This window comes from Felis catus, chromosome X (genome assembly GCF_018350175.1).
Source record: "Felis catus isolate Fca126 chromosome X, F.catus_Fca126_mat1.0, whole genome shotgun sequence".
Classification (NCBI taxonomy): domain Eukaryota; kingdom Metazoa; phylum Chordata; class Mammalia; order Carnivora; family Felidae; genus Felis; species Felis catus.
Window position 1 is genome coordinate 92,145,974 of NC_058386.1, and position 72,089 is coordinate 92,218,062.

A 72,089-nucleotide genomic window follows, 5' to 3' on the forward strand; every position below is an offset into this window, starting at 1 on the left:
GTAAAAAAAAATGTTTCAGATGAGTGAGAGGAACACACAGAATAAACAAAGTTATATTACATAATGAGAGACCCTAAATACTCCTATTTATGGGAAATTCAACTTTGGGGCAATTACTTATAATTAGTAATATCCATTTCTGTGTAGACCGTAAATATGCTAAAGAACTTGTAAATTGCTGTTCTCTTAAATTGATTAATTCTGTCCCTTGTTTACATTGGTAAGACATTTTGGTAGACACTTAAATATCAACATTGGCCTAGCCCGGGGTTGAATTAGCACAAATTCTGAACTAATCTGGTTGTGATACATACCGCCAGGTAAAATTGTTTGTTCTTCCTTTATTCAAAATTTCCGGCTTGGTGGCATATTGTTCATTAAATTGAGATAATTTCTATTTAGTCTTTCATTATCAGCAAGTGGCCTGTGGGTACTTTTTGTGGTTGTTGTTGCTACTCAGATACATTGTATTTCAAAAACATACACTGAGGAATCACTGATAAATCCTTAGGAAAACATATTCCCATGTAACTTCGAATCGCATTGAGCCATATCTGAAAGATTTTTCAAGGTCAGCTTTGGCATAATGCTAACATTGTGCCATTTGCCCGGGAATTATTTTAGTCTTTGATTAATGGGCATATGTTTAGTATGTAATATAATTTTGTGAATGCTAAATCAAATTGTAACTTAATCAGGCTGATTTAGTGGTTTGGGAGAAAGCTTTAAAATGTTTTTCCTGATTTGTTGCTAATTTTTTTAAAAAAAAAAATTCGGTCCAGTATCGTTAACATACAGTGTTATATTGGTTTCAGGCGTACAATATAGTGATTCAACAATCCTGTACATTACTCAGTGCTCCCCATGGTAAGCGTACTCTTAATCCCCATCACCTATTTCCCCCATCCCCCACCTGTCCTCCCCTCTGGTAACCACCAGTTTGTTTTCTATAATGAAGAGTCTGTTTGTTTGCCTCTATTTTCCTTTGTTTGTTTGTTTTGTTTCTTAAGTTCCATATATGAGTGAAATCATATGGTATTTGTTGTTCTCTGACTTATCTCTAGCTCCATCCATGTCATTGCAAATGGCAAGATATCATTCTTTTTTATGGCTCAATAATACTCCATTACTCCATTTTGTGTGTGTGTGTGTGTGTGTGTGTGTGTGTGTGTGTGTGTGTGTTTACTACTTCTCCTCTATCCATTCGTCTGTTGATGGACACTTGGGCTGCTTTCATAGTTTGGCTATTGTAAATAATGCTGCAATAAACATAAGGGTGCGTGTATCCCTTTGAATTAGTGGTTTTGTATTTTTGGGGTAAATACCCAGTAGTGTGATTACTGGATCATGGGGTAGTTCTATTTTTAACTGTTTGAAGAACCTCCATACTGTTTTCCAGAGTGGCTGCACCAGTTTGCACTCCCACCAACAGTGCGGGAGGGTTCCCCTCTCTCCACATCCTCTCCAACACCTGCTGTTCCTTGTGTTGTTGATTTTAGACATTCTGACAGGTGTGAGGCAGTATCCCGTTGTAGTTTGATTTGTATTTCCTTGATGATGAGTGACATTGAGCATCTTTTCATATATCTGTTGGCCATCTGGATGTGTTTGGGAAAATGTCGATTCAGATCCTCTGCACATGTGGGTACAAATATCTCCTTGAGTCCCTGCTTTCATATTTCTTGGGTGTGTTCCTACGAATGGAATTGCCAGATCATATGGTAATTCTGTGTTTAACTTTGTGAGAACAACCAAACTATTTTCTGCCGTGATTGCGCTCCTTTACATTCCTACCAGCGATGCATGAGAGTTCCAATTTGTCTACATCATTGCCAAGGCTTATTTCCCACATATTTTTTTATTATAGCCATCCTAATGCATGTGAAGTGGGACCTCATTGTAGTTTTAATTTGCATTTTCCTAATGACTGATGATATTGAGCATCTTTTCATTTGATTATTGGCCACTTGTGTACTCTCTTCAGAGAAGTATCTATTCAAGTCTTTTGCCGATAATCATGTTCCCTAAGCAAAGAGGAAGAGAGGGAGAGCAGGCAGGAGAATAAGAAAGCTGCAGGATGATGGAGAGACCACAAGAAAGACTGTTCTTTTCATTAGCTGGGATAACTAGGCAGGGAGGCTCTATCACGCTTGACGAGGTCAAGGGGAGGGTGCAAAACAACCTGATACTGAAGATAAAAAAAAAAAAAATCAGGAAGAGTGGTTAAGTGCAAGTGATAATGGATATGAAGATTAGCATTCTAATCAAACACTTTCATGGTTGAAGGTTGTGTGGTAACTTTTGAGAAATGGTAAATAAAGTTGCATTCTGGAATTCAGTTGTTTGACATTCGCCCTAAAGTATTATTTGAGGATCTAGTTGTTATTTTTTTAAATTCTTTTTAATGTTTATTTTTGAGAGAGAGACAGAGCATGAACAGGGGCAGGGGGCAGAGAGAGAGGGAGGCACAGAATCCGAAGCAGGCTCCAGGCTCCAAGCTTCAGCACAGAGCCTGACGCGGGGCTCAAACTCACGGACCGCGAGACCATGACCTGAGCTGAAGTCCGATGCTTTACTGACTGAGCCACCCAGGCGCCCCAGGATCTAGCTGTTATTTAAGTTTACAATATGCTTTTGATATGAACAAGGTGCAAAAGAATGTTTGTCTTTTATCTCAAACAAGTCTCAGTTTATATCTTACAGCTCAAGTCTTGGGGGCTGTGGCATACAACTGCCATCTGGTGTTGGTATGTTCTCATAGCAGGGTTATGTGTTTAGTACATTAAAAAAAAAACTACTTGGGGACAGATTTTGCAAAACTAAAGTGATGAAGTGATGGTAAATTCCTCAGAAATCTAAATTGATAAGGTATCATTGTTTGACAAGAAAAAGAGTTTAGGAAACAACTTTTGAGCATACTTTCTTAAAGAACTCAGAGGGATGCAGAAATTATTCCTATTTATTATTAGCAGCAGGGTTTTTTTTTTTTTTTACATGGATGTGGACAGTCTATGAATTGTGAATGAACTCATTGTCTTGCTGATTTGATTTACACTTGAATATGCTGTAAAGGTACACAGCTGAGAAAGTGATCAAATAAAAAATAAGTGCATTTGGGAGGAGCTGCGCTGTGAGCTCTAAATCGCTCATTTTATAGGTTCACAGTCCCTTAAAAAAAAAATCCAGCATTGTTTTTCTGCTGGGTGTAGTTCAGGCTTTTTCTGCATCACGTGACAGTGCTTAATGCTCCCGGAAGTCATTTTACCCAAAGAAATCAGTTTGATTAATCAAGCCCCATGATGCTTTCAGGGTTAATAGACCTTCTGTTGAAAGTGGGCATCCAGGGAGCACAATTGTGGGGGGTCCCCTGCAGACACCTATCATCAGGACGGTTGGCAGGTTGCTCAGTGTTAAAGGGAGAAATAACACTGGGGATGACTGGAGTTAGGAAGGAATGAGCATCTTGAACGCATTCCTTACTGCTGTGGTCTGAGACAGTTTGCTTAGGAAAGTATGACTTTATAAAGAATGCCGCTTCCCCCAGGAAAACAGTCTGTTTTGTTGACTAACAGTGGAAGTTGTAAATGACTTTTAGATTTTCTTGTAGTTCCCTTTGTGAGCAATTAGCTGCCTTACTTTTTCGGTTCACAGCTGGGAGTTCCAGGCAAGGGAGGAAGCTGAGAGTGGCAAGAGAAAAAGAAATTCAGTCATCTGCAGGAAACCGCACTGGGCATCTTCCTGAACCTTCACTCCATCTCGAGCAATCAGGTCTTATTAAACCTCAATAGATACTTTGCTCTTTTATCCAGTTCTACGTCTGACATCTTTAGTGTAAGCACTGAGCAACGTGAAAAATAGGCAACGGTCTTTAAAACACGAGACTGATGTCTACTTTTGTCCTTACCTTTCTTTCCATCTCTTTTCCTCTGTGTTTCTACCCACCTGAGGTGAATACTTTGAAGATGGTGCTCCCTGATAATTAGGAGTCAGGAGTCAAACGGACAGCTTGCTATTTGTAACTTAGCACCTCTTCACCAGATGTCTGGATGCCCTTTATTTTCTGTTTCTACAGCCACCACATACGTGTACATCTTGTTGCGAAAATTGCAACAACGAAGGGGTTTTTCTACCTTCTATTACTGTCCCATCAAAATCAATTTCCTCAAACCGTATTTTCTCTCACCCAAGTGCTTAGAAGGCTTCCAATTCATGTAATAGAGCAAATCCAAATTTATCGGTATGACCTTCAAAGCTGTTCTCCGTATCGTTCACACTCGCAGTTTCCATTGCGTGTTCTCTTAGGTCCCAGTGTGAGCTCTGCGGCAAACAAGCTCAACATGTTACATTGGCTTCTAGTATTGAATTTTCATAATGAGCTTATAATGCAGGTACTTTTCTTGTTACTCCTACTTTACGGATGAGGAAACTGAGGTTTAAAAAAATTGAGTACTTGGGCCATGGGTAATGCAATTAGTTGCATTACAATCAGTGCTGATTCCAGAATCAGTGCTGAATTCCCAGTAGGCAGACTTTCATGCCTTCAACCAGTTTTTGAAACAGGCACACATATATATATTTTTTTAATTTGGTTTGATGTTAAGAGGGGGACATTATGGAAAACAACTGGAACTTTCTTAATCTTTATTATATTACTTTGTTTTCACTTTCCTCATTTTTTTAAAGTTTAAAAAAATGTTTACTTTTGAGAGACAGAGAGAGAGAGCATAAGTGGGGGAGTGGCAGAGAGAGAGAGAGAGGGAGACACAGAATATGAAGCAGACTCGGGGCTCCCAGGTGTCAGCCCAGATCCCTATACGGGGCTCGGACCCACAAACCGTGAGATTATGACCCGATCCAAAGTGGGACGCTTAACCAACTGAGCCACCCAAGCATCGCTCACTTTCCTCATCTGATGCTATTGGGACTTAGTTGGCCTCTTAGAAAAAAATTGGTGAGAAAAATGACACATTATCTTTTTAAAACGTTGTGTTATGGACAATTTGGAATATATATAAAAGGTAGATAGAATAGTATAACGAATCCCTATATACCTAATAATAATAATAATATTAATAATAATAATACAGCCCCAATAATAATTGATTCATCATGCTTCATCCATACCTCCACCCACTATCCCCTCCCAGAGTATACTTAAGCAAGTCTCAGTCATCATATCTGTAAATATTTCTGTATGTATCTCTAAAAGAATAAGACTCTTTTTTTACCATGACAATTACTTCACCTATAATATTAATAATAATTATCCTAATAACATCAAAAAGTCAGCCATTGTCCAGATTTACAATTGTTTCATGTTAAATACTTTACAGATTCTATATGAATTAGGCTCCAAATAAGGTCTACACATTGTGATTGGTTGCTCTATCTTATAAGCTTGTCTATCTTTGCAATATGTTGAAGAAACCAGGTCGTTTGTCTTGTAGAGTTCCCACAGTGTGGATTTTGCTGATTGCATTCCCATGGGGTAGTTTAACAAGTTTCTTTGTCCTCTGTATTTCCTATGACATGGTAATGGGGGGCGGGGGGCCTGGGTGGCTAGGCTGGTTAAGCATCCAACCTCCGCTCAGGTCATGATCTTGCTGTTCATGGGTTCAAGCCCTGCATCTGTGCTGTCAGCACAGACCCTGCTTCGGATCCCCTGTCTTCCTCTCCCTGTCCCTCTCCACCTCTCTCTCTCAAAAGTAAATAAACATTAAAAAAATAAATATGGTAATTGGATCTAGAGACTTGATTGGATCTAGATTTGATTTTTTTCAGGACTTTATATGTGGTATTATCTTCTTCCATTAGGAAGCATACAATGTCTGATCGTCTCTCTATATCTATATCTACGTATATTTTTACATTTACTTTGAGAGAGAACAAGCAAGAGCATGGGAGGGGCAGAGAGAGAGAGAGAGAGAGAGAGAGAGAGAGAGAGAGAGAGAGAGAGAAAGAGTGAGTGCATCCCAAGCAGGCTCCACGCTCAGCACAGAGTCCAACGCAGGGCTCAAACTCACAAACTGTGAGATCATGACCTGAACCGAAGTCAGACACTTAACCGAATGAGCCACCCAGGTGCCTCTCTTTATTGATTCTTAATAAGGCATTTTATTTAATTTGCATAGAAGATTTTTTCCATCCATATTTTATCTGTTGACAAATTAAACTAAGTCATGTAATCACTTTATAAGTATACTGGAATACACAGGTTTGAGAACAAATACAACTAGCTTTTTATAAGCAATTAAACTGGGGGGGTGAAAAAATGTGTGGTTACCCATGAGTTTCAGTATGCACTGGGGATCAATTGATATGTTTTGCAATGGGAATACAGAGTTAATGAGGCAAGTTAGTTAAATAGTAGTCTATTAAAAGAGTTTCTAGCACACTGCTGTCGAACAGAACTTTCTGTGATGAGGATGTTCTATATCTGTGTTGTCCAATATGGTAGCCACTAGCCACATGTGGTTATTAAGCATTTGAAATGTGGCCACTATGATTGAGGTGAAGCTACAGACCTGAATGCTTAATTTAACTAATTTAAATAATTAACTTAAATTTAATAACCTTGGACAATTTAGTTCTAAGATACAAAATCTGCACTGGAGACTGACTCTAAAGTCTGACTCTAGAGCCTGCACTCTTAACCACAACACTATATAGCTTCTTGGCAGGGTGTTTCTCAGGATTTTTTTTTAATACACCAAATACACATTCACATTTTTTTTAGGCAAATAACAAAGACCCGGTTTACCAGCTTTACTTTTTTCAGCCTGAGTTTAACATTATATATTTAAACAATTGTCAAAGCTAAGTTGCCGGCATTCATGCATGATTTTAAAACATCCTCAATTTATATTACTTAATAATTTATAATAATTATACATTTTATAATTATTTTTATTAAATATATTTATATTAAAACTATAATTATTTTATTATTATTAAATTTATTTATTTGTATTATTTATTTGCAATTAATTTATTTGTATTGATATATTAATTATATGGTAATTAATGGTAATTAATATATTACCATTAATGCGTTAATATGTTTCACTACTAAATACTGAAAAAATGAAATTGTTTTTGTAGCAGATTCATCCTGGCAATGCTAACTACATAGCAAATTGAGACTACTTGCCTCACATTGCAAACACAGTGAGAAAATGTGTCCATGTTGGTATTAATGCATGAAAGAATCATGGCCATCTTGGATTACACTTAACACAAAAAAAGAAAAAGGCAAAGATTTACAACAGTTTTAAAGCAAAAAAAAAAAAAATAGCCCTATGAGGTCCAAACGACATACTCAAAATGTCTGACAAATAGGGGCTCCTAGGAGTTGTGGTTATAAATAGTTAAGATTAGATACAGTTACACTAAGAGTGAAGTTCATTTGAAATCTTAAAAAAAATTTCTTGCTAATCCTCACATGGTACCAATTATAGTTAACATTTGTGTTCATTGGTTGCATTGGATTACTTGTTATCCAAGCGTAGCAGCTGCTCCTTACCATATATTGTTAAGGATTTTAACTGGCTGTCTTCAACTTCTACTCTTTCTTGACCGTTCTTAACAATTCTCTTGGTAGTAATTTTTCTGCCGCTAGCAAATTTAGTAGAAGTTGATATAGATTTGAAGCCGCTTATCCCATTGTCTTTGCAGTCTAGAAGTGCAGAGAAGCTCAACATGGGTTTTTTTTGTTTGTTTTGTTTTTGTTTTTGTTTTTGTTTAGTTCATCATGTTTTAGCAGGCTGTTGGAAGGAGTCCTCTTTTATAGTTTTAAGGTCATCTATGTGGGGCCCGGGACTCGGGAGCTGGCAGCCGGCTGCAGCCCGGGTCTCCCCTCTGTTTCCTTTTGCACTGCTCTGCTGATGTTTCTCAGAATGTATTCTCATATGCAGCATTACTTTGTGCATGCTATTCCTTTAAGCGGAAAATTGCACCCTCAGAATCTCCGAACCTCTTAGCCTGGTCTGGTGACCAGTCTTCGCGTTGGTCTCGAGTAAACCACGCCTCCTTGGTTTTTACACTTATGTGTTCCCTCCCACATGGACTCGTGTAAGCAATAAATTGTATTGGCCGCAATACTGCCTGACTTAGGCTGTTATAAGAAGCCTTGCAGCCCCTACCTTGATTTCTCCGGGCAGTAGTTCCTAGAGCCGTGAGCCACCTTATAAAAGTCCATTTACCCTGCTGGAGGGATTTTATGGAGAACCCCCGAGACTTCATGGAGAGAAGGAAGGTTCTAGCAGAGACTAGTCTTTAAAGCCATCTCCTTTAAGGTACCAGGCATGTGAGTGCAACTGTCTTGCAGCCTACCAACCAACCCAGCTGCTAAGTAAGTACCCAAATCATGAGATACAATATGGTCTTTGTTGTGTTAAGCTTTAGAGATGGTTTGTTACTTTGCAACAGATAGTGGAACACCTGGCTAATTTGTACTCTTCCTTCCAGGGGTAGTTTAGGCATTGCCTCTAAGAAACATCGGATTTCCCTTTTTAATTCCCTTTTCCAGTGTAAGTTAGGTGCAGATCATCTTGGCCCCCATGCCATATTATACTTCATTCTGCATTTCTGGGTTTGTGCTATTTGTCTTCTAGACTACGGTCTCCTGGAAGGTATGTGTTAGTCTCTTTTGTGAGAGGAGCTTATCTCGGTAGTAGGCGCACAGTGGCTATTCAAAATAAATTGACTAAGTCACAGAATTGCAGGATCGGGGGGAACTGTAGATGCTATTTAACACAACCTTTTTTTTTTTTAATTTTTAAAAATGTCTTGTTTGTTTTTGAGAGAGGGAGACACAGAGTACGAGTGGGGGAGGGGCAGGGAGTGACAGAGACAGAATCAGAAGCGGGCTCCAGGCTGTGAGCTGTCAGCACAGAGCCTGACCTGGGGCTTGAACTCAGGAACTGAGAGATCATGACCTGGGCCGACGTCGCACGCTCAATGACTGAGCCACCCAGGCGCCCCCCGCCCCCCACAATCCAGTCTGATCTACAAATATTTGTTCATCCAGCCTGTGTGGAAAGCCCCCTCACTTGATGAGAATTTACTATGTCCTGAAGCAGCTTCACCCGTCTTGCAACAGATCAGATTGTTAGCACGTGCTTGTCAGTTTCACTCTTGCTTTTGATCACGTTTTCATTTCAGCTCCTCTCAGGAGCCATGTTCGTGTGTGCTCACCTGTGCACTGTAAAGTTTTTTTTGCTAGCCTTTTTAATATTTGTGTCCTGTATACCTATAACTGTTTAATACACTTGAAAATTGTTGTCTTAGATGGATTTTATTGTCGCCCACTGGATGTGTTGCATCCAGAGGCAATTTAATTTAGGCTCTTAGCTGAAGGACCAGTAAAATGTACTGGTTAAGAGTTTGGGCTCTGGAGTCAGAAGTCTCGGGCTCACCTTCTGACACTATCACATGTTAGCGATTATGTGAAAACAGACAACTCATTTGATCTAAGTTACTGGTTTCTTATCTGAAAAATAACGTCCTTGTACGTGTGTTGTGAACATTAAGTGATGTGAGGGTACCTGGGTGGCTCAGTCGGTTAAGCGTGCAACTCTTGATTTTGGCTCAGGTCAGGATCTCACGGTTCGTGAGATGGAACCCCGTGTGGGACTCCACACTCTCAGCATCCCCCCATCCTGACAGAGTGCAAGGCAGGCTGTCAGCATGGAGCCCGTTTGGGGTTCTCTCTCCCCTCTCTCTCCCCCTCCCCTACTCATGCGTGTGCTCACATGCTGTTTCTCGAAATGAATAAATATAAACAAAGGGGGTGACTGGGTGGCTCAGTAGGTTAAGCATTTGACCTTGGCTCAGGTCATGACCTCATGGTTTGTGAGTTTGAGCTTCACTTCGGGGCTCTCCTCTGTCTCCTCCTTTCTCTGTCCCTCCATCACCTGCACATGGGCGCTCTCTCTCTCTCTCTCTCTCTCTCTCTCTCTCTCTCTCAAAAATAAATATTAACAAAAGAAAAAAAAAAATTAAGTGACATTGTGCACATAAGTATTGCTTAACCAGAACCTTAAATATCAGATACTTAGTAACTATTAACGACTGGTAACTATTATAGCAATGCCGTGCTTGACCAAATTAAGCATTCTTTTTCATATTGAGCATTAGATAACTACCTTCTATGTTTTGTTTCGTCTTCCTTATCTGTTTGGCTCACTTTTGCTTGGCCACTTTCCCTATAAAACTTCATAATAGTGGCATTCAATTTTTTAAACCTTACCTGCTTTGATGGCAGACAATTCAAATTTGTAAATAACCCCATCTATACACAAGATGGTAGATGCTTTCATCAAAACCTTAGTCACATGGGGCGCCTGGGTGGCGCAGTCGGTTAAGCGTCCGACTTCAGCCAGGTCACGATCTCGCGGTCCGTGAGTTCGAGCCCCGCGTCAGGCTCTGGGCTGATGGCTCAGAGCCTGGAGCCTGTTTCCGATTCTGTGTCTCCCTCTCTCTCTGCCCCTCCCCCATTCATGCTCTGTCCCTCTCTGTCCCAAAAATAAATAAACGTTGAAAAAAAAATTTTTAAAAACCTTAGTCACAAAACCATTTGGAATCAAAGCCTGTGTTTCACGTGCAAGAGAAAAAATTGTAGTACTGTATAGACAAGTCCATGATCTCATTTCATTGGTCATAAAGTCCAAATTCATACCATAAAGAATTGAGATATTATTCTCTTGATTTCAACCTCACTGTGTGACTCATCCAGAACTCGGCTTCCTCTTACATAAAACTGGTAAAAAAAAATTCCTGTTTACCTCTCGGGGTTTCTGGTTTTAATTTTTTTTAATTTATTTTTGAGAGAGAGCAAGAGCGAGCGCGCACATGAGTGGGTGGTGGGCAGAGAGAGAGAGAGAGGGAAACGCAGAATCTGAAGCAGGCTCCAGGCTTTGAGCTGTCAGCACAGAGCCCAATGGGGGTGGGGGGTGTAACTCTCATGAACTGAGAGATCATGACCTGAGGCAAAGTTGGATGCTTAACCCACTGAGCCACCCAGGTATCCTCCCCTCAGGGTTTCTGTGAATATCCGTGAGATGAGGTCCTTGAAGGGCAGGTATTAGGGTAGGAGAACGCTTCCTCTCCACTCCCAATATTTCCTTCCCGGTAAAAGGACCTCCATTAGTGTAACACACGTGGCCTCTATTCCTTACTCATTCTTCACTGGGGATGGGTTAGGAGTAAATCATTTGGTGATTTTTGGATGTAGAAATTAAGCATGCATCTCGAAGCCCTTTCCTCCGCCCTGCCTCCTTGGGAGCAGCTGCTTACAGGGAATATGGAGACTGCTCTGTTCTTCAGTGACTGACTGTTTTTCTAGGTCTAACCCTGCTAAGTGGTTAATGTATAATTAATTCTTTGATTCAGATTATGATATGTCCTTGGCTTTAGAAACATCATATTCTTGAACATGTGTCTTATGAGAAATGAAGTTCATATTTTGGTATCTAACTTTCTACTAGATCTACATAGGACAATACAACTGGCTCAGAATTTGATCAGGAAATAGGTATTTTATTTATGCGGCTGCCTCAAAGACTCCAAAAGCAAGGCTGTAGTCCTTTTTTTTTAATTTTTGTTTTATTTTTTATTTTTTTAAAATTTACATCCAAATTAGCATATAGTGCAACAATGATTTCAGGAGTAGATTCCTTAGTGCCCCTTATCCATTTAGCCCATCTCCCCTCCCACAACCCCTCCAGTAACCCTCAGTTTGTTCTCCATATTTATGAGTCTCTTCTGTTTTGTCCCCCTCCCTGGTTTTATATTTTGTTTCCCTTGCCTTATGTTCATCTGTTTTGTCTCTTAAAGTCCTCATATGAATGAAGTCCTATGATTGTTGTCTTTCTCTGACTGACTAATTTCAGTTAGCATAATACCCTCCGGTTCCATCCATGTAGTTGCAAATGGCAAGATTTCATTCTTTTTGACTGCCGAGTAATATATATATATATATATATATATATATATTACATAATATATATATTGTGTATATATATATATACAATATACAATATATACAATATACAATATATATGTGTATATATATATAAAGAAGTTATATCCACATCTTCTTTATCCATTCATCCATTGATGGACATTTGGGCTCTTTCCATACTTTGGCTATTGTCGATAGTGCTGCTATAAACATGGGGGTGCATGTGTCCCTTCGAAACAGCACATCTGTATCCCATGGATAAATGCCTAGTAGTGCAATTGCTGGGTCATAGGGTAGTTCTATTTTTAGTTTTTTGAGGAACCTTCATACTGTCTTCCAGAGTGGCTGCACCAGCTTGCATTCCCAGGTTGTAGTCCTTTTTAAATCATGTTTATAGTTTCTAGCACTTAGCACAGTGTCTGGCACAGCATGTATTTAATGCCTTATGGTTGAATCCTTTTGAATAATATAACCTGCTATGCAAATAAATGGTAATATTTATTATTAAGAAAAACAGCTGTGCTACCACATTTGTAGATTTCAGATTTCCAGGAGAAGCTATTACCATGATCTAGTTAATGTCCCAGGAAATTTATATAACTATTGTCTTAACCATTTAGGGCTATTATAACAAAATACCACAGACCAAGCAGCTTTTACACAACATAGTTTTTTTTTTTCTCACAATTCTGGAAGCTGGAAGTCTGCGATCAGAAAGCCAGCATGGTTGAGTGAGTGACTTCTTCTAGGTTGCAGACTTCTTATATCTTCATATGGTGGAAGGGGTGACCTAGCTTTCTGGGCCTCTTTTTTTTTTTTAATTTTTTTTAAATGCTTATTTATTTTTGAGAGAGAGGGAGGCAGAGCGTGAGCAGGGAAGGGGCGGAGAGAGAGAGGGAGACACAGAATCTGAAGCAAGCAGGCTCCAGGCTCTGAGCTGTCAGCACAGAGCCTGATGCAGGGCTGGAACTCACAAACTGTGAGATCGTGACCTGAGCCGAAGTCCGATGCTCAATTGACTGAACCACCCAGGCGCCCCCTGGGGCCTCTTTTTATAAGGGAATTAATGCCATCCATGAAGGCTTGGCCTTCATGATTTATTCACCCAAAGATTTCTCATCCTAATACCATTACCTTGGGCATTAGGTTTACAAAATAAGAATTTTGAGGGATGGGGACACAAACATTCAGAGCACAGAAATTATACACTATGTTCCAGAAGTTTTGTAAACTAGAGCCCAGTCTTCCTGCACATATTACAAATCAGAAAATTTAGGTACAAAGCAGTAATGCAATTTACTTATGCTTTCACAGCAAGTTTATAGTCCCGTTTGGAGTAGAATAACAACTTTAGACCTCTATTGGCTAATCTGGGTTCTTACTATGAAATTTTGTAGAATCAGCTTCCAAATGACTAAATGTAGATGCCAGACTTGTTTACAAGTCCCTTTGTTGAACCTGAAATAGTTGGATATGTTCTGAAATCTTTGAATCACAAAGTCATTGAGCAGTTTAGATGGAGGAAGTAAGAGACTATCACAAATAAAAAGGAGGTGTGAAGTTTTTGATTGTTATCAGAAGAGTAATTACCAGCAAATTGCCACATTTATAGAGTTAGCAACAGATGTGTGACAGCTGGGTTAATTGAACGTCTGGTGGGCCCTTTTCTGTATAAGACAATTCCATGTGCATAGTATGGAAAAGAAAGCAGGTGTGACCAGTCAGTTGTCAAATGAAGAGAATAAATCTCACTTGGAGAGTGCACTGATGTACTAAACTTGTTTGTATTTCTTAGCTTGCAAGATAATCTAGCCATCGATTTTTGTTGGTGTGGTGATAAATTTTACACCCAGCGAGCACCGATTAATATAAATGTATATGGCAAAGAGTTTCCTATTTCTCTCTTTTATGTGAAGGCTCTGCAGAATGCACGTTGATGTGAATTCCTGACACTATACCCCCATCTCAGCACCACTATGTATATGGTCCTGAAGTCAGCAAGCCTGGTACTTCCACAGACATGGGCTGCCAGAATATTCACTAATTCTTGACACATGTAAGAAAGCACAGGACTGACCGGAGACGAGAAATCCAGTCGCTGCCTGTGTCACCCAATAGTAAACTGGGAACGAATGAATCGTTGATCTCTCTGGCCTTCAGTCAATTCCATGTGTCCAGAATGAAATGATGGAATTAAATGATCTCTAAGTCCCTTCTGTGGTTCAATCTCATTACAGGAAAAAACAAACGAACAAACAACCCGGTGTTTTAGCAATTTTAAACAATCATATGAGATCTCTAAGACAACAAACGATTGATGCCATTTTTCTGTGATAACAAATCTATCAGAAGCATTCTGTAAGCATTTGTTGATGGGCTGCCTATCTTGTGTAAACTGTTGAGGATGAAAAGTAGAAGAAAGTGCTTAATGCAGCCGTGAGGGTCCCTTTCGTTTCTCCAAATACATGTCATCCGATCCTATGTGTGGCATTAGTTCGTGTAATTTCTATTGGCTGCTGAGTGGAAGGTGGCTACAAGGGTTTGTTCAAGTGTGGGCGATCCATAGATTTTGAAGTTGCTGAATCCAGAGTTAGACCTCTGTCACGTATTAGCTCCACGCATAGCCCCCAGCCCTCTCAGACGTCATTGACACCTCTTTGATCTTAACTTCTCCATGCCCCCATCATAGGCTCAGGACCCACTGAGTAAGGTGGCTGTCTATTTTGCTCTCCCCTCGGCTAAAGCAAGGCCCCACAGTGAATATTATCATCTCATTCCCCTACTGCGCTGGTGGAGTTCTCCAATGTGTAGCCATTCGGTCTTCTTTTCTCCTCCTGTCCCCTTTCCTGTCCACACATGTCTACCATACCTCTGCCCCAAATATAGTTACTCTGGCCAAGAGATTCAGGGTTAAGTACTTTTCGAATTTACTCTCTTCACAACTCTTGTAGATTCCCACTCCTGAAAACAAAGTCAGATGTATAACTTCTGTGTGCAAAACTCACAGCCAATCCTATAGTTCCCTTCCAACTGTCCCAGAACACCCAATATTTTCCTGTATTCCACCTGTTGCATGTGGTAGTCATGAAATCAAGGGGGACTGCTCAGAGGAAGCTGTCTTTAGCTAGGGTTTGCAGAAAGGGGCAGGATATCTGCAGAGATGGAGAGAAAGGGCATCTAGCAAAAGGCAATAGTGTAAGCAAATGCATAAGAGAGCAGACCATTGGTTCTCAAATTTTAGTGTGCATAAGAAAAACATGGGGATTTAGGGGTACCTGGGTGGCTCAGTTAAGCGTCTGACTTCGGCTCGGGTCTGATCTCACTGTTTGTGAGTTCGAGCCCGCATTGGGCTCTGTGCTGACAGCTCAGAGCCTGGAGCCTGCTTTGGATTCCGTGTCTCCCTCTCTCCCTGGCCTCGAGCTGTGAGATCATGACCTAAGCCGAAGTTGGATATTCAACCGACTGAGCCACCCAGGTGCCCCAATATGGTCTATTCTTACACATATTGGGATATACTATAGGTTCCTATACCCCAAAACGTATCATTTGACTTAATTCAATTGATCGACTATTTACCAAACATCTCGTACGAGCTGTTACTCTATATAGAATAGCGGCTCTCAAAGTGATCTTTGGACCAGCAGTATCGGCATCACCTGAGAATTTGTCAGAAATGAACATTATGGGGCTTCAACTCAGACCTAGTGAATCAGAAAGCTTTGTGTAACGTAGCCGACCTGTACCTTCACTGTTCGATCCTCTCGGTTGAAACCAGTGTTTTAAAAATAAGTGGAAAGAGATTCACTTCGTAATTGAATTTAGCAAAATAAAAATAAAGAGCTGATATGTTATAGAGCTGATCATGTCTTTATTCACACTGGTAAAAATAGTAAAGATTTTGGAAATTGTTTCCTTAGGAGATATTACCTCATTTAGCTGTTTAAACCAATGGATATGATGGCATGATTTTATTTTCCTGTGAATATGCAAATTACACGTTTGTTACTATTTTCTCAGCATAATTGTAACTAATCTGTGGAAATGCAGTTTTACTTTAGCTGAGAGCAGTGGTTTTTACCCTTTGATACACATTAGACCCACCTGGGAAGCTTTTAAACGTAGATACCTAGATATGCCCCTTCCTCTCATTCTGATTTAATTGGTGTACATTAGGGTACCAGCATTAGGTATCTTTTAAGAGCTCCTCAGAGGATCGTTATGTGCAGCCAAGTTTGAGAACCACTGGCCTAGAGTTTTCTACGTGGCTCTTATTTTGCTTCAACCTCTAACCTCTGTTTCAAAGTAGAGGTATCCTTAAACAATGTGACATTAAAAGTGTCCACAGAAAAAGAATTCTACAAAAGCAGCAGTGGTTATTAGGTTAAGAAATTATAATTCAGACCTCTTCCATTGGACAATCAGCGGATGATTTCATATTCTTTGGTGGTAGGGATCTGGACAGTAGAGTCCTTGAAATCAAGGACGATGTCTTGTCACTTAAAAAAAAATTTTTTTTAACATTATTCATTTTAACATTATTCATTACTCTGTTGACCAGAGAGACAGAGTGCAAGCAGGGGAAGGGCAGAGAGAGAGAGAGGGAGACACAGAATCCGAAGCAGTCTCCAGGCTCTGAGCTGTCAGCACAGAGCCCGACGTGGGGCTCGAACTCACGAACTGCGAGATCATGACCTGAGCCGAAGTCGGACGCTCAACCGACTGAGCCACCCAGGTGCCCCTCTTGTCACTTTTATGTCCTCACTGCCAGGCACAGAATAGACACAAAGTATTTGTTGGATAAATAGAAGGGAGGTAAGGGAGGAGTGAGCCAATTAACCAGCAAGTATCTGTGTTCTTATCTACTGTCTTCAAATACTATTCTAGGATTGTGTTCTTATCTACCATTTTCACGTTTGGTCAAGGATTGTGAGTAAAGCAAAGAAATAACAAATATGTTCCTGTACTCAGTTTACAATTTTGAAATAAGATAAATATATATTAAAAAATACGAGGTAGGTTATACTTTGCATCAAAAATATAAAACTTAAGTGAGATTGGATTTTGTAAGAGGAAGAGTTTATAATGGGTTGCAGCAATCAGGATGAACTTCATAGAGAAAATGGAACTTGAGCTGATGGGTAAAGTAAGTATAATAATCCAGTAACGAAGAACATTATGAGCAAAGATGCAGGAGAATTTTCAGAGCTAAAATTGAAAAGATAGGTTTGGGCTAGATTTTAGAGAGTCTTGGATGCAAATTAATGTATTGGAAATTTTGGATTTTGTCCTATAGATGAAAGAAAGGCATCAGTGTGTTTTATCGGTTTTCATTTTAACAGGACAGAGACCTGACAAAAATAGTATCTTAGACTATTATTCTAGTGATAGAATAACTAACAGGTAGACAGAGTTTGGCATTGATGATGTCTGAGGCAAGTTATATGATGGTGTTAAAGGTACTTCATTGAAAATCATGCATGGAATTATGTCATGATAGTAGGAACAGACAGGAAAGGACAGATGGAGAATTTGTGAATAATTGCAATAGCAATATATATATATATATATATATATATATATATTATATACATGCAATATATATGCAACATATATATATGCAATATATAATGTATATTGCATAGCACATAGCATATATATGTATATATATGTATGTGTGTATATATGTATATATATGTATATGTATATACACATATACATATATATATTAGGAATATGTATATTGAATGCCTAATATGTGCTAGGCAATAGGCATTGAGAATACATACAGGAGTGATGTACATTATTTTTATTTTTATAGTTTATTTTTGAGAGCGAGAGAAGGAGAGAGAGAGAGAGAGCATAAGCAGGGGAGGGAGAGAGAGAGAGAGAGGGAGACAGAGGCTGTAAAGTGGGCTCTGTGCTGACAGTAGAGAGCCCAGTGTAGGGCTTGAACTCATGACCTATGAGGTCATGACCTGAAATGAAGTCCGATGCTTAACCAACTGAGCCACCCAGGCGCCCCAGATTTTTAAACAGTTGTTACAACGTGGACATCCTTGGCTTCCACCAATCTGAGCTCATGAAGTCCTGTAGGTTGTACCAGTGTTTACTGACTATCAGTTCTAGACTAAGCAATGAATAAAACAGTCTGTGCCTTCATGGAACTTACGTATGTAAAAAAGAATGTTTGGTACCAGAGTATTTCTCAGTGGGGAAAAGGTAGCCCACCTAAAGTTGTGATGCTAAAAATGGTCCTCTGGGCAATCAATACGTAGAATTAGAGTTGACCCCTGAATAACCAGGGTTTTAGGGGTACAAACCCCCCATGTAATTGAAAATCCACATACAATTTTTGACTCCCCCAAATTTTACTAATAGCCTACTGTTGACCAGAAGCCTTACCAATAACATAGTCAGTTAGTTAACACATATTTTGAATGTTTCTATGTATCATGTTGTATTCTTAAAGTAAGCAAAAGTATTAGAGAAAAGAAAGAATTTATTAGAAGAAAGTATTATTAGAAAAGAAGGTATTATTAACAAAGTCGTAAGGAGGATAAAATATATTTATAGCACTGTACCTTATTTATCAAGAAAGATGTATACATAAGTGGGCCCACACATTTCTAACCCAGGTTTTCCAAGGGTCAATTGTAGTTGGATCACTCTTTGATTATATTGAGTTTATCTCTCTTTTTTATTTTGCAGTAAACTACCACTTTTGGTACGTCCTCTATGGCTCCTGTGGCATTTGAAATTCCATTCTTTGCATAGATTGGACCTATTTAATACTTGAAAGCTCATAACAGACTAATCACACTCTAGTTGCAAACACTTCCCAAATCTAAGTTGTGCCACACATGACAGGGCCACCAGGATTTAGTCATCTTTGAGGCCATGTCATGGCAATCATTATAACAAGATTTTGAGATTGAAGGGGAGAGCGAGAGAAGAGGCACACCGAGTTGGTACAAGTTTACTGTTTGCTACAGAAGAGAGGTTTTTTTTTTTTTTTAGGTCAAGTTTTTTTCAGACCTAATGATTGCACATTTGCATAATCAATGGGATCACCTTTGTAGTAAATCCTTTCTGCTTGTTAAAATGTCTGAAAACACCAGACTGACCATTTTTCAGACTGTTTCTTAATCACCTTTAATCAGGTATAATTTTTCAAATCATTCATTAAAAGTGTGATCTGTTACACAAAGGACATTCTTAATCATTAAATGCTGGCAAAATGAAGTGTGTTGTTGAAACACTAGGGAAGGTCAATTTTTCAGAGTACCAACATTTAAGACCGTTTTATTGTGTAAGACTTCTGTTTTACAAACAAAGAAAAATAACCTCTAATTTTTATCTTATAAAAATAAGGATTCATTTAAAAAAGTACTTTGAAGATAGGTAATTTAAAAATTTTCTGTAAGAGCACTCTTATATGTACAAGAAGACAACAAAATGTCAAGTAATTATTTCATCTCAACACTTTTTTCTAGCATCGAACGCTTTGTCTATAATTTTCTATCTCAATATTTTAGTTAAAATTATGCCTAAAGCATTTTTGTATGCCCCAAAATATTATTCTAAAATATAGTTATAATAGGTATACCATTCTTTGACGATTTCTGTACTATAGGATGTTTAGATTGTTCTTATATATGGCATGTTGTAAACCATACTGCCATAAACAAAACTCACTAATTTATAAAAAAAAATTTGCATTTATTTTACCCCAATAAATAAATATTTATAAGGCTTCTTATACATTTTATTATCCAGGAAGAGTATACCTGTCTATATGGCCACCAAAATAATATAGTGAGTATCTGTCTCACTGTATTCTTACCAGAATTGAGTATTACAACACGGAAAAAAATGGCTATCATTTTTGTTTCTGTAAATGGGCAAACTAGGTGCCCAGACTGACTCCCTCACAGAAAACAAATAAAAACACTTTATAAATCTTGAATACATCCATAAGGTGAAAAGAAAATAAGAAATTATCATCCAGTGACCAAATGAAGGTAGAGACCTAAAGAAGCTAAGCAGCTCTCCAAAGCCAACGTTTACCTTAAGAGCATTTACCGAACCTAACAAATTTGTTACACACAGCCCTCTGGAGGTCAGGGAATAGGAGACAAAGCCCCTGGTCCACCTAAGACAGAGAATCTAACAGGAGATACTTCCACAAAGCTTGGATCCCAAAGGGCCATACTCACAGTTAAAGGTTTAACTAGAAATAAATCTGTTCCTTATCCATGAGACTTCAAAGAAAACTATACTATCTGCTATGAACATTGGTGGGAATTTGAGGTAATCCTTCCTTGAGATTTTGTAACAGCAAGCTAACCCTCAAATAGTTTTATAGCCCAAATTGACAACACGTGAGTGCCTGGAAAACCTAAAGCTGAGTATTTACTTGAAAGCCAATCCAGACCGTTGGTTCCTCCAAGGGCCTGACAGATCCAAACTCCTATCCTTTCTTGATGGAACCCACCTTTTATCCCAAGCACATGATAATTTCCACAGATAGAGGTCGAAGGAAAATAAGGGGAAAATAATCATTGAATTCAAGAGGAAAAAGTCACCATGAGTAAGAGCCAGTAGAAACAACAGACAGAATAAGATCCACAAAACTTAATCTGTGTAACTATCAAATTCAGAAGTTTTCTCTATTTCAATAAACAAAGAATTAAAAATGTGAGTAAAGAACAAGTGGGTGGGAAAATAAACCATACAGAACCCATAGAAATGGAATATGTTATAACTGAAACTGAAAACGTAGTGAATGGCTTTAACAATGGGTTACACAAGGGGTGCCTGGGTGGCTTAGGTGGTTAAGTGTTCGACTTCGGCTCAGGTCATGATCTCACAATCTATGAGTTCGAGCCCCACATCGGGCTCTGTGCTGACAAATCAGAGTCTGGAGCCTGCTTCGGATTCTGTGCCTCCTGTTCTCACTGCCCCTCCCCTGCTCGCGTTCTGTCTCTGTCTCTCTCTCTCGAAAATAAATAAACATAAAATTAAAAAAAATGGGTTACACAAAATTAAATAGATATTTAGTGAACTCTAACAAATAACTGAAGAAAACATACAGCCCCAAAAGATAAAGAGATGAGAAATAAAAGAGTGGTTAATGGACTTGTAGGACAGACTGAGAAGATCTACTATACATTTAAACAGATCCAAAAGGAGAAGAAAAAGAGTAACACAGAGGAAATGCATGAAGACACAACGGTTGAGCTTTTTGTAAAACTATTAAAAGGCATCAATACATGAGGCACCTAGGTGGCTCAGTCAGTTGAGCATCTCTTGATTTCAGCTCAGGTCATGATCCCAGGTTGTGGGATGGAGTCCCTGTGTTGGGCTCTGCACTAAGCATGGAGACTGCTTGGGATTTTCTTGCTCTCTCTCTCTCTCTTACACTCCCTCTGCCCCCGCCCCCACTCATTCACACTCTCTCTCTAAAAAAATAATAATTAAAATTAAAAAAGACATCAACGCATGGATTCAAGAAGCTTAACTAATCTCAAGCAAGATTTAAAAAAGAAATCACCTAGAATATTATGTTGAATTTATAGAATTTTGAAGAAATCTGAAACTGACAAACTGAAACTCTCTTCCGAACAAAAACATCTTTCAGGCAGAACAAATATGACCCAAGATGGAAGGTTGGAAAAGCAAGAAGGAATAATGAAAAAGCAACATGGTAAGTCTATAGGTAAAAATAAACATTCACAGAGTATTTAAACAATACTAATAATGACGCTTTGTGGAACAAGAAAAGATAAAACTAAATAGTAGATAATAATAGCATATAAATCAAAAGAAGTTTGATCAAATTAGATCAGGCTTATGGGGTGCCTGGGTGGCTTAGATGGTTAAGTGTCATGCTCCTGATTTGGGCTTGGGTCATGATTTCACGGTTTGTGAGATCGAGCCCCACATCAGGTTTTGTGCTGACAGCATGGAGCCTGCTTGGGATTCTCTCTCTTTCTGTCCCTGCCCTACTCATGCTTGCTGTCTCTCTCTCTCAAAATAAACATTTTTAAAAAATGGAAAAAATTAGATCAGCCTTAGAGTATTATAGGGCTCTTGTGTTATTCAGTTTGGGGGGTAAGTATTGAATAATTTTGGAATTTCAAATGATATTGTATAGACAGCAGTTTGATCACAATGTGTTTATGTTAAAAATCAATAAATAACTATGAAAACCCCATATATTTGGCTGGGGCGCCTGGGTGGCTCAGTTGGTTAAGCGTCCAACTTTGACTCAGGCCATGATATCACGGTTCCTGAGTTCCAGCCCCGCATCAGGCTCTGTACTGACAGCTCAGAGCCTGGATCCTGCTTCAGATTCTGTGTCTCCCTCTCTCTCTGCTCCTCCCCTGCTTGTGCTCTCTCTCTCTCTCTCTCTCTCTCTCTCTCTCTCTCTCTCTCAAAAATAAACATTAAAAAGTTTAAAAAGAGAAATATAAAATTTGAGTAATACTATAATTAGTAGATATATTGATTAATTTAAATCTTCCTACAAATAAAATTCTATGCTTGCACATTTTTTATAACGAGTTCTACCAAATATCTAAGGAACAAATTATTTCCATCTTCTACATACTCTACCAAAGTATATAAAAAGAAGGGATACTTCCTATTTCATTTCCTGAAGCTACCATAACTTTGATACCAAGTCCTCACAAGAATACCTGAGGAAAATTCTAGAACGATGTCACTCTGAATATTGATGAAATTCCCAAACAAAATATTAATAAGCAGGATCCAGCAATGGTTATAAAGGGAAATACAGTATCTGTATCACATTGAGTTTATTCCAGAAATTCATGACTGGATTAACATTAGAATTAATGAATTCTGGATTAACAGAAGGAATTAATATAATTCACAACATTAATTTCAATGCAAATCATTGCAAATAGAAATGTTGATAAAATTCTTTATCCTTTGATGGTGGAAATTTTTAGCAAACTAACAGTAGAAGTGAATTCCTCTAATAATGAATACCAAATTAAAACTTATGGTATACATTATTTCATTTTATTCTTTAGAATAAGACAACTGTTCTTATAATTACAGAGAATGGTCATTCTTTTATAAACATTATTGTCTCTGTAGAAAATTCAAATAATTTAGATACGTATGTTAAGAATTATAGAGCGTGCAATGTTTCTGAATTCAAAGTAAGATACTGAAATGCATTCATATACTCCACTAAAAACACAGAAAATGAAAGGAAAAGGGAAATATACCTTCTGATGCTATTTAAAAATATAGTGCTGAAGAATAATTTTAACAAAATCATGTAACCTTTATAGAAAAAAATGTAAAAATGTATTAAATGTATTAAGACTTTAAATGCCATCAAATGGTAACTTAAATGCATATTAAGAAATTAAGAGAACCAGGAGCACCTGGATGACTGAGTTGGTTGAGCGTTTGACTTTTGATTTCCACTCATGTCATAATCCGAGGGTCATGGGATTGAACCCTGCATTGGGTTCCATGCTGAGCATGGAGCCTTCTTAAGATTCTTTCTCATTCTCCCTCTGGCCCTCTCCCCAGCTTGTGCTCTCTCTCTAAAAAAATAAAACAAGAGAACCAGAAATGGTCGATAAGGTTAGAATAGCAAATTTTATAAATCTATACTTTGCCTCCTTTCTCCTTTTAGTTTTTTAAATGATATGTCCTATAAAGTACTAATTATAAAAATACACTTTTGGATTTGTTATATAGATGAAATATGTGCAACAAGAACACATAAAAAGAAGTAAGAGGGAATAGGTGTAATGGTTTTATATCCCACAGAAAATAACATAGTACAAATATGAAACGGATTCTGGTAAGTTACAATGTGTATTTTAAGCCATAGAACAACCACCAAAAGAAAAATAAAAAATATTTTTATGAAGTATTTAAGGGAATGAATATATCACACTAGGAAATAATAGTCCATGAAAAACAAAAAAAGCAGTAAAGGAGGAACAGAGGAACAAAAAAGCCAGTCGACATATAGAAAACAAGTAAAACGGCAGATGTAAATTGAACGTATCAATAATAACATTAAATGTGAATAGATTAAACAACCCATCAATAGATGAGTGGATAATGTGATATCCATATCTATATAAAATGGAATATTACTCAGCCATAAAAAAGAATGAAATCTTGCCATTTGCAACGACATGGATGGAGCTAGAGAGTATCATGCTCAGCAAAATAAGCCAGTCAGAGAAAGACAAATACCATCGGATTTCACTCATATGTGGAATTTAAGAAACCGATGAAAAAAAGGCAAAAAAAGAGACCAACCAAAAATTAGATTCTTAACTATAGAGAACAAATAGATGGTTACCAGAGAGGAGATTGATAGGGGGATGGGTGAAATAGATGAAGCGATGAAGTACCTTAATGAGCACTGTTGAATCATTATATTTTATACCTGAAATTAATATAACATTGTCTGTTTTTTTTCAATATATGAAGTTGATTGTCAAATTGGTTTCCATACAACACCCAGTGCTCATCCCAAAAGGTGCCCTCCTCAATACCCATCACGCACCCTCCCCTCCCTCCCACCCCCCATCAACCCTCAGTTTATTCTCAGTTTTTAAGAGTCTCTTATGCTTTGGCTCTCTCCCACTCTAACCTCTTTTTTTTTTCTCCTTCCCCTCCCCCATAGGTTCCTGTTAAGTTTCTCAGGATCCACATAAGAGTGAAACCATATGGTATCTGTCTTTCTCTGTATGGCTTATTTCACTTACATCACACTCTCCAGTTCCATCCACGTTGCTACAAAAGGCCATATTTCATTTTTTCTCATTGCCACGTAATATTCCATTGTGTATATAAACCACAATTTCTTTATCCATTCATCAGTTGATGGACATTTAGGCTCTTTCCATAATTTGGCTATTGTTGAGAGTGCTGCTATAAACGTTGGGGTACAAGTGCCCCTATGCATCAGCACTCCTGTATCCCTTGGGTAAATTCCTAGCAGTGCTATTGCTGGGTCATAGGGTAGGTCTATTTTTAATTTTCTGAGGAACCTCCACACTGTTTTCCAGAGTGGCTGCACCAGTTTGCATTCCCACCAACACATAACATTGTTAACTGCCCTGGAATTTAAAAAATCCAGTCACAAGGTAGGGATTAGTATCCTAAATTTAAAAGAACAACAACATCAACTATATGCAGTCCACAGGAGGTACACTTTAGATTTTTTTTCCTGTTAATTGTTAGTATTTTTATTCTTACAGTTATTCTTTCAAGTCTTCTACTTTCTTTAGGTTTTTCTCTTCCTGTCTAACACATTGAGATCGGTATTTACATCATACATTTTTGTTTTTTTCTCAATTCTAATATGTGTGTATGCCTATAAATTCCTCATGAGCACACCTATAACAATCCAGTAACTTTGAAATGTCACTTATCTCTTGTTCCAAAATGTTTCCTAATTTCCAATGCAATATTATATTAACCCATGCATTATTTAGAAGTGTAGTCCTTAATTCCCAGATATTTTATTTTTGTTGTTGACTAACTTAACATACTGAATACAAACATGTCAATAGCAAAACCATGAAAAAGATCTATCCTGCAACCATAAAACAGTTGGAGTGGCTATACTAATAAACAAAAAAAGAGCTTAAAACAAAATATGTTACTAGAAATAGAGACCTTTTATCATGACAAAAGACAATATGTTAGGAATAAACAGTAATTTTAAACACAGTGTTAGGTTCTGAATTGTGTTCCCCTTCAAGATTCATATGTTAATGACGTAACCCTGACTGGCTTTGGAGATCTGGCCTTTAAAGAAATAATTTCACTGAGTTATAAGGATGAAGCCCTAATCTAATGTGACTCTAATCCAATGTGGCTGGAAGTGGAAGAGATCTCAGAGACGTTCAAAAACAGACAAAAGGCCATTGAACACACAGGAAGAAAGTGGCCAGCTGTAAGCCAATTGAGAGGGCCCTCCTTGTAGCCTCTCACATCTTGGACTTGCAGCCTCTAGAACTGTGAAATAATGAATTTCTATTGTTTCAGCCACCCAGTCAGTGGTATTATTTTGTTGTAGCCCTACCTGACTAAAACAAGTTTGGGTACTGTGAAGTGAGGTGCTGCTGTAACAAGTCCCTAAAAATGTGGACATGACTTTGGAAGAGGGTAACGGGTAGAGGCTGGAAGAGTTTTGAGGTGCATGCTAGGAAAAGGCTGGGTTGCCTTGAAGAGACTGCTGGTAGACATATGGACTTTAATGGTGATTCTGGTGAAATCTCAAAGGGAAATGAGGTACCTGTTGTTGAAAGCTAGAAGAAAGGCAAACCATGTTATACAGTGACAAAGAACTTGGCCACTTGGCCAAATTATGTTCCATTATGTTGTGGAGGCAAAAACTAATAGAACTGAAAGGACAAATAAATGAATCCACTGTTGTAGTTGGAGACCTCAACACCTGTCTACCAGTACTTGACAGACTCAGCCAGCAGAAAATCAGTAAGGACATGGTTGAACTGAACAACTCCATCAGTCAACTGGATGTAATTGACATTTATGGAATACTTCATCCAACTGCATCAGAATAAATGTTCTTTTCAAGCTCACAGAGCATTCACCGAGATAAACCACGGTCTCGGGCACAAAACACAGCACATTTAAAGATTATGAATCACACAAAATATGTTCTCTGACCACAAAGAAATTAAACAAAAAATCAATAGCAGAAAGATAGTTGGAAAACACCAAGTCTAGGAGATAAACAAAACACTTCAAAATAACATGCGGGTCAAGGAAGTCTCAAGAGAAATTTAAAAATAGTTTTGAGATGAATGAAAATACAACTTATCAAATTTGTGGGATGCAGTACAAGCAATGCTTAGAGGGTAATTTGTAGCATTGAATGCATATATTAAAGGAAATATCTAAAATCAATAAGCTTCTACCTTAGGAAACTGTAAAAAGAAGAGCAAATTAAATCTAAGCAGAAGAAAAATAACAAATATTAGAGAAGAAATATCTACTAGAGGGCAAGAGAGAGAATACCTCCTAACCCATTCTATGAGACCAGTAATACAAAAATCAGACAAAGTCGTTACAAGAAAGGAAAGCTAGCACCATTGTCTTTCGTGAACATAGATGCAAAAATATTAGGAAACGAAACCCAACAACATATAAAAAATTGCACACTGTGAATAAGTGAAATTTATTCCAAATATGCAGGCTGGTTCAGCATTTGAAAATCAATTAATGCAGTCGATCACATCAGCAGAGTAAAGAAGAAAAATCATCTGATATCAATAGATGCAGAGAAAGCACTGACAAAACTTCACAGCTATTCATGATAAAACCAGCTGGAAATAGAGGGAATCTTCCTTAACTTGATAAAGAACATTTACAAAAAGCTTTCAGCTAATATCGCATTTAACTATGAGAAACTAGATTCTTTCCTGCTAACATTAGAAGCAAGGCAATGTTGTCAATTCTCACCACTCTCAGTCAACATTGCCCTGGAAATCCTAGCTAATGGAATAAGACAAGAAAAGCAAGTAAAAGGTTTATAGATTGGGAAAGAAAAAAAATAAAACTGCTTTTGTTTGCAGATGAAATGATTGTCTATGTAGGATATCCCAAAGAATTAACAAAACTCCTGGAACTTATATGCAGTTATAGCAAGACTGTAGTATAACAAATTGCTTTCCTATATTGCAGCAGTTAAAAACTCAACACAACTTATGTATTACCTGGTTTGCTTTGCATATATTTTGTTGAGGACTTTTGTGTCTACATTTATGAATATTGATCAGTAGTTAATTTTCTTGGCATTATTTTGTCAGTTGTGGTATCAGAGTCTTATAGAATGGTATGGGAAGCCTTCTATTTTTGGAAGATTTTGTGAAGGATTGGTGTTAAGTTTTTAAATATTTGGTGGAATTTAGTACAGCCATTGAACCTGGACTTTTCTTGGTCTGAAGGTTTTTTATTTAATAATTTCATGCCTTAATATAGGTCTATTCAGATTGTCTATGCCTTCCTGAGTCAGTTTCAGAAGTTTGTGGGATATTTAAAATATTAATATGTTTTATGTTTTAGAACAGTTTTAGGTTTATAGAAAAATTGACTCGTATAGATTTTCCATAAACCCCCATGCTCTCCTCCTTCATAGTTTTTCCTATTATCAACATCTTGCATTCATGTGGTATATATGTTACCAGTATTGATAAATTATTATTAACTAAATACCATATTTTATATTATGGTTCACTGTTGGTGTTGTGCATTTTCTGAGCTTTGACAAATGTATAATTATGTGTATCTATGATTACAGTATTATATAGAATATTTGTGCTGCCCTAAGCATCCTATGGGCTCCCCTATTTAATCTCCCCTCCACTATCCCTGATCTATTTAATCTCCCCCTCTGCTCTCCCTGATCTTTTTAATCTCCCCTTCCGCTATCCCCCTCCGCAATACCACTGATCTTTTTATTCTCTCCATAGTTTTGCCTTTTTCAGAATGCCCTGAAGTTGGAATCATTAACTTAGGGATATGCATTTAAAATTCCTCCATATCTTTTTGCGGCTTGATAGCCAATTTCTTTTCATCCCTGTGTATTATTCCTTTGTATGGATGTACAACAGTTTATCCATTCACCTACTGAAGGACGTCTCGGTTGTTTCCAAGTTTGGGCAATTATGACTAGAGCTGTGGTAAACATTTATGTGCAAGTTTTATGTGGACATGTTTTCAATTCACTTGAGTAAATATCAAGGAACAGAATGGCTGGATCATTTGACAAGCCTGTGTTTAGATTTGTGAGAAACTACCAAACTGTCTTCCAAAGTGCTGTATCATTTTTGCATTCCCACTGGTAATAAATGAGAGTCCCTGTTGCTCTACATCCTTACCAGCATTTGGTATTGTCAGATTTTTGGATCTTAGCCATTACAATAGGTCTGTAGTAATGTTTAACTTTTTTTTTTTCACATATCTTTGTTAGTCATTTACATTTGTTGTTAGATGAATTGTCTAGCCAGAACTTAAGATTTTGTAAGAGACACACATACGACCTAGATGCTTTACATTAAGTAAAACTCCTTAATAAGGTTTCATTTTGTTAACAAAAACAGGTGAATATGACAGGGTGTTTTTTTTCTGGACAGGATTCACGCTTGGGTGCAACCCATGATCTGCACAGAAAATTTGCTATGGAGGGAAACACATTTCACCAGCAAAAGTACCGAATTTTCAGAAAATGATGGGCATTTATATAAACAAGTTTTACTGAGTAATTCCTCTGGTATTTTGTCTTTTAGTAAGACGACATACAACTATAAACACATTCTATGACTCTAAGACCTCACGTTTCTTTCATCCTTTGTATATGAACAAAGGTTTCTGGTCTATGTCTAACCCCAACTGTGTTGTATTGACCCCAAACAATAGATTTGACTAACATTCAGTCAAGTATAACAGAGATGTTTGGTTTTCACTACAAAATTTTATTAGCTTCGTTATCATCCCTGGACCAAAGAAATTACAATGCATTTACTATAGGTAGGAGTCAAAATAGTCACTCCACACCTGGCATCTTCTCATTATGAACAATTACCAGGAATATACTCCTCAGTATTTACATAAATTTCTTTCTCTGCACACCACTCCCTAACCTTTCATTTGCTTCTAACACTGAACCTCCTCTTTTTTGTTAAATGTGAGGTAAGCCTCATGAACATTTCCATGCACAAAGAGATCTAGAAAAGTGAACTACAGTCTTAATTAGCACCTCTGTAAAAACCATTGGTTTGCATTAAAGATAGTAAAAGTTCCTGAAAGCTGAAAATGATCTGTAGACAATCAAGCCTACACCTCCCTGCAGGATTACCTTTGAATAATTCTCCCACCAGCAGCCCTAACTCATTATCCATCATGTTTTATAGATTTCCAGAGAAGGCTTTTGAGACAACCTTGCAGTGTTAATGTTTAATGTTCCATAAACTATTGTCAGGATAAAATCCTCTTTTCTAACCTGCAGTTTTTTCTTATTTCCATTTAAATTCTCTCTGAAAGTGGCTACTGTTCATCAAGTTCATTTACATTCTGACAACTGTTATTAATAAAGGGCATGAGGCTATGTTTTCAACTCCGATGTCAATTTTCAGCTGTCATTTACCTGACCTCTCAGCAGCGTTGGCAGAGATGAATCACTCCTTCCAAGTTGATATTATTTATTCACTTGGCTTCCAGAAAACTACATTATTCTGTTTTTCTTTTATGTTTCTGTTGCATCACTAGCTGTTTCAACTGTATTATTTTCTAGATTCTCCTTTACTCCCACCTTCTAAAATGTTGGAGCACTGCTGGACTCAATCCTTAGTCCTCTTCTCTTCTCTAACTACATTTGTTCTATCAGTGATGTCATTGCTTGGCCTTAAATATAATCTCCACACTTAAGGCTCCCGAATTTATAGCTTCATCACAGACCCATTCCATGAGCTCCTGAATGATATATTCCACTGATTACTCGGCAGCTTAAATTTAACATTCTCAAAATTGAGCTCCTCATTTTACCCTCTTCCACCCAAACCGTCTTTTCCCAGTATTTCTCGTTATAATATATGGAGCTAACATTCTCCTGGCTGTCTAGGCCAGAAGCTTTGGAGTCATTCTTGACTATTTTCTCTCCATAACCCACATACAGTTTATTGTCAAGTCCTGTGAGCTCTTCTCCATAATGTGTCTAAAATGTCACCACCTTTTACCACTGACAACACTTCTACCCATGTCCTTAGCCGCTGTCATCTCTCACTTAACATTGTTACAACAGATTTCTGGCTAGTTCTCTTGTTTCTACTCTTGTCTCCTGATAGTCTGTTTTCCATACAACATTCAGACTAATCTTTCAGCTGTTAACTGAATTGTGTCCCTCTAAAATTCATGTTGAAGTCATAATCCCCAATGTGATGGTATTTGGAGATGAGGAATTTTGGAGGTAATTTGGCTTAGAAGAAATCACAATCGTGGAGCCCATATGATGGGATTAGTGCCCTGATAAGAGACATCAGAGACCTTGCTTCCTCTGGCTGTCTCTATCCACATGTATCGAGGAAAGACTATGCAAGGACACAGCAAGAAGGCAGCTGTCTGAAATCTAAGAAGAGAGCTCTGAGTAGACACCTACCCTACTGGCTCCTTGATTTTGGATTTCCAGTCCACAGAACCGTGAGAAATAAATTTGTGTTGTTTAAGCCACCCAATCTTTGGTATTTTGTTACAGCAGCCTGAGCTAAGACACTTCCTAAAAATATGTAAATTATGCCATGTAATTTTCCTGCTCCAAACTTTCAGATGACTTGCTATCATTCCTGGAGTCAAGTCCAAAGACCTTCCTATGACCTACAAGATTCTATATGATCTAGACACCTGCTACTTGTTTGATCTCATCTCTTAACCAGGATCCTCCTGGCTCGTGATAGTCCAGCCACTCTAGCTTCTTAACTGTTGCTAGGTTATCACAAGTTTTTCCTCAAGCCTGGGCTTTTGCACTTGCTTATCCTGCCCCTGTTTCTCCCGATGTGGGCATTGCTCACTTTCTACCTTTAGATTTTTTTTTTCAAATATCATCTCAAAGATGCCTCGCTAAAATAGCCTTGTCTTTATCCATTACTTTTTATCCTCCTGCCTGATAAATTTTTGTTTATATATTTATCACTAGATGATATTATCTATCTCTAATTTATCATCTTCTCTCCCACCAGATGGTAAGTTTCTTGAGGGCAGAGAAGAATTATGTCTGTCTCACTCACTGTTGTAGATTTGTACATGGTAGGTATTTGATAAATCTGCAGTGACAAAATGAATGAGTTTGATCTCACAATCACTGCTGTCCATCTGGCTCTTCTGTTTAACTCTGAAAGTTGAGGTGAGGAAAGGATGGCCTGGAGTGCCTTTCAAATTCAGACATGAGAAATGTAGTTAGGAACTCATTTTCAGTATAACAGAATAACAACTTTTTTATTTTGATGTTTCCTCACACAGCTAACTGTTCTGTTCTTTTACCCTAAGAAAATACATGTTTGTGGTTAGGTAGTCTTCATGGTTTAAGATAAAGCAGCTCTGGGGCGCCTGGGTGGCGCAGTCGGTTAAGCGTCCGACTTCAGCCAGGTCACGATCTCGCGGTCCGTGAGTTCGAGCCCCGCATCGGGCTCTGGGCTGATGGCTCAGAGCCTGGAGCCTGTTTCCGATTCTGTGTCTCCCTCTCTCCCTGCCCCTCCCCCGTTCATGCTCTGTCTCTCTCTGTCCCAAAAATAAATAAAAACATTGAAAAAAAAAAAGATAAAGCAGCTCTGATATCTGTGGAAGTGAATTCAGATCCTGTTAAATTTTCTCTTCAGGCTAATCCTTTGATATTTTTTTTTATTCAGCAAATATTGAATATTGCGGGGGGGGGGGTGGAAATAGGCTGGGAAATAAAGATGAATGAAGTCTAGTCCATGCCATTGAAGAACTCAGTCCTCTGGGGATAGGCACACATATGGTACTTTCATTAATGACTTCCCAGGGTGAAATTCAAGACATAGTGTAGGAACCTAGAAGAAAAGAGTACCTATGGCTGCCTGGAAAAGTCAGAGAATGCTTCATAGAGGAGGTAGCATTTGAACTGATAAAGGATGGATGAGGCATGTTACTGGGCAAGACATGCAGAGACTGTTTCTTTGAAGGATGTGGTGCATGAACTTGGCCATGAAAAAAGGTATGGTATATAAGGGAATCTATGGAGGAGTAAATGGCACGGGCAAAGGCACCAAGTCTCATGATTTAAAAAAAAATTCCTTGGGGCGCCTGGGTGGCGCAGTCGGTTAAGCGTCCGACTTCAGCCAGGTCATGATCTCGCGGTCCGTGAGTTCGAGCCCCGCGTCAGGCTCTGGGCTGATGGCTCGGAGCCTGGAGCCTGTTTCCGATTCTGTGTCTCCCTCTCTCTCTGCCCCTCCCCCGTTCATGCTCTGTCTCTGTCCCAAAAATAAACGTTGAAAAAAAAATTCCTTGTTTGAATGATTGCAAATAATGTAAGTGTATTGGGAGATATGGAAGATAAGATAATGAAGCCAATCCAAGCTGATTCTGAGATTTCCAGAGTGGCTAATTAGCAGAATACACTATTAGAAACTCCATAACCACTGTGCACGGCTAGTTATCAGTTAAGAAGGAAATTTGATAAACGAGTCTAAACTGTAGTATAATGACTCATTTGTTATTTCTCTCAGTGACACTTAAATTTTATAGGAGGATGCCCAGAGAGGACAACACATTACCTAGTAGAATTCTGGCATGGACCAGTAGATCAGACTTAAGCCGAGGAGTTTCCAGTAAGTTCTCCTGCCCTTTAAAATTTCTTTCTGCCACGTCAACTCAGTGCCTGAGCAGATTTTTAATTTTCCTGCAGTACTCTGTCTAAAATGGACAAGAAAATGAATGAATTTAGTTTTTGAGAATGTAAAATATTCCCCCTGATTGGAATTCAAATACCCAGAAGAGATAAAAAGAAATAGTGATTTAGAAAATACTTGGCTAGGAAAAAAAAAAAAAAAGGAATTGAAGCAGCTGTTCTTTACCTAAGTAAAGAATAGTACATAAAGGGGGAAGAAAATCCATCTGTTTTGAGTCATGAAATCATCCTTCAGGCTCCAAGGAGAGCTTATAGTCAAGTGGAAGAGAAAGTGATTCTCTCCGTGAAACTCGATTCTAAAGAACGGCATCTTTTCCTTGAGGCCTCCTGGTGGGATAGATCGTCCTCTTTCATCAGTCCTAGGTTACTGAACGACAGATATGTGCAAAGGTTAAATTGCAACACCTCAGTCGGAACATTTAAGGCCTGATGGTTGTTCATGCCCTCAGTGCTGTGCTAAAAAAACCAGAGCTCTAAAAACCGAACTTAAAGAACGTGTTCTTTTTAAAAAGAAAGTAAAAGGCATCTGGGCATTTAAAAATGCTATATAATTATACAGAGGAAAGAAACGTTCTAGCAAGCCTACCGCTGCATGTCAAATTAACCCTAAAGTCACTTAAAAACAGGCTTCTGTTTGTTATGGATGTGAAGATACATATGTATCTTGAGTACTGTCTTAAGGACTGTGATGATGACAAGAAGATCTTTTGTCAATTGCTTAGAATCTAATTATGGAAGCAGCTCCTATACTTGAAGACATTAAGGTATGCGAGTGTTTGGTACAGACATACAAATTTATGTGGTAGGCATTTCAAGCAAGGGAATGGTCCCTGAAGGACCGAGTTAAACTGGATGGCTCTTATGGAAAAGACGAGTCTTGAACTCGGAGCTTTGAAAGAAGGAAATGTGGTGTTTTGAATGGTGGAGAGAGAGGAAAGAGAGCATTTTAGATATAAGGAAGTGGAGTGAGTGAAGGTATGGGGGCAAGAATGTGGTACGTGATTTTAAGGGGGCCAGTCTGACAGAATTGGGGCCAGGGATCATGTCGGGGATTAGTGGGAGGTTAGGATGAATAGGTAGGGTGGAGTCACTTGATGGAAGACCCGGAATGCCAGCTTGATTAGTTGTGACCTTATCCTACGGGCAAATGGATGCCCTGGTAGGGGGGGGACATGCCGAAAGTGGTTCCTTAAGATTAATCTAGCAGTGGTTTTCAGGAAGGATTTGCTTGTCTGCGTGTGGCAAGTGATTGATAGGTGTGGGATCAGTGACAGAGTTAACTCTCAGTTATTGCATTAAGGCTTATCAGAAGCAAATCTTTAAATTCTTCTCTAAGTGATTGGAATGGGGAACAAAGCCATGCTGTTTTGCCCCCTTTCCAATTAAATTGTTGACATTATTATATTTACTCTAATTCTCCTTTTCTAATTTAGCATGCTGCTCCGGGGAGTTGGAAAGGAGGGAATGTTCAGGGTGTGTGAATGTTTCCCCTACCATCTCCCCCCTACCATCCATGCTCAATGGTCAGGAGAGGTCTTTTAAAACAGCTTTGTGATTCATTCTTTAATTCTCTGGGGAATATGTGAGTCATTCAGCCTGTAATTGTCAGAGGCCCCAAAGTCTGGGAATGGTGCCTTGCTCTAGTCCTCAGCATGGGTATAAACTGGGTTACTTTCCATTTTCTTCAAAATCACCTCTTCCCAGTGTGACTTCATTATTTGAAATTATGCAAAGTCCTAATAACCCAGACGGATCCCCATTGAAATGGAAATACAAACACACATCAAAATGCCAAATAGGGAGGAGCTGGAGATAATCGATGTTATTGCCCCCCCTCCCCACCCAATTCAATTCAGGTCAGCTCAATGATTATGTATTGAGCACACTCATCAGGGATTTATGGGCTATATAGGAACAAAGTCTTATCCATGTAAGACTTATCCATTTATTTGACATTAAAAAAGAAAACTTGAAGCCCTGCATCGGATGCATGCTACAGACATTGAATCAATTTTATGTATGTCCTCTATACGTTTCTCAGATCTGGTATGGGCAGAGATGAGAACTGACAGCTGATTGACCCAATATCAGAACATCATTTCCAGATGGACGTTTTCTTCTTGGCTTTGGGTTTTGCCTTTACGGCATCCTTTCCAAGTAGCTGAGTTATCCTTTCATTGAGTACCATTTTCTCTCTTACAACTAAGGGGATCCGTTTCTCACTGGAAAAAAAAATATTATCTGAGTGTGTATATGCAAAGATCTTACTTTGGTTTCAAGAGTAGGCTGTAGGGTGATGCACGAAGTTACTATGTTTACTCCATCTGTAGATTGATGAGGAAGAATTGGAATATCTCACGGTGCTGCAGTCACATTTGGAGATGAAGTTTGCTTTTTGTGCCAATAAGAACATGCCTCTGCTCGTAGAAATATTTTGAGGATGCTGAGTTTTTGTTGGCAGGTTTGAGAAGGGGTGGGATTAATTGGAGTAGCTCTCTAAAGGGAAACTATGCTCTGGAATCATTCTAACAAGGAAGGGATATGCTGGGATACAAGGAGGAGCATTGGGTTACTTGGCCAATCAACCCATAAGTACTGCTTAAGATCGGTCTGCTATTTTGTGTGTGCTGCCTGATTGAGAGCAAGGGCCTGAGGGAAGCAGATCTAGAGGATGATGGGAAAGCAAAGAAGAGAAAAGGAGAGAGGGAGGGAGAGAGAGAGATGGGGGAAAGAGAGAAGAAAAGAGAGCAGGAGGGATGGAGAGGAGAAGGGAGGAAGGTGGGAAGGACAATATTAATAAATGAGAAATTGAATGGGAGAGAGTTGTACATACTTGGGTTTAGACCATTGACAAGGCAATAGAGCAGCATATTCATGGTATATCAGGAGAATGATTGTTCAAAAGGCAGAGAGTAGGGGGTGGCTCAGTCGGTTAAGCATCTGACTACGGCTCAGGTCATAATCTTGCAGTTGGTGAGTTCGAGCCCTGTGTCAGGCTCTGTGCTGACAGCTCAGAGCCTGGAGCCTACTTTGGATTCTGTATCTCCCTCTCTCTTTCTTCCCCTCCCCTGCTCACACTCTTTCTCTCTCTCTCTCTCTCTCAAAAAATCAATAAACACTAAAAAATAAAAAAAAAGTATGAGGAAGGACATAGATGACAAAAAATGACTCATCTGGACATCTAAAATAGTGCTTGATTTTTCAAAGACCTTTACTCCTTTTCCATGTCTAGCATGTAGAGTGCATTGAAATCACATGAAGGGAGGGGTGCCTGGTGGCTCAGTCTGTGAAGCACCAGAGTGTTGGTTTCGGCTCAGGTCATGTCTCACAGTTCGTGAGTTCAAGCCCCACGATGGGTTCTGCGCTGGTAGATTTTTTTCTCTCCCTGTCTTGCTGCCCCTTGCCTTCTCTTTCTCTCTCTCTCTCTTTTTCCCTTTCTCTCTCTCTCTCTGTCTCTCTCTCTCTCAAAATACATAAATAAACCTAAAACAAACAAACAAAAAGAAATCACATGAAGGGAGGATGTTCCAGGGCTAGGTTTACTCTTGGTCTTTGCAGCTGAGGTGTTTGCAGCTACTTAAAGTATTAAAACAGTGTAATTCAAAAGCAATTGAGTGTTTTTGAAAATGTATTGCTCAGTAACTATATTATATATGGTGATGTAGGCATATTATATATGATGGTGTAGGCAATCCCTATACTTTTGCTATAGCAAGAGACTTTTAAAGGTAATTAGGCAACTATGTATCATGTGTGTAAAATACCCATTTATATATAACCTAGCTACTGAGTCATTACTCAGTAATATTTTGAAAGTATTCTAGTTTTTTTTCTCTTTTATGTTTTTGGGGAAGAGCGCAAGCGGGGGAGGGCCGGGAGGTGGGGACAGAGGATCTGAAGCGGGCTCTGCACTGACAGGCTGACAGCTGTGAGCCTGATGTGGGGCTCGAACTCACAAACTGTGAGATCACGACCTGAGCTGAAGTCGGACGCTCAACCGAGTGAGCCAGCCAGGTACCCCTGAAAGTATTCTATTTTCAAATAATCCTGAATCCTCTTCCTCCAAAGTCTCATTTTCTACTGTTCCAAAGCAGGGCCCCTAATAAGCTCTTTTTTCTGCTTCCTCCAACCAAGCTTTGTTTACCGAGCAGACATGGAGAGGCAGGAGGCAGTCTTGGCACCCGGGGAAAGCCTTACTGGAAAGGTCCTTGTTAATTTGTATGGATTTCTAGAAACTCGACGCAAAAGCCAAGATACACTAGTATTTTCCTATTTGGTATAAACAACTAATTATTTTACTATTGAGTTGACCCAAACTGGTGCTAACCTATGACTGTAAGTCAATTTTTAAAAGCTGCCTCCCTACCATTAGACTGGGCATCTTGCCCTACCTGACAGCATTTCTAGCTGTAGCATCATCCCAGGGTGGTTATTTGGAATTCCCAAATTAAAAATCCTTAGAATCACATCGACAGAAATGAGACCTAAAAGATCATACAAGGCATTTGAAGGATGTGCCAGGGTAGTCTGTTAGCATTGAAAGGCTTTTACTTGGATGAATGTGGTAGATGTAATATTCTAAGTCAGCAGTAAAAATGTTTGTTTCTCACTTAATTTTTTTTTCAATTTTTTTTTCAACGTTTATTTTATTTTTTGGGGGACAGAGAGAGACAGAGCATGAACGGGGGAGGGGCAGAGAGAGAGGGAGACACAGAATCGGAAACAGGCTCCAGGGTCTGAGCCATCAGCCCAGAGCCTGACGCGGGGCTCGAACTCACGGACCGCGAGATCGTGACCTGGCTGAAGTCGGACGCTTAACCGACTGCGCCACCCAGGTGCCCCTGTTTGTTTCTCACTTTAAACACTGGAAAGAGCTTTCTGCATCTTCTTGGTTTTTTTTCTTCTTCTTAAGAATTGCAGTAGGATTGCCAGGATTCACACAGAACTCTGGAGTCTCCAGGAACTCTGGAGGCAAGCTAGCTATGTATTTCTCTGCTTTCGTAAGAAATCTTCCACACAGAGCTGGATGTAACGATTTTTTTATATTACTTCTAAGATGATTTTTTCCAAGGATTTAATGACACATGTGGGAGAAATAACTTTTTTTCAGAGGAACAGGCTACACCTATATAAATGTCTCAATAAGACTCAAAATGGAAGTTCTGATTTTAACCCCGGTAGGAGAAATAACTCTCATCTCTTGTTGATCAGATTTCATCCACTGTAATTTTACCTTCTTTTCTTTGGACAAAGAAGCATTTGTTAAGGAAGTGTAATAGGTGTTTCTTTTGTGGCCATTGAGCAAATGGAAGCCTCTGGTATAAAGAGAGCAACAGTGTTCCCGTAATTTCAAAGGACTAAGTTCATCTCAGGAGCTCCAGGAAAGGTTTCATTCATTTATCAAGGAAACTCTCCAGGAAAGGTTATAAAAATTTATCAAAGTACTGTGTGTAGCACTCTACCTACTATAGTGAATAATCTCTTACAAATGCTCACTTAGTGGAATAATCTTGACCCAGAGTTGCTATTAATGGGAATATTCTTTGAAGAATTCAAAAAAGCTAGAAGAGGATAAAACCTCTTTATTATTCACTGTCCTTCCCAGAACCCAGTAGGAAACTGATCTAATTCTTTCTTTTCAAGAAAGCAGGGTACCCTGGTATGATATTCTACTGAGGGACAGTTTGGTGACCAGGAAGTGTCCATAGAACTTAAGGTCAGTTCTCTGCAAGCACAAAGGTGAGGTTGGTAAAGCTCATCTTTCGAATCCCCTTACCTTCTCTTCCGGTGCTTTTGTCCCCGTGTAACGCCCCCGGTTTCGAATCCGAGAGACCACCAAGGAGCCGATACCGATGCAAACGCACGAGGGTGTATTTGCAAGCTCGAGCTTGGGCCCAAGTATACCCGACACAGCGGAGCAGGGACTTGGACCCCTAGGTTAAAAGGTGTAGCAGTTTTATAGGGGCCAGTGGCCAATGAGATTGTAACACACACAGAAAGTTGCATAGTCATGTCAGTCCACAGTTGAATTACAATTTACCCTATAGTAACTGTTTGAACTAGCCTATCACTCTGGTCAGAATTGGCGCGCAAGTTTGGCGGGCAAAAGGCAGGGTTTACATTCTTTGGCGGTTAGGGGTTCCATATTCCTATATGAGCCGGTTTCCAGTAAGGGTGTGCTCAGTGGCTTGACTAGGGTGGGGGAGTGTCTTAAGCAATAAGTAGGTCATGTGGGGGTTATACATGAGATGGTGGGTGTAGCACAAAATGGAGTTAGTCTTGCTCTGCTTGCCCAGGGGTAGGAGATTTTTGTTACATTCCTTGGGTCCCACACCCATTGTGATACTTTTATGGTTAAAGTGTGACTGATATGCGTGCAGTATTTTACAATCAATTTCAAGTGCACATTTTAATGAATTTTGGTAATTGCATACAACTGTGCAAACACCACCACAATCAACATATATAACGTTCCATCGCCGCAAAAAGTTCCCTCATGTCCCATTAACTTGATTCCCTCTCCCCATCCCTGACCCCAGGCAATCATGTATCTATTTTATGTCGCTCTAGTTTTATGTCACTATAGTTTCTAGAATTTCATATAAATGGAATCATACACAACGTACTATTTTGTGTTTGATCTTTTTCACTTAGTGCAAGGTTTCTCAGCTTCGACACTATTGTTGGGCTGCATCGTTCTCTGTTGTGGGCATCTGTCCTGTACTTTTTTAGGACGTTGAGCAGAATTTCTGACCTCTACCTATGAGGTGCCAGTATCACTCCCCAGCTGTGGCCATCAAAAACGTCTCCGGGTATTGCGAGCTATTCCCTGGGCGGGGGGCAAAATCATTCCATGTCGTGTCTATGAATCATTCACTCTTTTATTGATGACTAGTATTCCAATCTATGGATATAACAGTTTATTTCTTTAGTCATATGCGGACGGACATTGGGTTATTTCCAGTTCGGGAATATTACAAATAAAGCTACTATGAACTTCCACATATCTATTTTTGTGTGGATATATGTTCCCCTTTTTCTTGGGTAAATACCTATGAGAGGAATTGCTAGGTCATATGGTAACTCTGTACCTAGCCTTTCAAGGAAATGCCAGACTGTTTTCTAAAGTGGATGCACCATGCGGTGCCTGGGTGGCTCACTTAGTTAAGTGTCTGACTTTGGCTCAGGCCGTGGTCTCACGGTTCTTCAGTTCGAGGCCCACGTCGGCCGCTGTGCTGACAGCTCAGAGCCTGGAGCCCGCTTAGGATTCTGTGTCTCCCTCTGACTCTGCCCCTCTCCTGCTCACACTCTGTCTCTTCCTCCTTCAAAAACAGATAAACATTAAAAAAAAAAAAAGAAAGTGGATGCACCATTTTACATTCCCACCATGTTCCACATCTACAACAACAGTTGTTATTGTTCATCACTTTGAGTATAGCCATCCTTATGGGTGCATTGTGGTATCTCGCTGCAGTTATGATTTGCATTTCCCTAATGACTAATAATGCTGAGCATTTTTCATGTACTTATGGGTCATCTGTATATCTTTGGAGGAATGTTTATTGAAATCTTTTGCCTACATTTAAATTGGGTTGTCATTTCGGGTTGAGTTGCAAGAGTTCTTTATATATTATTGATGCAAGGGCCCTTTGTCAGATAAATGTTTTGCCAATACTCCCGGGCTGTGGCTTATTTTTTGTTTTTCTTAATTATGTTTTTCAAGGAGAAAACTTTCTTAATCTTGGTGGAGTCCATTTCATCATTTTTTTTTTTTTTTACACTTTGTGTCTTCAGTGTTCTGTTTAAGAAACTTTTTCTAACCAGGGAGCCTGGGTGGCTCAGTCGGTTAAGCATCTGACTCTTGATTTCGGCTCAGGTCATGATCTCGTGGTTCATGAGTTCAAGCCCCACATTGGGTTCTGTGCTGGCAGTGCAGAGCCTGCTTGGGATTCTCTCTCTCCCAGCTCTCTCTCTGCCCCTCCCCTGCTTGCTCTCTCTTTCTAAACAAACAAACAAACAAACTTAAAATTTTTTTTAAAAAGAAACTGTATCTAAATGTCACAAATATTTTCCTCTGTTTTCTTCTAGGAGTTTAACTGTTTTAACTCTTACATTTAGATATATGATCCATTTTGAGTTAATCTTTATGTCTGCTGTGCAATACAAGTCAAGGTTCATGTTTTTTCTGTACAGCTGTGTAGTTGTTCCAACATCCTTTGTTGAAAAGACCATCTTTTCTTTATGAAATTACCTTGACACATTTATCAAGTATCAACTGACTATATAAGTATAGAAAAGTACTATGTATTCTTGAAAAGAATGTGTATTCTTCCATTTTCATATGTGTTCTTATAAATATGGAGTAAATTGAAGTGACTGATACTTTTGTTCATATCTAAGTTTTTGCTGATATTTTTTTGGTCTGGTTGTTTGTCAGTTTCTAAGAGAGGGCTGTTAATAGCCCCAACTATGATTGAAGAATTGTCTGTTTTTCCCTTTAATTTTATGATTTTTGCTTCACCTATTTTGAAGCCTTTTATTGGGTGAATGCACTTATGATTGTTATGTCCTATTCAATGGATTTTTTTTTATTATCATCTCTGGTTATACATTTTCTTTTAAAATGAGTTTGGTTGACTATTTTTATAGGTACTCTAGGCTTGTGCTCACTCTGTGCATGGATGTCCCTTCTAAGCTTAATCACAGGGCTGTTGGCTGAGGCTTTGGTTCCTCACCACGTGGTCCTCTCTATAAGGCTGTTCATGACATGCCAGCTGGCTTCCCCCAGAGTGAGTGATCCAAGAAAGAAAGCATGAAAGACCAAGGTAGATTTTCAAACCGAATCTCAGGAGTGACATAGCCATCATTTCTGCTATGTTTTGTTTTGTTTTTCATTTGATTTTATCGTTGAAGTATAGTCATCATACAATGTTCTATTTGTTTCAGGTGTACAATATAGTGATTTGACAATTCTATACCTTACTCCGTGCTCGTCATGATAAGTGTCGTCACCATCTGTCATCACACAACACTTGCCTCTCTGTGACTTACTTACCTTATAACTGGACGTTTGTACCTTTTAATCTCCTTCATCTGTTTAGCCCTTCCATCCCCTCCCACCCCCCCTGCCCACCTCTCCTCTGGCAACCACCATTTTGTTCTCTGTATTTAAGTCTTTTTCTGCTACTGTCATAGTGGTCACCCAGATGAATCCTGACATAATTTGAGACTATACAAGAGTGCGAAATGCTAGGAGGGTGGGGGGTCATTGGGGCTGAGGCTGAATAATTTCTTTTCTGCCCAGTGTTCCCCAGGAGCCCAGAGTTGTTGCACTCAGTTCTTTCTCAGAAGACATTTCGTGAACGTGCACAATAGACAATAGACACTTCTGACACTCTCAGCATTGTGCTAGATCCTCTGGTTGGGGGAGAAGAGTATACGAACTGTAACATTTAGCAAAATGTTAGCTTGCAAATAAGTCATTCATTCCGTTGAGACAATACCACCGTGTCTGTCATTGCTGTTAATGTAGGGCACATCCTCCTATTACTTCCCATTGCAGTAATATCTCAACTGATATCCCTGGTTCCAGACCCTTGAATCCGTCCTTTATTTCACTGCCTGACGTATCTTTCTATACGTCTGATTATATGACTCACTTTTATAAAATATTTAAGGTTTCTCTATTGCCTATAGAAAAAGAAATCTAATATCCTTCGAGAATTATTTGAGGTACTTCAAAATTTGACGCACCTGTTTCTAGCTATATCATTCATCACCCTTAACTTTCCCAATGCCGATTATGTCACAGTCTATTTTTTTTTCCCCTAAAGAATTATCCACAGAACCTTAATTCCATCAGCTCTGGGAAGAAAGGTTTCATGGTCATATAAGTTTGGGCAGTGCTGTATACTATATTGCCTTCTTAGAAATGTGTGCAAAAGGGGCGCCTGGGTGGCGCAGTCGGTTAAGCGTCCGGCTTCAGCCAGGTCACGATCTCGCGGTCCGTGAGTTCGAGCCCCGCGTCAGGCTCTGGGCTGATGGCTCGGAGCCTGGAGCCTGTTTCCGATTCTGTGTCTACCTCTCTCTGCCCCTCCCCCGTTCATGCTCTGTCTCTCTCTGTCCCAAAAATAAACGTTGAAAAAAAAAATTAAAAAAAAAAAAAAAGAAATGTGTGCAATGTAGTATGTTAAAAACGCTGAAAAAATACTGTCATCAAGAGGTCTATTCAACATCAATCAATTGCTTCCCAATTTATTTGACTGTGGAACCAACTTCTGAAGACTACTTCTTAGCACCCTGCCCTGCATAAAGTTCTCTCATGGAACGTGTTTGAGGGAAACGCTGCTCTGTCACAGGGTTTATTCGCAGTTTCCTAAATGACCGTATTTTGCTGTTTTGTTTTTGCTTTTGTTTCTGCGTGGGGTGAGGAGGACTCATCTGGTAGTTCTTTCCTGGAAACGGAGACCCTGAAATGCCTTTTTGTCCCCCTTACCAGCCCAGAAAGCTTACTCAGCCTTCAGAGCCCAGCTCATGTTTAATCTCCTATAAAACCTTTTCTGTCACACCGTATGCTTTTTCCTAAAGCAAATGTAATCGATTGCCTGGGTTATCACAGAACTTTCCTTACAACCCTTTCACGTTATGTCTCGCATTCTGTGCGTCTGCTTCCTCCCTGGTAAACTGTGAGCTTGGGGAAGGGGGCCACGTCTTATGCATTTTCCTATCTTGAGTGCCTCCCATAGTGCCAGACATTTGAGTGGCATATTCAGGTAATATTCATTGCATGAATACACATGAAATCATTAACCCAATACCAGCTGATATATAATTAAAGACTGCCTTATAGACTGTCTATGAAGCGCTATAAGAATTTTAAAAACCGTAATCAACGAAGACTGACATCATTAAGGAGTTTCATGGGGGAGGTGGGTCTTGAACTAGAGTTTGAAAGACGAGTAGAATTTGTATGAAGTAAACACTCTAATCAAAGACAGAGCCAGGCATCGTCTGGCGTGTTCGTGGGACAGTCAGGGAAAATAATGGATGCTGGAGTAGACGACATTAAAGTCGGGTAGTTAGAGTGGTTTCAGATTATAAAAAGCTTTGAATTCCAGGTATAATCGTTTAAAAGCTGTTGATGAAAGCGGCTAATCAGGCTGAAAGCAGGATTTGGCAGAGATTAGACAAACACACCAAAACATGTACTGATTTAAATTAAGGTCTGTTATTCGAGTCACCAATTCTGTCATGTTTGTTAACCGGCCCACTGGCTTTCTTTTTCCTAACATAAATTTGGTAATTTACAGATGAAGTAGTATCACGAAAGCAGAATCTTCCTCCCTTCCCCAACTTTTTTTCTTTCTGATAAAAATGTTTCTTCCTAAAATTGTTCATTCGAGGAAAGATATTCCTTTACAGCGAAGGAAAACTCAAATGGCCATTCATCTATCTCTCTTTAGCTCCGACTCGTTAAAATAATGTGAAATTAGTTTGTAGCCATTGTACTGAGTTTTTGATACACCTATTATCAAAAAATGTTTTTTTCTTTTAATTAGATGGGTAGCTCCAGGAGAACATTTCAAATCTAATAATTGGATTTTGGATTGGCTTATTGTGGGAATTACCTAAATTTTTGAGTGCTTCTGAATGAAGTTTCTTAAACTTTTTCAATCTAAGTTTTACTTTATTGGCTTTGATGACTCCAAATCTGCTTTCTTATTTCTAAATCAAACTTTGACTTTTGATATCTTCAAGGAATGTTATGAAGAAATACATATTATTTTATTTTTTATTGAGATATAATTGACCTATAACATTAGATTAATTTCACTGTACAACGTAGTGATTTGATATTTTGTATATACTGGGAAATGATCGCCACAATTAGTCTGGTTAACATCTGTCACCACACATAGTTGAAAGTGTTTTTTCTTGCGATGAGAACTTTTAAGATCCACTCTCTTAGTAGCTTTCAGATATACAAGACGGGCAAATTAAAGTACATGGGAAGGCCCTAAAGACAAGCTGGTTCTGTTTAGCAGCTTGCCTTAAACCAGCACAGAACCAAATGTTTCTGTAGATCCTATCAGATTATTTTCCTTGTCAGATTTCTGGTGCACTGGGTATTTCAGAGAGGTAAAATAAATTTTAAAAATTACTAGAAAGTAACTTTAAAGGCAAATAAAATTGGGGCTCCTGGGGGGCTCTGTGGGTTAAGCACCCAACTCTTTGATCTTGGCTCAGGTCATGATCTCAGGGTTGGGGAGATCATACTGACAACAGAGTCTGCTTGAGATTGGCTCACTCTCCCTCACTCTGCCCCTTCCCCCCTCTCAAAATAAACAAACAAACTAACTCGCTAAATAAATAAATAAAATTTGAGATTAAGGAATAGTTACTCCAATTCTGCCATTCTGCTCAAATGTCACACAAGGGACAGACATTCACGGCAGATTAGATGACTCTTCCGGCTCTAATGCAGCCCCTGGCCTTACCTCCCCATGGGTTGGCTCTGGGTGGAGTGGGAGTGGGGGGAGTATGGACTCGCGCCTCACCCTTCCACCCTGATCTCTGGGAGTGGGCAGGACTTTAGTCCTCTGAGGCATTGGACGCTCCCTGGCCTCTTGGCGGTGTCCGGAGTGACCCTCCCAGTGGAGGACAGTGCCGCCTCGTGGCTTCAGGCTTATAGCTCTTTGACACACCAGCAAGATGCGCCTGGCCCTTCGTGCTTCTCCTGAAACACTCCAGGTGGCCCCAAGCCAACCCACTGTCGTTTCAGGTTCCCAGCGACCCATCCCCCGCTGGGGTCACCGCTGTAACTAGAGTGTCTGAAGAACAGGTTTCAGTAGGTGAGAATGTATGTAGGTCCCCTTCCTGGGGCGGATCCCTCATAGTCCCACTGTGTGCCCACATCACACACCCCACCCCCTCCAAAGCCCTGGCATCTATGGAGGCCTTTGCTGGCCGATTTGGGGACATTAGTAGGGACCACACACCCTTGGTGAGAAAGGCTTCTCTAGAGATCAGAGAGGATACCCTGCAGTACAAAACCCCATCCCCCCAGTCACCAGTCACTTCTCTTCCTCTGCTTGTGGGTCCACATTGAAGCCAAATGCTCTTTCCCTAAAATGCTTAAACAAGCAAACTGTTTTGGTGAGTCTTTTGAGGAAAACACACTTTCCTAAATTTAACACACTTGCTCTATAATGTTACATTACTAAACAATAATTACATTAGATAGTTAAAAATTGAGCTAGGTAGAGAGACAGGTTGAATGGACCCTCTGTAGTAGCTGAGTACCAGCCCAGTTGGCAGAATTTGGGATTGCAGAAATTCTTGGGTATAAATCAAGGAGAGTCTTTTTCTTGCCTAAAACGTGGAAATGATTTCATCCCTTAAAAATTGTTTTGGGTGTGTCTGGTGGCTCATTCAGTTAAGCATCCAACTCTTCATCTTGGTTCGGGTCATGATCTCACAGTTGTGGGTTCAAGCCATGCATGGGGCTCAGTGCTGGCAGTGTGGAGCCTGCTTGGGATTCTCTTTCTGTGTCTCTTTGCCCCTTCCCTGCTTGCACTCTCTCACTCTCTCTCTCTCTCAAAGTAAATAAATAAACTTTAATGAAACTCAAAAGAAAAAATAAAAATTCACTTTGCAATAAGCTTGTCGTTTGAGAGCCTAGAGCATTTACGCGGATGCGAAAGAAGGCTTCCATTTTCTTTTCATTCACCTCCTTTTCTCCCTTTCTCTTAAAAATGCCTCCTGCCTCTGTTTCTCTAATTAATTAATTAATTTTCAGGATAGCTAACATAGTATTCTGGTTTCAGGTGCACAATGTAGTGATTCAACAATTCTGTGCCTTACTCAGTGCTCATCATAAGTGTACCTAATCTCTTTAACTTATTTCACACATCCCCTTCTCCCCCCAACCTGTGGGGTAGCTATCACCTGTGGTAGCTATCACTATGTTCTCTGTAGTTGAGAGTCTGTTTTGGGGCACCTGGATGGCTCAGTCGGTTGAGCATCTGACTCTTGATTTCAGCTCAGTTCACGATCTCAGTCATGGGATCGAGCCCTGCATCTGGCTCTGCAATGACAGTGTGGAGCTGTTTGGGATTCTCTCTCTCTCTCTCTCTCTCTCTCTCTCTCTCTCTACCCCTCCCTGAGTTATATGCTCTATCTCTCTCAAGTTAAATAAAATGTTAAAAATAAATAAATTCCCCCAAATGATTCAAATATCTAGTTCAAGTTTGCATCAGTAACTCAGGTCCTGCTCACCTATTAAAAAAAAAAAGTGTTTTTTTGGTGTGTGTCTTTTGTTCGTTGTTCATTTGTTTTGTTCCTTAAATTCCATATATTAGCGAATCATATGCTATTTGTCATTCTCTGACTGACGTTACACTTAGCATAGTACTCTCTAGATCCATCCATGTCATTGCAAATGGCAAGATTTCATTATTTTTTTATGGCTGAGTAATATTCCAGTGTGTGTGTGTGTGTGTGTGTGTGTGTGTGTGTGTGCGCGCATATACCACTTGTTCCTTATCCATTCATCTGTTGATAGACCATTTCATAGTTTGGCTACTGTAAATAATCCTGCGATAAATATAGGGGTGCATGTATCCCTTTGAATTAGTGTTTTTGTAAATTTGGGGTAAAACCCAGTAGTGTGTTTACTGGGTCATAGGGTAGCTCTATTTTTAACTTCTTTTTAATGTTTATTTATTTTTGAGAGAGAGAGAGAGACAGAGCGTGACTGGGGGAGGGGCAGAGAGAGAGAGGGAGACATAGAATCCGAAGCAGGCTCCAGGCTCAGAGCTGTCAGCACAGAGCCCGACGCGGGGCTCGAACCCATGAACCGTGAGATCATGCCCTGAGCCGAAGTCAGTTGCTCAGCCTACTGAGCCACCAGGTGCCTCAATTCTTTACATATTTTGAATATTAAGCCTTTATCGGATATGTCATTTGCAAATATCTTCTCCCATTCCAAAGGTTGTCTTTTAGTTTTGTTGATTGTTTCCTTCACTGTGAAGAAGCTTTTAATTTTTTTTAATGTTTATTTATGTTGAGAGAGAGAAAGTGTGAACAGGGCAAGGGCAGAGAGAGAGGGGGCACCCCAGAAGCTTTTAATTTTGGTAAGTCCCAATAGTTTATTTTCGCTTTTGTTCCCGTGCCTCAGGGGACATATCTAGAAAAAAGTTGCTACGGCTGATGTTAAAGAAGGTACTGCCTTTGTTCTCTGCTAGGATTTTTACGGTTTCAGGTCTCACGTGTAGGTCTTTAACCCATTTTGAGTTTATTTTTGTATATGGTGTAGAAAGTGGTCCAGTTTCATTCTTTTGCCTGCTGTTGTCCACGGTTTTCCCGGCACCATTTGTTGAAGAGACTGTCCTTTTCCCATTGTATATGCTTGCCTCTTTTCTCAAAGCTTAATTGACCATAGAATAGCGGGTTTATTTCTGGATCTCCTATTCTATTCTGTTGGTCTATGTGTCTATTTGTATGCCAGTAACGTGCTGTTTTGATCACCATAGCTTTGTAATACCACTTTCACTCTTGAATTGTGATACCTCATTTTGTTTTTCTTTGTCAAGATTACTTTGGCTATTCAGAGTCCTTTGAGGTTCCATATAAATTGTAGTAGTGTTTTTTTCCTAGCCTTGTGCAAAAGGCCGTCGGTATCTTGATAGGGATTACATTAAATCGCTGAATTGCTTTGGGTAGCATAGACGTTTTAAAAATGTTTGTTCTTCCAACCCATGAGCATGGAATGTCTTTCCGTTTCTTTGCTGTGTCTTGAATTTTCTTTCATCGGTGTTTCATTGTTTTCAGGGTACTGGTATTTTACCTTTTTAGTTAAATTTATTTCTAGGTATCCTATTATTTTTGGTGCAGTCGTAAATGGGAATATTTTCTTAATTGCTTTTTCAGCTGCTTCATTATGGATGTAGAGAAATGCAGCAGATTTCTGTATATTGATTTTGGATCCTGTAACTTTACTGAATTCATTTCTTTTTTTTTTTTTTTTAATTTTTTTTCAACGTTTATTTATTTTTGGGACAGAGAGAGACAGAGCATGAACGGGGGAGGCGCAGAGAGAGAGAGGGAGACACAGAATCGGAAGCAGGCTCCAGGCTCTGAGCCATCAGCCCAGAGCCCGACGCGGGGCTCGAACTCACAGACCGCAAGATCGTGACCTGGCTGAAGTCGGACGCTTAACCGACTGCGCCACCCAGGCGCCCCTATTTCTTAATTCCGGTAGTCTTTTGATGGAATCTTTAGGGTTTTCTCTATGTGGTATCATGTCATCTGTTTTATTTCTTCTTTACTTATTTTGATGCCTTTTTTTTTTTTATCTCATTGCTGTATATATCACTATCCGGTTTTTCCTTTATGTGTGTTAATAGTTGCTTTTGTATTTGGGGGTTGTGTATTGGGTGCATAAACATTTACAATTTTTATATCTTCTTGTTGGATTGTCCCCAGTATGATTATGTGGTATCCTTCTTTGTCTCTTGTTATGGTCTTTGTTTTATAGTCTGTTTTATCAGGGCACCTGGGTGGCTCAGTCTGTTAAGCGTCTGGCTCTTGATTTCGGCTCAGGTCACAATCGCGCCGTTCTTGGGACCGGGCCCCGTGTTGGGTTATGTGCCGACTGCACAGAGACTGTATGGATTCTTTCTCTGCCCCTCTCTCTGTCTCAAAATTAATAAATACACATTAAAAAAGTAAAGTCTGCTTTGTCCAATATAAGTATTGTTACCCCAGCTTTCTTTTCAATTCCACTTACACAATAAATGTTTTTGCACCCCCTCATTTTCAATCTGAATGTGTCTTTAGGTCTGAAATGAGTCTGTTGTAGGCAGTGCATAGGTGAGCCTTGCTTTTTGATGCATTCAGTCACCCCTATGTCTTTTCATCAGGGCATTTAGTCCATTCACATTCAAAGTAATTATTTATAGGTATGTACTTACTGCCATTTTGTCAGATGTTTTATGGGTGCTTTTGTGGGTCTTCTCTGTTCCTTTGTTCTCTCGATCTATTTTCTTGTGGCTTGTTGGCTTTCTTTTTTTTTTTTTAATTTTTTTTTCAACGTTTATTCATTTTTGGGACAAAGAGAGACAGAGCATGAACGGGGGAGGGGCAGAGAGAGAGGGAGACACAGAATCGGACACAGGCTCCAGGCTCTGAGCCATCAGCCCAGAGCCTGACGCGGGGCTCGAACTCACGGACTGTGAGATCGTGACCTGGCTGAAGTCGGACGCTTAACCAACTGCGCCACCCAGGCGCCCCGCTTGTTGGCTTTCTTTAGTGATACACTTGGACTCCTTTCTCTTTATGTTTTGCATAACTATTATAGGTTTTTGATTTGTGGTAATCCTTTAGTTTATATATAGTGTCCTAGGCATATAGCAGTCTAAAATGATGGTTATTTAAGGCTGAACCCATTTTCAAAGCACTGACGTTTTACTCCCCGCCCCCACCCCTTCTACTCTTTAACCTTTTTTGAATTATTTGACTGATTTTTGACTAATTTTTATGTTTATACTCAATTTCACTGCTTTTGTACTTTAAGCTCTCTACTGGTTTGATACGTGATTAATTTACTACTATTATTATTTTTATATGTACCTGTGAAAGTTTTTCTATTCCTACTTTTCTTACGTTTGCTTATGGTCTTTTCTTTCCACTCAAAGAATCCCTTAACATTTCTCTTAAGGCTGATCTGGTAGTGATGAATTCCATTAACTGTTGTCAGGAAACTCTCTGTCTATTCTGAACGCTATCCTTGCTGGTTCAAGTATTCATGGTTGTAGTTTTGTTTTGTTTTGTTTTTTCCTTTCATCACTCTGAATGTTTCACGCCATTCCCCTCTGGCCTGCAAAGTTTCTGCTGGAAAAGCCACTGATAGTTTTATGGGGTTTCCCTGGTACGTAACTGTTTTCTTTTCTCTTTCTGCTTTTAAAGTTCTCTCTTTAACACTATTTTTTTGCCAGTTTAATTATCATGTGTCTTGGTGTGAACCTTCTTGGGTTGATTTTGTTGGGGGCTCTCTGTGCCACCTGGATCTTGATTTCTGTTTCCTTCTTTAGATAAGGTAAGTTTTCAGCTATTATTTCTTCAAGTAAATTTTCTGTCCCCTTTTCTTTCTCTTCTCCTTCTGGGATCCCTATAATGTGAACATTATTATGCTTATTGATGTCACTGAGTTTCCTTAACCTCTTCTCATTTTTTATTCTTTCTTTTCTTTCTGTTACTCAGCTTGGTTGTTTTCTGTTGTTCTGTCTTGCAGGTTGCTGATTCATTCTTTTGCTTCCTTTGGTCTACTATGTATTCCCCCTCTAATGTATTCTTAATTTCAGTTAGTGATTTCTTCATCTCTGATTGGTTCTTTTTATATTTTCTTTCTCTGTTGAGGGTCACACTGAGATCCTCCACTCTTTTCAAGTCCATTGAGTATCTTTATGACCATTTCTTTAAATTCTCTCATAACTCTCTAGATGTAGCTGGCATAAATAATATGATTGAAGAAAGCTCTTTTTGAAAAGCAGAAGCACCTTGATAAGCTGCTCCCTACCCCTTCTATTCATGCAACCATACGAAATGGAAAATTCTTAATTGGATTGTCAGAGTTCAGTTTGGATATCTTTGATGATTTCCTGATTATTTTGGCAAGGCAGAATATCATAGTTACTCTCAAAAGTGTGAATCTTGGGACGCTTGGCTGGCTTAGCCAGTAGAGCTTTCAACTCTTGATCTTGGTGTTGGGAGTTCAAGCTCCACATTGGGTGTAGAGATTATTTAAAAATAAAATCTTTTGGGGCGCCTGGGTGGCGCAGTCGGTTAAGCGTCCGACTTCAGCCAGGTCACGATCTCGCGGTCCGTGAGTTCGAGCCCCGCGTCGGGCTCTGGGCTGACGGCTCAGAGCCTGGAGCCTGTTTCCGATTCTGTGTCTCCCTCTCTCTCTGCCCCTCCCCCGTTCATGCTCTGTCTCTCTCTGTCCCAAAAATAAATAAAAACGTTGAAAAAAAAAATTAAAAAAAAAAATAAAATCTTTTAAAAAGTGTGTGATTCTCTGAGTATCTATTGTTTGATATTGTTTCAGAAAAGAAATTGCTATAATAGTTCACCTTTGAGTGTCAATAGCTGAGTTAAATCTTCTATTTCACTTTACTCTCTGATCAAAAGAGTGTCCCTGGACTAAGCTGACTGTTATACTGTGAATGCTTTGCTAAGATAGCCAAGTTTATTTCTTGAGTTTTGCTCTTGCCTACAAGATCATTCAAGTGTCTCGTATTTCCTATCCTAAGTGATGGATTGTTCGTTGTCTTTCTTCGTGGAATGCAGTTTGTCTTTTTCCTTCATTTCAGTTTTGTTAGAGTCAGCAGCAAATGAAGCTTACCTAAGCTAACACTCTTCTTTCTAATACCAACTATAACAACAACAACAATAAAGATCCACAGATGGAAGGGATATCTTATTTATCTAAGATCTGGCAAGTTTGGAGACACAGTTATGGTGACACACGTGACTGTGTTTTGTTCCCCTTTACCCGATCCATTTGTTGGATGCTATACTTAGGGATCGGTTGGAGGTCAACCTAGAGGCAAAGGAGCAGAACAGAACTTTCTTATGCCTCCTTTGTAGATGATAGTCTATAGATATAGTCTGAGTGGCTTTTATTATTTAAAAAAGGGCAGTGAATATTCTTCAAATTCACATGTTTTATAGATTTAAATGATACGTTTTCTTCTGCTACTTTTATATTTAAATTTTTTTCCAGCTTTATTTTTTTATCTCAGGACTTCTTTATACTCTTAAAATTATTGAGGACCCCTAAAAGCTTTTGTTCATGTAGGTTATATATATCAGTGTTGGCCATGTTAAAGATTAAAACTGAGAAAATATATTTATATATTTAAAAAGAATATTGTTGGGATGAGCACAGGGTGTTGTGTGTAAGCAATGAATCACGGGAATCTACCACTGAAACCAAGAGCACACTGTATACACTTTATGTTATATAACATGACAATAAATTATATTAAAAAAAAAAGAACTGGGGTACCTGGGTGGCTCAGTCGGTTAAGTGTCTGACTTCAGCTCAGGTCATGATCTCACCACTTGTGAATTCGAGCCTTGTGTCAGGCTCTGTGCTGGCTGCTCAGAGCCTGGAGTCTGCTTCACATTCTGTCTCTGTCTCTCTCTCTCTCTCTCTCTCTCTCTCTCTCTCCCCTTCCTCTGCTCACGCTCTTGCTCTCTGACTCTCTCAAAATTAATAAACATTAACAAATAAAATAGAATAAAATAATTGAAATAAAATTAGAAATAATAAAAAATTAAAAATTTAATAAAGAATTTTAAATCTATTACATATTAATATATACCTTTTCAAATGCAAATAACTGTCTTTCTCAAAACAAAAATTAATTTAGTAGGAAGCGTATTGTGATTTTACACCTTTGCAAATCTTTCCAATATCTGGCTTCACAAAAGACACATTAGGTAGCCTCTGAAAAACTCCATAACACACACATAGGAGAATAAGAGTAAAAATGACAAATGATGCCTTAGTGTTTTTGTGAAAATTGTTTTTCATCTTGTGGGCTCTCTGAAAGGTTCTCAATAGCCTCTAGTGGTCCTCAGGCCACACATTGAGAACTATTGTTTTCATCCAGTTGGTTTATGATGGAAGATACATTGTTTTCTAAATAACCAACTTTACGTAATGATATTCTTTTTTTTCCCCAACACAAGATTTGAATTGCCATCAGTATTTGCTCAATGTAAAACACACACACACATACACACACACACACAGAGTATCTGCACCACTCTTCTATTTTAGGTTGATATTATATTATTTTAATACCAGCAATATAAATTCCACTTCTCATCCTCACTTCCTTTCATTTCAGTAGGTTTTTTTTTTTTTTATCTCCAGAACTCTGTTGAAACAACTCTTATCAAGTATACCAAAAAACTGCATATTGCCAAAGCCAACAGCCCATTCTCTGTCATTATTTTCACTTTTCGAATGTGTTTGCCACGATGGACCATTTCCTCCCTTTTGAAGCATTTTGTTTTCTTGGCTTCCATGATACTATACTGACATGGTTCTTTCTATGTCAGTAGCTACAGACTCTAAGTGTGATTTGATGGATTATCCTCTCATATGACTTCTAACTGTTAAAATGGTTACGTTACATCCTGGGACAACTTCTCTATCTACACTCTCTCCTTGGACGTTGCAAGCAATCCTAGAACTTAAAATTCTATCTGAAAGCCAGTGACTCAAATTTTCACCTCAAAGGAATAGCCATGACAATCATAAAGAAACAAACGAACGAACGAACGAACAAATGAGAATAAAGCGTAAGAATTACACTACCAGGTATTGGGACCTATTATAAAACTATAGTGATTGAAACCGTGCAGAAATAGATAAACTGTTTAATGGGACAGAATGGAGTAAAAATATATATATATATGTAGATATATATATATATATCTACATATATATAGTCACCTGTGTCATGACAAAATGACACCATAGTACATTAGGAAAAGGACGCTTTTTAAAATAAGTGGTGGTGGCTTGATCAGATATCCAAGTGGGGAAAATAGATCTTATTTCACATCATATACAAAACTAAATTTTAGAGGGGTGCCTGGTGACTCAGTTGGTTAAGCGTGTGACATTTCCATTAAGAGAATTAAGAGGTAACTTACTAAACGGGACATATTTGTGAGACACACAACTAACACGTGACTAGCATTGAGAATAAAGAACTCTCACAGATTAATAAAATGATTGGTAACAAGAAAGAAAAATAGGCAAACAATTTAAACAGACACATCACAAAAGAGATGATCCAATGGCCAGGAAAAAGAAGAAAACTTGCTCAACTTCATTAGTCATGAGGGAATGCAAATTACAACCACAATAAAATACCATATACCCCCTAGAATGGCTAAAACAATCAAAAGCAAAAAGTAAATTTAAAAGAGAATGGTTAGTGAGGATACAGAGCACTGCTATTTTCAAACTATGCTAGCATGGGTATTTTTTTTTATTAAAAAAAATTTTTTTAACGTTTATTTTTGAGACAGAGAGAGACAGAGCATGAACGGGGGAGGGTCAGAGAGAGAGGGAGACACAGAATCCAAAACAGGCTCCAGGCTCTGAGAAGTCAGCACAGAGCCCGACGCGGGGCTCGAACTCACGGACCGCGAGATCATGACCTGAGCCGAAGTCCGCTGCTTAACCGAATGAGCCACCCAGGCGCCCCTAGCATGGGTATTAACTAGCATGGGTATTCATTGCTTTAAACACTTTGAAAAACTGTTTGATAGTATCTAGTAAAACCATAAATTCATACCCTGTGACTCAGCAATTCCACTCCTAGGTAAATACCCAAAGGAAATTCATACATAAGTTAAAGTCAAAGCCAATACTAAAATATTAATAACAGACAAAAGTACCGAGCGCACGCAAATTACTCAAATTCTCATGACCGGTAGAGTGAATAAATGTGGAAAATTCACCAATGTAATACTATATTGCAATAAAAATGATTGGCAATACATATGGATCTCACAGACATGTTGAGCAAAAGAAACCAGACACAAAATATATTCTCTATGATTTTCTTAATCTAAAGTACAAAACCAGACATATGAGCCAATATATGCTGCTTAGATATCAAGACAGTGATTGTCCTTTGGGAATGAGAAGACTGGGTGGGGCCACATGGCATACGTCTGTACACGAGTCATGCTCTGTTTCTTGATCTTGGTGTTGGTTACACAGGAATGCTTGAAAATGTATTGAGAACTTATGTACACTTTACTGAATGTGTATGATACTACAATAAAGGATTGTTTTAAACGTACATCTCTGGTCCTAACCTCCACTTTAGATATCACTGCTTGCTCATCATCTCTGCTTAGGTATCTAATGGGCATAGCAATCTGGCCATGAGCAAACAGAACTACTGAATTCTTTCCACCTTCCCCTCTTTCAAACCCATTCTCTCCAAACATTCCCATTTTAGTAAATTTTGCTTAAGCAAAAAACCTGGTAGATATTGTTTTTTTTTTTTTTTCTTCATAGTGCACATCCAATCTTTCAATAAGTCCTCTTGGTTCAAATTCCAGAACGTATCCGGTTTATGACTACTTCTCACCAATGTTAAAATATTACTCTAGGACACCACCATCTTGTGGACCTTGCTCCAGCTCTCTAGCTAGTTTTCCTGCTTTTATACCTGCTCTTCCCTATCCCACAGTGGATCTTTCTAAAGAGTAAATCACATCATATGACTGAAAACCTGCTACTGACTGTCTTTTTGCAGTACTAAAATAGCTGTAGTTGAGTGAAAACTTTCCTTTTCTAGCTAAGAATCCCACCTAACAAATAGGGAAAGAGTGAAGGATTAGAAAATCAATAGTGTGCAACATTTAATGAGAAAATTGATTTAGGAAACAATCTTTAAAGGATGAAAGCATTGAGTGAAGGATTTATGGGGGACTTTACAATGGAGGGATCAGGCTGCCATCACATGAGTCTATTGATCAATCACTAAAAATTACACCCAGAAATTGAGTGTCTTCTCAAGATTAAAAACACAGCACAGCATATATATATATATATAAAAGTTGAACTTGAATCTCATTAAGGACTAGCTTCCATTTAAAGAAATATGGGAACTAGATGAACAAATTAAACAGCATCACAAGGAAGTGAATCCACTATATTGGGGCATTCTCCAGTCAAATGGACTTACATTCTTTTACAACTCAATGACATGAAGAAAAGGAGCAGGGGGAGGGTGCATGGGTGGCTCAGTCGGTTGAGCGTCTAACTCTTGATTTCAGCTCAGGTCATGATCTCAGGGTCCTGGGAGGGAGCCCCATGTCTGGCTCTGCACTGAACATGGAGCCTTCTTAAGGTTCTCTCTCTTCTTCTCCCTTTACCCCTCCCCTGCTTGTGTGTGCACATTCTCTCTCTCTCTCTCTCTCTCTCTCTCTCTCAAAAAAAAGGGGGTTTTGCTTTAGCATGAAAAAAGAAGAACAATGAACATAATGTGCAGAACTTATGTGGATCCTGCTCTGAATAAACCAATGGTGAAAAGCTATTTGTGGCATAATTGGATAAATTTGATTATAGATTATTTATTATATGACACCAAAGACTTAATTGTTACCAATGTTAGGTGTGATAATGGCTTTGTAGCTATGTAAGAAAATATCCATACTTTTCAGAGATGCATACTGAATTATGTACATAGAGATGAAGTGATATGAAGCCTGGGAGATTTGCTTAAAATACTTAAAGAAAAAGGCACAGATGAAGCAATATGATAAAATATTGATAATTAATGAATTTAAATGATGGTCATATGGCATTTATTGTATCATTCTTGTTATTGAATATATTTTTTAGATTTTTTAAAATAAATCGCTGACGGCTACCCAAATCTTGTAAGATGTATATGTTTGTTTACTTCTCTGAATCATCTCTCTTGTATCGTTCCCCCCACCCCATTCACTAACTTCAGCCATTCTGCTAATCATTTTGCTTTTGAACACATGCACACAGCTCTCTTCTGTTTCAGAGTATTTGAATTTGTTGGCTTTTTTTCTGTTTGAAGTGTTCCTCCTCCAAATAATCCCCTGGCTACTCCTCTTTCCAACATTGGGGATGCAACTCAAATATTACCTGCTTGGAGAGATTGTCCTCAACCATCCTAGCTAAAGAAGAAGATCAGATGATTGTTCAGCAAATATTTACTACCTACTCCTTTTCCACTGGAGGAGTATATTTCCTTTCTCCAATGTTGTTGGGCTTGGCCACATGAATTGTTATAATCAATTTGGCCAGTTGGATATGAGCAGATATAAACAAGCAGACTTGAAATGTGTTTGCATTGAGGCACTCTTACCCTTTTTGAGAGAGCCATGGAAAGAGATTTCTCAGGGTAGCTGCTGCCCCTTCGTTATCGATCTCGTTACTAATAGCTCTAAAGTACTATACAGATATTTGTTGTAATTGTCAAAATCTATCACAGTGACTGGCAAGTAATAGGTGTTCAATAACATTTTATTGAGTAAATGAATCGAAACCAGGCCATGAAGATTTGGAAAGGGCTTGGTTTAGGATCTTTTTGGCCATCTTTTAGGGCCTCTAATTATAGTACAGAATCCTATGTATTGGGAGGCAGGATTTAAAAAAAAAAAAACAACCTATCAACCAAAGCAAAAGGTCATATTTCATGGCTGGTCATAGTTTGCCTTATGAACTTTATTTACCCACTACAAACCTTCTCAAAGCCTTGCTGTGGAGAAATATAGTTTCCTTCTACCAAGGGAATTTCTGTGCCTGCTAGAAATGGCTGGAAGAGAAAAGATAATGTAGGTATAAATAAGGGTAGGTCTTTCCATGACTTAGTTCTCTTATGACTTGTATTTTCTATCTTAATGAAAAATTTTACAGCAGCCACAGAACAAGGAGCACCATGTCCCTTATTTTACAATTTGTGAAGTTTTCATATATTTTGACCTAATTTTTTTCCTCTGCGATATTGAGATATTGTATTGGGAAGTCATAGACACTATTACTTTTGACCTTTAGGAAAGTTGTATCCAGGAGTCGGGTCCCCCATATGAGTGAAGGATGAGAAATTGCCTATATTTCCCATGAATCTCTGTTCATTCCAGAAGGACAGGAGAAGAGAGAGGTAGATAATGAGGTTTTATTGCTCCGATTGAGCTGCTTAGTAAACCTCACACATCATGGATGAGTATGAAGGGCAAACAAAGTTTATACCTTGTATGTGCTAAAATTATAATATGGGCTAATGCATCATACATTTATAGTTATGATTATTTTCAAATATAATCCTTGGGTATCATGCTTTACTTTGAAGTTAAGTTTACTATCTCTTATGATTGTGTACCATGGCCTGTTTCTTCAACGTTTTTTTTTTTTTTATTATTATTTATTTTTGGGACAGAGAGAGACAGAGCATGAACGGGGGAGGGGCAGAGAGAGAGGGAGACACAGAATCGGAAACAGGCTCCAGGCTCTGAGCCATCAGCCCAGAGCCCGACGCGGGGCTCGAACTCACGGACCGCGAGATCGTGACCTGGCTGAAGTCGGACGCTTAACTGACTGCGCCACCCAGGCGCCCCCCATGGCCTGTTTCAATCAGTTACTAGTAATTGTTGTTATGCTTTCATAGCATTCTAAATCTGGTTTGTTTGTTAATTCTAAATGCCATCCCAGGGAAGTCCTCAGTTCTCTTTATTTAATATGATAATTGGTCTGTTTATCTGTGTGCATTTCTTACCATTTTACCTTTCTCCTCTGCTCCCTACAAACCCTTTCCCTCTAGAGTTATTATTATTCTGAAATTGAGTGTATATCCCAATCTAACGTCCCTTTATACGTTGCTCACTAGAGTCTGTTTTTAAATTTTTATTTGCTTATTTTGAGATAGAGAGAGTGCAGAGGAGGGCCAGAGAGAATGGGAGAGAGAGAAAATCCCAAGCAGGCTCTGCAAGATCAGTGCAGGGGCTTGATCTCATGAACTGTGAGATCATGACCTGAGCTGAAATCGAGAGTTTGACGCTTAACTGAGTTACCCAGGCGCCCCTAGAGTCTTTATACATTCTAAAGTATATTTATGGAACACTTGTTACAGAGCACTGCTGGAGACTGGATTTTGAAAAACAAACAAAACAAACAAACAAAAAAAAGAGTTTTGGTGTTCCATTACTGGGTCTTTTCCAATATGTCTTTTTGGTTAAAACTTTAATGCTTTTCTGGGCCTATCACCTATGCTAATCTTCTTTTAGTTACTGGAAGTTCCTTGCTGAGATTTCTTCCTTAATATTTATATGGCATATCCCCCAAATTAATCAATGATCGTGTGAGTTAGGAAAAAAGTCGTGCCGAGTGTGAATGCGGGCCTGAGTTGTGGGCTACGATGGGGAGGAATGATAGTGTATTTTAGAATAACCTATAGCTGCTAGTGAATATATAGTATTTCCCATGGACTCTACTACAGGGCTTGGCTGTGGACCTACCCCAGGACTGTTCCATGATATCTTGGTAGAAGATCAACCTTTTTGAAAACAAACTCTAGATTAACTCATATCAGAAGCTATGAATTCTATTTCTGACTCTGTCAATAGCTAATTATTTCCTCTTTGGCCATTCTTTTCTGTGAAATGAGGAATGAACTCCAACACAAATTCCAGCAATGGTATTTCATGATTCTATGACTATGTAATGAGCCCTGGAAAGATGCTAGTTATTGTATATATTTACATGGCACGTACAATCCGAGTTAAAGAACACTGACAACGGAAAGCCGTGGCTAAAGAAGTTAGATACCATAAGAAGTCAGAAATTTATCACTGCCCTCTGTAGTCATTTTAATAAATGATTTGTACCTTAAATACATGTGTATCTCTTTAGTTATACAACTGCTCAATAATCAAGCATAAATGCCCTGTGGTAATTAGGCAGTGTGCTTCTTGCCGTGGGATCATAAGATATGAAAATTGGGATGGTTAATTATTGCTACAGTAATTGAAGAATGACATACCCTGATTAGTTTTTTTTTAAACCGTGCCTTTTTTCCTCTTTAAGAAAACAATGAGTAAGAGCTTTTATTGCACATAGAAGAGAAAGCATATCAGATTTTCAAACCCTTCCAAAGGCTTTCATTAAAGGAAATATGTCACCTTAGAAATGGCAAAAAAAAGACTTGGTCACAAGAAAATGGAGAATCTGAATGCTCTAGTTACTTAAAATATCCAGCCACAATGAAGCAGAACTGATCTAAAGTCTGAATGACCCAGCAAGTCACAATGAAGCAGAACTCATCTAAAGTCTGAATGACCCAGCAAAGTAGAAGCTAGCATTGTCTCCCTCAACAAAGCGTAAACAAGTCTTCTATGCTGATAGCTGAGACCTTGTCTCTTTCCCCCCTTTCCCCAATAAGTATCTGAGGGCTGGAAATACATTGGTGTTCTCTAAAAGTTCTACTTTGATGTTCAGTTGACATGGGAAAAATACACTTTTCTATGCAATTTTTGTGCTGTTAAAAAGGCCCAGAAAATCTTACCCACCCTACTCTTTAAGGCTCAGTTCAAGTCTTATCTGTTGTGAAGCATTTTTGGATGAATTCTCCCTTCTTTACTCCTTTTTTTTTTTTTGCATTTATTATGTGTGTCACACAGATGAGATCTTATTGTTTAGTTCTGATATCACAGACTTTAGCATTTTAGTATATAGTCTCTCATTCTTTATATAGTTTATGAGCGTGTCGTGTCTCTCAGCTAGTTTTCAAGTACCTCAAGAATAAGATTCCCTTTCTCTACTCCTATGATTCCCCACAACATCTAGCATGATTCTGGGCACATAGAAGGTACTTGATTAAGTGATTGATTAATCAATGTGGTTTGATGAAAAATGATTCCGAGTCACATGGACTGTGTGCAAATTTGAGAAAACAAATGTGACACTTGGATGTCTTGAAAGATGTGCCATTATGATGCCTGATTAATGGATAAACTTTATTTAATTCATCATTTTCTCACCATTTGCCAACAGGCATACAATACCAACATTAGTGTAGCAGAAAATTTTGTTTTAGGAGCAGCAGTGTCACTAATAATATAAAATAATATGTGATCAGACTTGGTCAAGCTGAATTTTTTTTTTTGCTTGCCAGGGTATTCGTGTTAATTTTTACAAAATTTTAAATATCTATATATTTTTAGTTTCAATGTAAGTTCATTTGGTCCACTTTAAAAATCCTTTCTCTTGGGGTGCCTCGGTGGCTCAGTCAGTTGAGCGTCCGACTTTGGTTCAGGTCAAGATCTCACAGTTTGTGGGTTCGAGCCCCGCGTCAGCTGACAGCTCAGAGCCTGGAGCCTGCTTCGGATTCTGTGTCTCCCTCTCTCTCTGTCCCTCCCCCCACTAACCCCCCCGAAATATAAATAAATATTGACAAAATTAAAAAAAAAATCCTTTCTCTACAAATGTAACAGAGCTATAATCTCATGGTCATTATCTTATATATTATGATAGGGTTTGCGATGGCTAATTTTATGTGTCAACCCTGACTTCTATAATGTCTCAGCTGTATTTGACCTTGTAAAGAAGAACGACCCTTGTCTGACCCCCACCTTGCTTTAGGCTGGCTGAGCGCAATGTCACATCAGAACTAGGTAACCCAATTAGAGCCCAATTTGATGTAAATTTCATATACCAGTTCTCATATTCCAGTTCTTCCTTGCTTTCCTGACACTGACTCCCTACTAACGCCCGTGTAGTTGTTTATCTTGTTAGCTTCATTCAAGCACCAGGATGAGGGGGACAAGGGAGTCTGGCATGGGACTCTATTGCCTGCAAAAATAAGATCCTTTTAGTAATTGGGACCTGGCCTGGCCTGACTATGGCTTAGTTTTCAACTTTGGGTTAGTTTTAGCCTTGATCACTACGTATCACTTGAAACTCCTGTCTGTACCCTTTCAAACTGGGCCTCTCTGTACTCTGTCTACTTGGTTCACTTACTGTGCCCATTTAGACAGATCCCCTTTATTGCACTTACTCCATGGTGTGCACTAAGAGCCCAGTTTTTCTGCACAGTATGGTAAGTGCCAGCACAGCGTGCTCTCCCCGCTAAGTGGAGGAATTATCCTGGTCGTTGATGTATTTGTTCCCAGCCCTTTTGTTTATGTATCATATATTTACCTTATAATGTCACAAAAAATGGAATAATAGGAAAAATACTATTTGATACTTTTCTTAAAATCTTATTGTGAATAGCTTTCACTGTCTTTCAATACACATCTATGGTATAATTTTTCATGACTATAAAATATTCGATTGTAATAATGAAATATTTTTATGTAACCAATTCTTTATTATTGTTCAACTAAACAACCATTTGTTTATATATATTTACAACAACCATATATATATATATATATATATATATATATATATATGTTTTACTTTCAAAATTATTATACAGCAAAATTGACATTTTACCCTTTGGATTTTAGTAGATGCATAGATTTGCACAACCACCACCATAATCAGGATACAGAATCACAAAAACCTCCTCTATACCAGTTCTTTCTAATCATTCTCACTACATCCATATCCCCTGACAACCATAGACCTGTTTTCCATCACTATGGTTTTTTGCCTGTTTCAAAGTGTCAAGGTTTCTACTCCTGAAACCAATACTGCAGTGTATGCTAACTTGAATTTAAATAAATAGATTTAAAATGATGAACAAGCAAACAAATGTGTGACATATATGGAATGTAGGTATGTAACCTTTTGACGCTGTTTTCTCTCACTCAGCATAATGTCTTTAAGATGCATCTAAGTTGCTGTTTGTAACTTTTTTTCAACTCCTGAGTAGTATTCCATAGTATGGCTATACCACAGTGTGGCTAAGCATCCATCCATTAAAAGATATCTGGTTTCCCTCTGCCCTCATCCTGCTCCACTGTGACCCTGCAAAGCCAGTGGGTGAGCACCTCACCCCCCATGCTCTGTTCAAGCTTGACCAGCACCTGCAGCTCATACAGGGGTGCGCCTTGAGTGCCTGGCTCGGGTGACCAAGAAGGATTGTGTTTCTGGGTCCTATGGGTCTGAAACAATTGGAGAGACAGCTCATGGCAGGCTCCCGCCCCCCCCACCCCCCGCCACTATACAGATGGTAGACTGAAACACATCCCCCGTCTTCTGGTGGAAAAAAAAAAAAAACCCTGTCTACTTGGCCTGGAGCCTCAGCTTGAGGGTCATCAAGACTTTATCACACATCTGGAAACTATGGAAGTGTTCTCAGGGAATGTAGGCCAGGGGACACCATCTTTGAATTCTCAGCCTCGCTATAGCTCACCAGTATTTATCTGAAGGAAAAAAAAACACTAATTTGAAAAGATATATGCACCCCTGTGTTCACTGCAGCATTACTTACAATAGCCAAGACATGGAAACACTCTAAATGTACATCAATGGATGGATGAATAAAGAAGATGTGGTCTTTATACACAATGGAATTCTACTCAGCTATTAAAAAATGAAGTCTTGCCATTTGCGAACAACACAGATGGAGCTTGAGAGTATTATGCTAAGTGAAATAAGTCAGACAGAAAGACAAACACCACATGATTTCACTTATCTGGAATCTGAAAACAAAACAAATGAACAAACAAAACAAAATAAAAACTGCTAGGTACAGAGAACAGACTGGTGGCTCCCAGAGGGGATAGGAGCTGGGGAATGAACAAAAGTGGTAAAGGAGATCAAGAGGTAAAAACATCTAGTTATAAATTTGTAAGTCATGGGAACGTAACATATAACATTGGGACTAAAGTCAAGAATACTGTATTGTAAATATGAAAGCTGCAGAGAGAGTAAATCAAACACACAAGAAAAACTGTCAATTTGTATGGTAACAGATGATAAGTAGACTTAATGTGGTGATCGTTTCTCAATGTATACAAATGTCGACTCACTGTGCTGTCCACCTAAAACTAATATAATGTATCTCAATTATACTTCAATAAAAAATAAGGATATAGGGGCTGTTTCCAGTTTGGGGCCATTGTAATACTGCTGTGAACATTCATGTGCAAGTTCTCTGTGGATGTGTTTTTGTTTCTCTTGGGTGTATACCTACAAACAGGATTTCTGGCTCATACGCTATGTTTACCCTTTTAAGGAACTACCGGACCATTTTCCACAGCAGCCACCTTATTTTCTCTTTCCACCAGCAGTGTACGAGAGTTCCAATTTCTTCACATCCTTATCAACATTTGTGATTGTTCATCTTTTTTTACTATAGCCATTCTAGTAGATGTGAAGGGGTATCTCATTATGGTCTTTTTTTTTTTTTTAATTTTTTTTTCAACGTTTATTTATTTTTGGGACAGAGAGAGACAGAGCATGAACGGGGGAGGGGCAGAGAGAGAGGGAGACACAGAATCGGAAACAGGCTCCAGGCTCCGAGCCATCAGCCCAGAGCCCGACGCGGGGCTCGAACTCCCGGACCGCGAGATCGTGACCTGGCCGAAGTCGGACGCTTAACCGACTGCGCCACCCAGGCGCCCCCCATTATGGTCTTGATTTGCATTTTCCTAGTGACTAATGACGGTGAGCGACTTTTCATGTGCTATTAGCCGTTTGGGTATCTTCTTTGGAGAAATGTCTGTTCTTTCATTGCCCCTTTTTATGTTCTGTATTTTCTTGCTGCGTTGTAATGGTTCTTAATATATTCTAGATACTAACCCTGATCAGATATATAATCTGTAAATATTATCATTGTCACTAATGTCTGAAAGTATGAACATTATACTTGGCATTGAGGATAAAGGGACACAAGAAACACAGTTCTTTCTCTTTAGGAGTTGAAAGTACTGGAACAGTAAAACTTGAGGATGTCTTTTCTATGGAAAGGGCCGGAGGGAAAGTGGTTAATATTTAAAAGCCTCAGGAAAGGGGAAGCTGATTGTTCAACTAATAGTGATGGGTAAATAGGGAAAAGATGGCTTGGGAAAGAAAAATTGTAAGCATTGTCCACTTTATTTGATTTAATAATTGTCCTCCGAGGCCATCTCTTAACGGATTCGTGTCTTTTTGGAAAGTTGTGACAAATATGCAAAGATCACACTTGAGTCAAACTGTATATTTACTGTAATTTTTTATACCAGTGCTTCCCAAACTAAGTATGTGGATATGTGGCTTAAAGGATACATTACGATCTGGTGGGATGGCCTGGGTGGCTCAGTCGGTTAAGCATCTGACTTCGGCTCAGGTTATGATCTTACGTCCATGAGTTCGAGCCCTGCATCGGGCTCTGTGCTGACAGCTCAGAGCCTGGAGTCTGCTTCAGATTCTGTGTCTCCTCCTCTCTCTTCTCCTCACCCACTTGTATTCTCTCTCTCTCTTAAAAATAAACATTAAAAAAAATTTAAAACATACACACACACACACACACACACACACACGCACACACACTGGGCTCCATACTAATTTTACTATAATATACACTTTGAGAGCAATATCTGAGAATATGGATTTTAAATCTGCTTCCTCAATGATATGGAAGTATGGCTAGATTTAACAATGACTATACAAGATGAACAAATGCCATCAAGGTAGATTTATTCTGCAAAGTGGTCTACCCAATGAAGGAGGGAAGACTGTTTCCTTCATATATTTATAAGTTCTGATAAAGAATTCAAAGGCCATTTAGCAATCTGTCAACTTACTGATTGAGTGAATAACAAACGTGGCAGAGAAGGTACAATTTAAGATCTACAGTTTAGATAGACTCAAGTGCCCCTCCCATGTGTAACTGAGGCCCACGGTATGTAGAATTGTGTTGATATGGCCTTTTAGCATACTTGCATTAATAGGGACAGCTACATACACAGGCAAAGTAGGCCACTGCTTTTGTCAGATGATCTACCCTCTCACTGTTTGCTAACTGAAATTCAGCAACAGAGCTGAAGGCTTTGATTCCTTTAAAAAATACAAATAAAGGCTATCGCAAATTTTCTGATAATTCGGGTTTCTAGAAACTGGTAAAGCAGATCACATCCAGCAGCTGCTTCCCCCTTAAGCAGTTTTGGTTCCTTAACTCATGGAAATCAGTTTGGAAGGTGTGTGCCAAGTATTTGCTTATTTAACTATTCATGAAATGCACATCAGATGATTTCACTTAATTTTTTTCTTTGCAGATTCAAGCTTTCATAATCAATCTCCATCACTCATCATATCAGTTAGGGTAAAGTTAAAGCTGCTATAACAAAGGACTCCCCCAGTTGAGTGGCTTACAGAAGAAAGAAATTTCTCATGTAACAACAAATCCAGATACCAGGGGTCCAGACTTGACTGGTGGACATTCAGGGACTCTGAGGTTTCTTTTTTCTTGTTTTCTTGTATATACCACCCCCTAGAATAGGGATCAGCAAATCATAGCCAGTGGGTCAAATCTGTTCCACCAACCATCTGTTTTTAATAAATACACTTTTATTGGAATGCAACTATTTTCATTTGTATATGCATTGTCTATGACTGGTTTTGTGCTACGATAGAGTTGAGTAGTTGCAACAAAGACCCTGTATAGTCAGTACAACTTAAAATATTTACTGTTTGGCCCTTTACAGAAAAAGTTTGCCCATCGCTACTGAAAAGAATTGCCTTTATCAGCATGGTCAAAGCTGAGTCTCAGGCCTTTCATGTTAGAATTTAGGAGTAAGCAAAGACCTAACGTTGTTGTTGCCGTTTAGTATATTGGAGATCATGTGGAGGTTATACATATCTCACGAATTCACATCCCATTGACCAAAATTAGCCACATGACCCAAGGTAACTGAAGAGAGGTTTGGAAATATATGGTCTACTTATTCTTTTTCCTATTCCACTGGGGAAATAAGATAACTGGTTTGGTTGGACAGTTAGCAGACTATCATACTTGTATTTCTGTAAACATATTTTTTGTAAGCATACTAAACTTATTAAAAAGGTCGATGTAAGTAAGCATCTGCAATGATGACTTCAGCCTCAACTCTTGGCTAAATACTGATGGAAATAATCTGTTCAACAGTCTCAGAAGGACTGTGCAAATCAACTAGTGGCTTGTGGATCCTCATCTGAAAATGATCCCAAGTCTTAGAACTTTCACCACAAGGAGTTTTTCTTATAGTGATTCTCAGAGTCTCGGGAGGCATCCAAATTGGTCCTTTCACTTTGAGGTTCTTTTCCTTTGCACCTTTGATCACGTCAGTACATACCTTCTCCAAAGATTTTACATTGCAGCCGGTTAGAGTAATTCTAATTCAGTGAGTCGCCACCCCTGGTTCCGCGGGTGTCTTCCCAGTGTCTTTAAAAGCCATGGCTACAGTGCGACTTCCTGACCGACTTGTTCCTCCAGGAGAGCGAACAGTGGTGAGTCGGTAGCAGGACCGTGGGGTCCCCAAAGTTCCGCTGTCGCTGTGACCATGTCTTCCTCAAAGAGCAAGAAAGGGGTAAAATAAAAGATCCTGAATCACAATGCTAACGGGAGTGTGTGCCATTGCGAACCTGATCTACTGAGTGATTTTGCAATGGAAAAGAATAGAAGAAAAAGTTGTGTACAGTATCCATGATTTCTTTGTTACCTGCAGTGACACTGGCTCTTGTGTGGTGGTGTGCTGGACTCGTACACTTGTAGGGGAGTAGCAGGAGATTAAAAGCCAAAGACTAAGCAAGGGTCTCAATAAGTACAGGGCTGGTTGGGGCACCTGGGAGGCTCAGTCAGTTGAGCCTCTGACTTTGGCTCGGGTCCTGATCTCTGGTTTGTGAGTTCGAGCCCTACGTTGGGCTCCTGTCAGCCCAGAGCCCATTTCAAATCCTCTGTCCCCCTCTCTCTGCCCCTCCCCCACTTGTGCTCTCCCCCTAAAAATAAAAAAAAAATGTATGTATATATGTGTGTATATATATACGTATACACACATATTATATATATATATATATATACACACACACACACACACACACACACACACACACACATTCTCCTTTGCCATCCCAGATCCTCTTAATCAGAATCCCCAGGGGAGGGGATTATCTAGGTTTTAAAAAAAATTACAAGTAAAGGACTGGGGTAATATGAATATGAGGATAAAGAGTAGAGGATTAGAAAAGGATCCAGGAATCAAAAAGGCCACAATATGAATGTGGCATTATCAGTTAAATCTGTAAAATGAGGATAATAATAAGCTAGTGTTTATGGTTGTTGTGATGATTAAATTAGGCGATGCATATGTAAATATGTTAAGCAAGGGGGCTGACAAGGGTTTAGTATTTAAAAGTGTGAATGACTGTTATTAGGCAGTGAGGTGCAAAGCTGCAAAAAGGGGAAATTTACAATTGTGAATCATCTACTTTGTGTCAGGAGTTGTGATAGGCAGTCTACTTGTGTTATCTCAATGAATACACCATACACTGGGGATACATATGTTTTTTAGCACTTTTAACGTCTTTTCAGTCATTTTCGCCTCTGTATGAGTGTCATAAAATATTTTAATGGGGCAAGTGTAGAAACTAGAGAGCCCAGAGTAAGAAAGGGAGCATGAGTGAAGGGAAGGAGAGAGATCAGATGAGGAGGCGAGAGCCAATTACATTATTTTGCCAAGGGCCGGAAATGATGTTCTACTTTAATAGTATGAATGAACTCACAATTACTAATGTTGAAGACAAAATAAACTTTATATTAGAAGTCAAATAAAAAAAAACGTATAAACATTTTCTTAAATGACATGATTTCTGAAAATTAGTGTCGTGTTTGTTTGTTTGTATTATAAGGAAGGAGTATTGATCTTCTAGCTTGGTTTTGGTTATTTATTCTTATTAACGTTACCTGAATAACATATCTGTGTGATGATTAAAATCATCTTTTGCAATTATTTTAATGTATTATTGCAGTTCATCAAATATTTGGCATTAAGAATATTGACATTTCACATTCAGCTTTCATCATCTTTGAGAAGGTTGATGGTAATAAAAAAATCCTCATTGATTTTTACTTTTGAAGTCTTCACTCTATATTACTACCTGATTGCCCAGAAAAAGGAAGCCTGCCTTCAAACATTTATTTTTAGAATGTAATAAAGTATAGCTACAGGAAAGACTTTTTGTGTAGAAAGAGCCAAATATATAGTGGAAAACATAGTGGTATATTTAAAATACCTTTACCAAAGTTTACTTATTTGAAGGAAAAATAATACTAGGATTATGCAAAATTTTCCTGACAGTTAAATATGATTCATTAAATAAGCCGGCGTCTTGCCTCGTTAACGAAATCAATGACTCTTCATGCTAACTCAGGCAGTGAGTGATAATTACTTATGCTTGGAAAAATATCATATTTGCATGAAAAATTTACCTGAAGAGGGTGGACATTCAGTAGACATATCAAAATATATCAGAATATCAAAATATCAAAATATCAGGCTGTCTGTGATAGCCAGCCTCACAAATGGCCACCGGTGACGATCCCTGATTCCTGGTACTCACAGACTTGTATAGTTTCCTGTCATCCTGTACCAGGTTTAGACTTCAGATATTAAGCTGTACAAGACTGTGGCTTCCTTGGTGTTCTCTCTATCTGAGCTCACATACTCTGGACAAAAGCCAAGTCATGGGCAGGCCTGTGGAGAAGCCCACATGGCAAAGAGCTGAGGCGTCCTTCCGATACTCACATGAGTGTGATTGTCAGTGAATACTTTAGTCCCTTTAGAAAGTGCATCCCTTGTCAGAATGTGACCTCTGCCTTATGGGAGAGCCTGAGCCCGAACCACCCAGCTATGCTGATCCCAGATTCCTGATTCTCAGAAACTGTGTGCGATAATAAATGTTTTAAGCTGCTCAATGCTAGAGTAATTTGTTACACAACAATACGTGATCAATATAAATAAAGCTTACGTTTTGCTGGTCTGCTGGGCAAGCCTAATATTTTGGTGATGATTGTTTACTATGTCACTTATTGCTTACTATGTGCCAAACCATATACTGGGCATTTTATATACGTTATCTCATTTAATTATCACAAAAATCTTGTAATGCAGTATTATCTTCAATTTATAGGTAAGGAAACTGGGGCTAAAATTGCTTAAGCCACCTGCCAATAGTCGCATACTTAAGTCGTACAGCTGGGACTCAATCCCTGTTCTCTTTGATTCCAAAGTCTGCCCCTAACAAGTACGTAAAAGAAGCTCACCAGATGAGTGCCTATAGTGTGGTTGGGGGAGATCCTCCTGCACCCCAAATCGTCACCTACCCACCTACCCCAGTGTTTTCCAAACTTGTTTTTATTAAGACTCCCAGTATAGTTTACATCGTGTCCAGTGTTCTCGTTCTCTCTCTCTCTCTCTCTCTCTCTCTCTCTCTCTCACACACACACCTGAAATAAACACTTGATAAAATAATACCTCCCCTTAGGTACTCTGATACTTTCCACCCTAGTCTATTTTAATCAGTTGGATTATAACACGGCTGGTCTCAATTTCTTAAATATCAAAACTTAAAAAATTTCATTTCTGGCTGACGCTTGGAAATTTTTCTCCAAGGATAAATTCTAATGTTTAAAGAAGGCTTTTTTAAATGTTTATTTATTTTGGAGAAAGAGAGAGACACAGCACAAGTGCGGGAAGGGCAGAGAGAGAGAGAGAGAGAGAGAGAGAGAGAGACACCAAATCTGAGGTAGACTCCAGGGTCCGAGCTGAGCTGTCAGCACAGAGCCCGACATGGGGCTTGAACCCACGGACCATGAGATCATGACCTGAGCTGAAGTGGGATGCTTAACTGACTGAGCCACGCGGGCCCCCCAAGAATGCTTTTTGTTAAACTGCAGATGGGACATAAAGCTGCGCATAAATATTCACTTTGCGTTACAAGTTAAATCCATTCATTTGAAAGGTAGGTACATATGCTGGTGCGATATTGAAAACTTTTTTAAAAATGTAAATGCCTTTAGGTGAGGCCTGTTTTCTCTAGTTTATCACAAGCCCCACAAACCCTATTGCTTAACATCCATACATTTTCCTCATTTCTACGATCTCTTAGATACCTGAAGGCACTTAATC

The 72,089-nt window shown here is 38.9% G+C and overlaps 1 long non-coding RNA gene and 1 pseudogene across 1 annotated transcript; one reads left to right on the plus strand and one right to left on the minus strand.

Annotated features, from left to right (window-relative positions):
- The first annotated feature begins 7,505 nt into the window (after positions 1-7,505).
- On the plus strand, positions 7,506-30,041 carry LOC123383500. Its single transcript, XR_006593305.1, has 3 exons — positions 7,506-8,350; positions 21,603-21,668; positions 29,137-30,041. It is a non-coding gene; the product is annotated as an uncharacterized LOC123383500 (long non-coding RNA).
- A 37,941-nt stretch (positions 30,042-67,982) lies between these two features.
- LOC109496343 lies at positions 67,983-68,360 on the minus strand (annotated as a pseudogene).
- Between the last annotated feature and the right edge of the window lie 3,729 nt (positions 68,361-72,089).